Genomic DNA, 72089 nt, shown 5'->3' with positions numbered 1-72089 from the left:
GCCGGGTGTAGCTACGCTGCAGAATGTGTTGTTATTATTATAATCATCATTGCAAAAAGTAGCATTAGTCCAAGGAAGCAGATAATGTGATATTCAAAATTCCATTGTCCATAGTACAGTTCGTTGTTGAGAAGTATTAGTAGAAATAATGTCTTGCATATATTATTTTTAAGGCCGTAATAAGCTGGCGAAAGTAAAGTTCAACTGGGGCAGATGGCTCAATGGAGAATTTAATGTCAAAATAACATTATGATCAATCTTGCTCACCAGATAACCTGAAGAAATAACAGTCCAGATGGTAATGACAATATAGAACGTAGCACAGTTGTTTGGGTGCTCCACCACTCCGAAACGAAGGCAGACTCAATTTTTAGAGCGGTGGAGCGAGATTATATTATAGCAGTACAGAAACGTCTAGAAGAATAGAGAAGTTGAAAGTCAGCATATTGCAGAAACGACATAATCACGTGTCCAATAGCGGTAAGCACAAGCACACACACAGGCGGAGAAGGCGGTGCGTGGAAAAGAAGATGACGTCAGAGTCACGTGATGAACAGAGTAGGCAGCCGACAGGTGAGCATAGCAGAAGAGTGAGTGAAGCAGCGGCGGCATGATCGGAGAAAAACAGCATGCGAAGGTAGGAAATATACGTAGCATTAGCGGAGATCGTAACAATCCTTGGCCCGCCCGGGTATCGAACCCAGGACCCTTTGAAATGAAGACCAGTGCCCTGATCATTCAGCTAAGAATACGGAAAAATAATAATAATAATAGTCTCCAAAATATTTTTTTTTTGAGCTCTCCACCAGTTTAAAAACGGATGACACTGTCGATGCAGAAACCCAGCAAATAATAGATGCGAAAACCCGACATTGGAATAGCGTGTTCGAACGACTGAATGCTCTTATTCAGGTTTTGGCTGAAAAGTCTGTGGACTAGTTTTTCACCCACAACAATGAATATTTCTTGATTTTCTTCGAATTATTTGGAAAATATTATTCAGTTTCAGGCGAACATAGATGGAGAACAACTCGTGATGAAATTAAGCCTCATCATTAACTGCGGACAATCATACATTCTCCATTAGTAACTGTAACGGGCGGTACACCTCCACGCCGCTAATTTAAAATGTGCGCCAATTGAAACTCCTCTGCTGGAGGAAGTCTGAACCTTATTGATGGTATTAATTTTCAAGTTTCTCAGAAGATGTCACTACGTGGAAAATTTGGAGTTTTTGAACTGTGTCATTTTCGACGTATTTTTGTTTTGCTTGTAGTAAGAAGTGTGAACTTTCTCTTCTAGAGGACATTACTGAAGATCAACAATAGTGCACCCTAGTGCGGAGTGAAAGAACTGTTTTTTTGGAGAAATTTTTATTTCAAAAGTTTGTTTTTTGTTAAATTTCTTTCTGTTATTGTTTAAGTTGGCTGTATACCCCTATCTTTCCCCTTATTTTGTATGTATCCAATCCCGAATTTCTTCAATTTATTTCTGACCAATCCGAGGTATCTTCCCCCAACTTGAATATGTTGCTGTATCCTACCCAATAAAGTGATTGTGGGCGGGTGTTCTCATTCCCCTAACGCCTAGAACCTTCCGCGAGAGTATATAAAGTGCTGATTTTTGGGTCTCTGCGCCACTTCTGTTCCATCTTTCTGTGTGTAAAGTACATAGCAGGGGGCGGGAAGCGCCTCTTTCTCCGGCAGCGGTCAACAACCAGGTAATGGCCGATTAATTACTTCTTTTATTGCTTGCTCAGCAGTTTAACTCTCGGGGCGGGTCCGAAGTTTTTCCATTATGTAACCTTCCTTAAAATGTAAAGAAACTTGTATCTATTCTATCTTTCAATCTACATATTGGGATAGAGAGTGCTTAACCCTCTCGAGCCCCCACTCACATTGTTTTGAGGTGAACTTATTTTCTCAACCTATTCTTCCATAACATTATGTAAATTTGTTTCTTTTCTAAAGTCACCTCCGTAGTATGGGATTAGCCCTTGCATCGGTGGCCTAGAGCCAAATTAGGCTTTGAAACAAATACATTAGGAGTGCAGATCGCCTCCTCTCAAATTGTTATTTTAGAGGTCATGTAATTACCCCCTTTTTTTATCTAATAGACCTCAGCAGGTTGGATAGTTTACCCCTGTGTCTATGTCCAGAGAGGACAACTTGAAGGTGGAGTTTGGTGTGGCCTTTGATAGGCTTAAAGTTGAGAGCGAGTGGCTCTTTTTCTAAAACTGAGTGTTGTATGCCTCGAGGAGGCTTTGCTGTGTAATTTGGAGCAAGTGCTCCAGGGTTTGATTGGGGTCTTCTGCCCCGTTGTTGAAATTGGTATATCGTAAAGTTGAGCTAGTTGCTCAAGAATTGTGTTTTCAGGGCTCGAAGCCCAAATCCTGCAAATACTGTAATTGTACTTTGTTGCCTTGTTACACCGTACCTGCTATTCTTGTTATTTCTTTATTTTAAAAAGAAAATATAACCTTGTTAAATTTTACATTAACTTTGATTCCGTAGTTTGAGACCCGTTCACGCCCGCACCTTCTTTCACCTCTACCTACCACTAAAACACGGTAACAGTAACTTTAAACCAATTTTAAAAAAATGAAATCTGCTAAATATTAGAGAACAATGTTGGACTGTAAACCAATTATTTCTGGTGTTGATCAGATGACAATTATTGTGTGTTTTGTTAATGTGATGATGATGATGATGATGTTTGTTGTTTAAAGATGCCCAACATCTAGGTCATCGGTCCTTGTTAATGTGAATACTACTGATTTTAGTACTCGCGATATGAAAATTAGTGAAAATCACCTTGGCTTTGTGCCTGTTTTCGGTATTACTGAGGTCGTGTTTAAAATGTTACAGAGTTTTGTGAATGATGTTGATCCACGAAATGTCACTGCAATATTTGTCACAAATGGAAGATAGTAATTGATTTTACTCCAATAAAATCTCAAATCGGAGGTTGATTAAGAAATACCGTCGTTACGAGCGAGAAATATGTATATGTACTTACGGGCTGTAAAAGGGACTCCATTATGTTGCATTTCGTTGCTCGCGCCGTCTTTTGTTTATTTCTTCAGGCCCAGGGCTGGCACCGATGAATGGGACCTCACAGGTGTGAATGGGAATGTTAGTGTCTGTGAATTCTCATTTTTTTCCGTATGTCCAGCGCGGGTATTTTGTTGAAAGAAAAATAGCATGATCCCTGGACAATACACACACACACACACACACACACACATACACTTATATATAAAGGAAAATGGCATGATACCTAGATCAATAAATCATTTGATGAATCAGTTAGGCCACGTGAATTGACAGCCCTTCAATTGACATCGAATTTATATGTCCTGCTCGGGTATTTTGTTGAAAGAAAAATTGCATGATCCCTGGACCAATAAATCGTTTAATGAATCAGTTAGGGCACATGAAGTGACCACTTCAAATTACATCGAATGAGGAAAATCAATAAAACGACACCAAAGAACTTCAGTGAGCAAAGACATCATACACGACAGTGTTAGAGAAACAAAACACTTAACGGAGGCGCTGCGACGTTGCAGAAATAGTAGTTGTAAGGCAGTAAAGTTTGTATTCTCTTAAGTAAAATATTTCGGATTATATCTTAATCAACCTCCGATTTGAGACTTTATTTTAGTGAAAACAATTATTATCTTCCATTTGTGACAAATATTACCGTGATATTTCGTTGATCAACATCATTCACATAACCCAGTTAGAGTAAATTAAAATACCATCAGAGTACATGAGGGGCCAAAAGTATGATAATGGTTCTAATATGAAAGGCAAGAACACATGAGTTAAAAAGTGGATTTTAAATATAAACCATAGGGATTTTTATGTTCCCTGCATTGGGCATTCCTTAGACGTAGTTGACTGGGCAAGAGGCTGCGTGGTTTGGGTCTCGTAGCTGTCAACTTGTATTCGGGAGAGAGTGTGTTCGAACCCTACTGTCGGCAGCCGTACAGATGATTTTACGCAGTTTCCTATTTTCACACCAGGAAATGCTCGGGCTGTACTTTAAAGGTAACGTTCGCTTCCTACCCGCCCCTAGCACTATCCTATCCCATCATCGCCATAAGACCCATATATGTCGGGGCGACGTAAACCAAACTAAAAAAAAAAAACTGTTTGTGTATGGTGTTCCAGAGGCTTCAGAATATACAGTTTCATTCTTTTGTTCTGTGCGAATAAAGATATTTCTTGTCTTGCGTCCATTCGGCGTTGTGCTGTATTGAGTAGTCATATATCTGCTCTAACCTTGAAACCATAGTAGAATAAGATGGGAAAGCAGGATTGACGCCATCACGTCTCTTGAGCGTATAAGATTGAAAGTCTGTGATTGTTTGGAATTAATGAAAATTAAAATACTGACATTGGTGGTACGGTATTTAATACTTAATCCTTTCTTCTGTTCTTTATCTACCGCTTTTTCCATACCTGTGGGGTCAAGGGCGTGAACTGCGTCGCACATGTGGATTTGGCTGTTTTACGGCCAGATGCCCTTCCTGACGCCAACCCTATATGGAGGCATATAATCACTATTGCGTGTTCCTGTGTTAGTTGGTAGTGTGGTGTGTTGTGTGTTGGGACATACATAAACACCCAGTCCCCGAGCTAGAAGAATTAATCAGGAAATATTAAAATCTCCGACCAGGCCGGGAATCGTTCCCGGGACCCTCTGAAGCGAAGGGTAGTACGCTGACCATTCAGCCTACGAGTCGCACGGTATTTAGTTTTAGTTCATATTAATGTCATCGACAAAACTCTACAATGCTTGAACACAGGCGTATCGAAAGATATCGGCTTACTCGATTTCACAAATATCAGGGATGAATGAATTCCAAGGTTTACTTAGTTGACGCCTAATATCTGGCAACCCAACAAGATACAGAAAAATCCTACAACAGGTAGTACAAAGCCGGTGGAAAAGTGAAGAATAAAGAGACTGACAATTTCAGTCTAATGGTGTAATATGAGAAAATAGAAGACATAAAATTGCGGAACAAAGTAGATTTTTGCTCAAAGTATTGTATGTTATTGTAAGTACTGTGAATCAAAATATTTATTCTTTCTCCTCAACCCTATGTTTGATGGTAACATGCAGGTCTTCCAAGGGTTTCCGTTCTTTGGCCAGCAACTTCAAGTGGCAATAGGTGTTCATGCCTTTAGTGTTGTCCATAAATTGCACTCTGGGTCTTCCTTTGGTACTTCTACCTTCCATTTTCCCTTCAAAGAGGGTGATGCACCAGTCAGAATGTCGAAGCAAGTGGCAAATGAAGCTATTTCTCGTTTTATTTGAGGTTTCAACCAAGGTACATGTCTCATTTGCTCTTTCGTGAGTGTTCTCGTTTGTGACTCCACCAGTCCAAAGTGTTCTTAATAGTCGACGCTAGCACTACATCTCAAAGACCTTGAGTCTCATCACTTCCGCTTTTCGCAAGGTCCATATTTCTGAGCCACAGCTTCCAACACTCCATACGAAACTGTTCAGGAACTGTTTCCTTACATCCATGGCGATGGTCTTAGATCTTAGTAAAGACTTCATATTTTGAAAAAGATCCCTTCGTCTGTGCATTCCGGGTGTTTACTTCTCTCGTACATTTTCCGTTAGATATAATTAAACTTCCTAGACATTTAATTCCTTAACTTGATCTAGTTTTCCTCCATCCATTTAGTAATTATCCCTTTTTGTTTATTCTCATGCCACACCTCGTTCATGTGATTTAGTGTCTTTTCCAAACCTTTTTACTATTCAGTCATCTTTGCTGTATCATCTGCAAATCGTACAGTACTGAACAATGTGCCATGAACATGATCACATTTTCCAGTGTCTTGTCTTCAAGTTATTGCATATAGATTAGAATTTTAATATTTAGTATTTTCAATATATATTATTAATAGAAAACGTCGTAATATATGTATAAGGCATAAAATGTAATTTTATAAGTCGTGAATGATTTCTAGGTGAGAAATGATCAAAAACAAACTGGTGTCAACTATTATTTCAATTGTGTCAATAACTGTCAAAAACTGTCAATAACTGTACTTTTAGTCATCTTTTTAATTAGTAAATTACTAAAATTCACACAGAAATAAAAAATACTTATTTGTGATTGAAATGAAGAATTTGGACCTTCAAGAGTTAGAGTTAATACATTTCAAGAGCCATTTACTCTAAAATAACGAGTAATAACGAAAAGAGTGAAACGCTTAAGGTGTCAATAATTATGCTTCGTACCCTATACCATGATTGTTGGCAGCTGAATGTTCCTCTATGGCTTGCTCTATATAGATGTTAAATAATAATGGTGATAATCCACATCCTTGTCTTACGCCTTTTCCAATTTAAGCCTGAACTCTTTGTGTGAATATCAATGTTGTCTGGTTCTTGTAAAGGTGGTAAAGTATTCTTCTGTCCCTGCAATCTATTTTCAGCTTTCTTAGGATATCAAACAGCACATTTCAGTGTACGTTATCAAAGGCTTTCTCTATATCAATGAACGCAATTACCATTGGTCTGCCTATTTCTAGAGAACTTGCGATAATGTCTCTGAGATTAAGAACGGCTTCGCGTGTACCTGTTCCCTTCCTAAATCCAAACAGTTCTTCTGACCTATCTTCCTCTTTATCCAGTGGTAGGTAATTCGAGTTATGATTTTAGAGGTATGGAGAGGATGCTCAACTTTCTATGACCTTCACACTTCTGTGCTCTATGCAGTTGTTTGGGGTAAGAATAAGGGTAGTTTGTTCAAAATCTTTTGGAATTCTTCCTCTAAACTATATTTTATATATTAGCTCATATAGATTGTCTTTGGCTTCGTCTCCTAGGGTCTTTATGAGATCTCTGAAGGGATTTCACCTGGTCCAGAATTAGAAACCACAGCGAAATTTTGATTATTTTTATATAAGTAAAATTAAAGACATGTTTCCCGACGTTTTAACTGACAAGTGTTGCAAGGTGTGCGTTGGTCATAGTCGCAGACGAACTAAGGACATCGTCCTTGTTGATTTAAAATATGACTTAACAGTGATTTCACTATTGAAGTACACCGATTGAAACGCTGAAAATAACATATATTAGTATGACTTTGCTATTTAAACAACAAAGAAAGGAAACAACAAGAATAATAAGGCAGGTTAAAAGATCTTTTGAAAAATCGCAGCTAGTAGAAATTGAGAATAATTTTGTAAGAAATAATTCCCGAAATTTCTATCAGACCTTTAAGAATAACCTGAAAGGTTATCAATCCCGGAGCATTTGCTTCAGAGATGCAAATGGTAATATTGGCCTTAACAATGCCGAGAATTGTGAGATTCTGGCAAAACACTTCGAACACCTGCTGAACTGCCCTGAGCCAAATCATAAATTAGAATTTTCAGAAATTCAGGAAAATCTAGAAGCTGATTCACCTCCAACAGCGGAAGAAATAAAGGAAGCAATAAAAAATCTTAAAAATAACAAAGCTAGTGGGGAAGACTCCATAACAGCTGAACTTTTAAAATGGGCTGAACCAAAAATTATAGAAGATCTACAAATAATCTTTGAAGAAATTTGGGAAACAGAAAAGATCCCAGAGGACTGGAAAGTGGCTCTAATACACCCATTACACAAGAAGGGTAACAAGCAGGATGTCAACAACTACAGAGGTATATCTCTCTTGCCAGTTGCTTACAAGATATTCTCAACAATACTACTAAATAGAGTAAAATCGACACTGGACAGTCAATTGGGTGAATATCAAGGTGGATTTAGAGAAGGAAGATCTTGCTCCGAACAGATTTTCAACCTGAAATCTATAATTCGACACAGATTAATAAACTCCAAAGACATAGTTGTAACATTTATTGACTTTAAAAAAGCCTTTGACTCTGTTGATAGGGAAACCCTAGATAAAGTAATCCGTGAATTTGGAGTTAAAACTAAATTGGCAAACCTAATTCGTGAAACACTTACAGACACTATCTCGAAAGTAAAATTTATGGGTGAAGTATCTCGACCTTTCAAAATAAACACAGGTGTCAGGCAGGGCGATGGTCTATCTCCACTCCTTTTCAATTGTGTCATGGAGAAAATTGTAAGAATTTGGAATGAAAAACTGAAAGAATCTAAAATATTGCCACTCATGCTGGGGAAGAAGAACAAAGGTGTTGCAATAAATTGCCTAGCATTTGCAGATGACTTTGCCATACTTTCAGAAAGCCTTACAGATGCAGCAATGCAAGTCAATCTCCTTGAAAAGAGAGCCAACATGACATTCTTGAGAATCTCTGCCGAGAAAACAAAATTTTTGACGAATATAAAAAGTGCCCCAAAGTTTTTAGCAACGGATATTGGTCGAATAGAAAAGGTAAAGAAATTCAAATATTTGGGTGAGACAATTCAAGAAAATGGTTTAGAAAAATCGGCTATAGAGGAGAGGATACAAAAGATGGAAAGAGCATACGGTATAACTAAGAATACTTACAACAAAAAGTGCTTATCAAGGAAACTTAAAATAAAGCACTACAACACAGTAGTGAAACCAGAATGCCTTTATGCCAGCGAATGTCTAGCACTGAACTACAAGCTTGATAAATTAGAAATATTAGAAAGAAGAATTATAAGGAAAATATTAGGTCCTCCAAGAATTGCAGAGTTTTGGAAATTAAGAAGTAACAATGAAATTTACCAGAACGTAGAAAACATATCAGAAACAATAAGAAAAAGGAGATTGCTATTTCTTGGACACATTTACAGAATGGATGACAATAGACTAACTAAACGAATCTTCAAGTACCTTTGGGAAAAGAAATCAACTACCACCTGGATTCAAGAAGTCAAGAAAGACCTGGAAAGGAACAACATACGAGAAGAAGAATTATTGGAAAGAACGATTTTTAGGAAGAAAGTCTTACAAATGGAAGGATTCCAAGGGAGGAAGGAAAAGAAAACAGGCACAAAGTGGACTGAAGACAGGAAAAAGAAACACAGTGAAACAATGAAAGAATACTGGAAGAAAAGGAAAGAACAACTAAGGAGGAACAATTGAAATTGAAACGTGTTCCTTAGAAGGCCGGAACGCAAGAAGAAGAAGAAGTATGACTTTGCGCCCATCGTAAATATTTTACGATTTCAGAACTGTCTGTTTTGTTTTCAGAACGTTCATATCTGTTTCAGTGGCTCTGTATGTTGCGATAGACTGAAAATCCCTATGTGAGGAATGAAATTAAATGAACAGATTATAAATTAGTTTAAAGAAGTATTCTGGAAAATAGAAAGCAGGAGGGAATCAATGCTGTGTGTTAACCACTCTAATTCCATTGTTTGGTCCTTTATTGAATTGTAGAATGAGCCAAAATCCATAAGAGATAGCTGTGCTAGTACAAGAGGTACTGTAAGGCAGGGTTTATGGAACGTCTTTGGTGAGGCCCTATGAGCATATCGCATTCACGCCCAAGGATCCCCTCGCCACAGAACATAATTCAGAACTCACTGAACAAGAAACCGAATTGTGTAATGGTACCATGTTTGCTTGTTTTCGTTTAATTTATGACTAACTAGCTGTTACCCCCGGCTTCGTTTGCGAGGATTTGGTAAGTTGATAAAAATTAATTGTTCCTCGGTACTGCACTTAGACATTATCTGAAATTGCTTTGAGTACAAAAACTCACCGAAAAATTGCATTACATTTGCCCCAGAACATTTTTGGAAATCACGTTTGTGGCATTGCCTTTTGGGACTAAGATGACCAGGCTACTGGCAGAGATAAATCTGGAACATGCGACATGGAACTCTACATGTGAGAAACAGTCCTCTTTTAAGTCGGAAAAAAATTTTTCTTTATTTCTAAAGGAGATTTCAAATACAGATTTTCATGTCTGTAACATCTTAGGTTATGAGATATAACTACACTCTTAAAGAGAATTCGACTCCTTCTTCACTTATTTTCAATCTCCAGCTTAAGTTCATTTTCCGAAAACAAAAAGTACGTGTTTCTTTGTTTTTAAAGGGGATTACAAATACCAGTTTTCACTTCGGTAACTGTTAAGTTATGAGATATACTGTAGATGTACTCATTTTAATAACTGCCCCAATCCTTGGCTGAGTTGACAGCGTTGTTGAGGCCTTCAGTTCACAGGGTTCCGGGTTCGATTCCGGGCTGGGTCGGGGATTTTAATCGCGTGTAATTAATTCATCTGGCTCGGGGACAGTTTGTTTGTGTTTGTCCCAACACTCTCCTCTTCATATTCACTCAACACAGCACATTACCAACCACAACAGGAACACGCAATAGTAATTACATCTCTCCACACGGGGTTGGTGTCAGGAAGTACATTCAGCCGTAAACAGGGTCAAATCAACATGCGCGACACAGTTCGCACCCGCAACCGCACAGGTGTGCGAAAAGCGGTAGAAGCGGTGTTATCCACTCTAATTCCATTTTGTCCTTTACTGAATCGTGGAGAGAGCCAAAATCCATAAGAGATAGCTGTCTTAGGACAAGGGGATTTGGTAAGTTGATAAAAATTGTTCCTCGGTACTGCACTAAGACATTATCTGAAATTGCTTAGAGTATAAAAACTCACCGAAAAAAACGTGTTTATCTATTTTTAAAAGAGATTCGAAGTACCAGTTTTAACGTCTGTAACATCTTCAGTTTCTGAGATATATGTATCCTCACATAAAGAATTCAACTCCTTCCTCACTTCTTTTCACCACCACCCCCCCCCCCAAGTGGATTTTCTGAAAACAAAAATGTGTGTTCTTCTATTTTTAACAGATTCCAAGTACCAATTTTCATGTCTGTAACTTGTTAGGTTTTTTGTGATATGTTGTAGGGAATCTGGCTGCTGTAAGAATACTGGAGCTGACGTTGCCAAGGTTACGGCAGTTTATTTCTTTATCGGATTCCTAGAGCAGGGTAGTGTGGTGCCAATATCTCCATAACGGTTGGTTTTAGGACCTTAAAACATGGTTTTCGGGCCCCCGAGATTTGTTCTTTGCGTCAAGGGGCTTAAATTGAGCTTTGTCTCGTCTTTGTACGACAAATTCGATTTCGCCTATATTAGCCTATTGTTTTTGTATTTTTGTATCTCCCTCCGGTCGCACCACCCCCCTCGAATTGTTTTGAAAATAAAATAAAGACAATGCTACTCACTGGCAATGTAGCTTTCTAAAGGTGAAGTAATCTTTAAAACCGATTCAGTAGTTTTTGAGTCTATCCGTTACAAACAAATATACAATTTTTTTCTCTTTATAATACTAGTATAGACAAATGTTTCCTCTTTATAACATTAGTATAGATATTTACTCCTCTTCAAATTTAAATTTAACTTCATTTACATAAAGATACTTTCTATATGCATAGAAATTATAAAAAGAAAGTGACACTTGGCTAATAATTACGACAGTCTGGATAGGAAAGGTTACTTGAGAAAATTAACTTGGTACGATTGTTGGGTCAATGGCAGGGATGGTGCTGTTTTCCAAATACTAAGCGTTTCACAAGCGTAGTCAGCTGAACAGAAGATCAGTCTGTACCTTAGTTCCTTTTCTGTACTTCGTTTTCATTCGTGTGAGAGCAGAAAAGGTACATTCACACAGGTATTTTGTCATGAAAGGCATCAAATGCAGGGTTTCCTTTCTAGAAATTGTAGGGTATAGGGAATGTCATGGATGCAAACGTTCATCAGAGACGTGGAGTTGTGATACAAGGTTTTCACAAGATACTGGTACCACTTATCGACCTAGAATTTCATATACTGTATCTAAATTATACAACAGTGAAGATGTAGTTCCTAAATGTATAATAATGATATATGAATGAAACTCTTTAAATACAACTTACATTCTTATTGCGGGCCCCTTGGATTATCATCGCGGCCCCCCAGGGGTCGCGGACCACAGTTTGGGAATGGCTTCCTTAAGGTAACAGCATGAAATTTATAGTAATGTACTGTAATGCCATTCAAATATTTACACTATTTATGAGATAACATTAGCTTATATATTTCTAATTCTCAAATTCCCCTGTTGTACAGCTATCCGCGAGGGAGAATACTTTATTATTCCTTGCATCATCATCATTTTCCCTTATCCAGCTCCTGCCAGGTCGGGGTATTTATGGCACCAATGACTTCATCCTTTCCTCGTCTCCCATTTCTGACTTCTGCATTCACATCTCCCATAATAACCACTTCCACACCTAATATTTCTTTTGCTACTTTCTCCAAGAATCCTTCGATATCTTCTTCCCTGTTTCCCGTCTTTGTTGCACACACTTGTATGAAGTCCATCACTTCATTCTTCAGCTTTAGTCTAATCTTCATTATTCTGTCACTCACACATTCTACCACTTCAACATACTCCTCAAATTGCTTTACTGCCTCTTGGCCACCTCTGCAGTATAATGTGTATCCTTTCCCCAATGTATTCCTTCCGTTACCTTTCCATTTCACTTCACTCAGCCCCATTATTTCCACCATCTCCTTTTCCATGAAATCTAATACTTCCTCCGCATTTCCTGTCAGGGTCATAATATTTATTATCCCTACCTTAATGTTGGTTACCGGTCGCCCATTTCTCATAGTTCCCCCAGTACCCCGAGAAATTCACGTCGCCTTAAATAGGGGACACCCTAACCTTTTCCGAGGTTGATTTACTAGTACCACACCATATATAGACTATTATTACGATGGGGTCGCCACTCCCACTCCCACTCCGACTCCTTGCATATAACATATAAATTGTGATTTACTATTGGCAGTTAATAATACGCGTTTCTGTCAAAATCTTGTTATCTGCAGGATATTGTTGAATAAAAATCAAAGTACACTCAATTTGATATAAAAGTTTTTCTCACTAGTACACTAACTTCTTCCCTTTGTTCGTCCTATAGCCATGCATAAATTAATGCCAAACTAATTTCAATAACTGGGAGGACACAGAATATATCAACTGATATGGTGCGACTTTTTCCATGATATCTTGATCAGCAAAAGCAGACACTCAAAACTGGAAAGCGAAATAAAAGAAATAAAGAAAAAGAGGGTGATACTCAGGACAAACAAGCCTCAACAACTGGCTCTTGACTTTCACAATGTGTGTCGTCAAAGTGGTTCTAGAATCAAAGTCTACAGTTACTTAAGTGAACACAGCCATGACTCATAATACCCGAGGAAGACAGTCATACTCGCCAGAAAATGTAACAGTGCATATAAACTAATACAGTATACTTGGCGACAAAACATGAAGACCTCGCCTCACACCACTACTCTCCGCCGGCAGCCCGGTGTCTATTAGCGGCTTACGGGATATACTACGTCTACTCTAGCCGGAGTTGCCAAATCGTCTACCTCATTAACACCAGAAGAGCCAGAGCAAAAATAAAATATTTGTATGTACTTCAATATTTGTTATTTCCATGTAAACTGAGTTATTTATTTATTAATAACGGTATTATTATATTACTATTTGTAATGATAAAAGGATCACTAAACCGTACTCGACTCTAGGAAAGGGTAAAGACTGAAGAGAGTGTGGAGGAAAGTGATTTGGCAACGTCTCCATTCCAAATAAGACTCACTTACTGTAGAACTCGTTAACTCAGCAGGGGGTGATTGACTGCTGGCTTCCAGCAACTGAGGCCGTCATGTTTTGTCCTCTAGTACATACCACTTTGCAGATCCCTGAATATGGAGTAAATTGAAGATTAAATATATGGCAAAATATTTCCTCATTTGTTTATTTCAGTCTGTGGGGAGTAAAGCTCCGTGTTTCCTTCTTTCACACAAGATTTAGAATACCACAGTTGGGGCATTATCAATACATCACTCCTCCAACATGGAATAGACTGTTCTCAATACGACCTACAAGGTCGAGTGTGTGAAGTGTGATGGACAAGGATTTCCACGAAGGCTCAGTGAAATGCGTTCGAGATGAAACGGACTGTTATAAACGGATTCATGTATACAGATATGTTCGATTCCCAGAGAATAGTCGCCTGTAACGCCATTTCTGTTTGCGATATCGTTTGCGGTGTATAGAGCCAAACAAAAGATAATATGCAGGTTTTCAGAGTAAATACATATGTTTATTCGTTACTGAACAGGCATTTATTACTCATTGATACATTAGTGACTTCTTCAAAGGTGGATCACATTATTTCTTAACCTTCTTAGTGCCAGGCCCGGGTGCTCATAGTATGCTAAGAGTGCCAAACTGCTTTAGAGGAGTTTGCAGGTTCTCACTATCTGGGCTGTATAGTTCACGAACATTACCATTATGACTTGAAATTTTTGATAAATGTTAACAAGAAGACACTCTTACTGCTGAAATAAATTATAATACTAAAATGCTCTTGGGTATTTTGAAAAAAATATTTTCCAAACAATTTTAAAACACCAAAAATTAAAAATCAGAACCCAAACAGAAAAAATCAGAAAATTCAACTGAACGATAAATATTGATGCCTTCTTTGAAATGTCCTACTTCAGGTGAATAAACGTGCAAAGTTTCACATTTATATCTTGAGTAGTGTAAGAGTTATGTACAATGGTATCGGAATACACAATTGGCATGTTTAACAATGGCATCGAACCTGGCACATGGGTTGTATTCAGGTTGACTCGATGATGATAGATTATCATTGTTCACAAGATGGAAGAATCTCAAGATCAATTGAAATATGTTTCGTGAGAACATATTTCCAAACCATGGAATATAACGGGAGTTATTGGCCCAATAAGAAAATATGCTCGGCCTTCAAGTCATAACCATTTCCAGCAAAACAGCAATGAAAGCCTTCTTTTCAGTCAATGTAACCGGGTGCCACTGCTGCTCTCTGGCATGACTTCTCAAAACTGATTTACATATCTGTTTGTCTCCGTAGTTATGAGGTTCCATAAGTGAACCGTGAAAAAAAATTACGCTGTAGGGTTTGCTTCTGACGAAGGGGCGTGTCTCGGGCCAGGAGCATCATAATAACGAGGGGAGGGTTGGTATTTTTTGTCTTGATCTAAGTGATTTTCACGGAAAAGAGGGAAATGTTGCTGTTGGATATTGTTACAGCCGTCATCATCATCAGTATTGTCACTCATACGGTTATTACCACTTTCGCTATTTACACTCGGACAATGAGCACGTGGTCGGGTGTTTACAGAAAGATCGCCGTTATCACCTTCCTTACCTTCTTGGAGGAATGAATTCCTCATCTAAGTCTTCATCATCCTCTTCTTCACTTAAATTATTAAGATAATACAGCCAGTTCGTCCTCGTTAACCAAATAACTTCTCCCCTAGTCGCCATTTTACTCACGCGGCATGGGGATCATACGTCGTGGATGAACACGGACTTTAGAAATTGAATGCATGATAACGACTGAATTTACGCACTATCTAGCGGCGTAGTTAAAATCTAATGATCATTGTCAATGAATTCGATACATAAGATGTTGCCATCTGACGGCCCAAGTTCTACTAAGTCGTATAGAAAAGTGCGCTATCCAAACAACCATATATTGTGTTTGGCACTTTACGCGTATATACGAAACATCGATATATCGTTGTCTGGCTCTCTACGGTTAATTACTTTTCAAGTGAAGAGAATTCTTTTTGTGAGGATTTAATGTTACACTAACTCAACATGTTTTTGGGAACGATAGGTCAGGAAAGGGTGTGGACTGCAAAGTGATTGCAGTGAGTCTTCTTAGGGTGCAGCCAAACACTTTACAGGTGTGAAATTGGAAAATCTGGAGGTAATAGGACATAGTGAGAGTTTTCATTCCCCACCCGGAAGGGGAGGGGCGGGCCAACTAGATGATGACACCTTCTGTCTGGCCGGGACGTAATAGCCAAGTTGTATCGTAAGTGATTTGTTACCAATACGGTCATGGTTCTAATCCTGGCCAATACAAGTAGGAATTATGAAATATGAGAAGAAGAAAAGGAAAATTTTGACACTGCAGGAGACTCCAGATGGGACTTGTAAGGAAAGGAGAAATGAGGGGTACTACAAGTACAATGAAAATATCACGTACACAATGCGAAAACGAAGGCTGAAATTCTGCGGACACCTAGTAAGAATGGATGGCAAACGACTGTCCAAAAAGATCTTCAGATACATCATGGGGTTAAAGACCGTCTGCTGGCGGTGGTCGTTAAAGCATGAAGGTGTTGTCACAATAGAACAGAGTTCAGAAGAAGAGTCGACAGTCTAAAATAATTTGAAGAGAAACTACTAAAACGGAGGCCCGAACGGATCATTTACGAAGAGGGGAGAAAGATGAGAAGCGAAAGAATGAAGATGTTTTGAGAGGAAAGAAAGGCCATTAAGCCTTTAGTTCTAAGCAGTCCATAGTGCCCTAAACCAGAATATCCGAAACATTTGAGGACTGCCAGAAATGAAATAAATAACAAACTATAAAATATCATGATTCATTATGGAGCTTCCCAATAACTCTAACTCTGTGGAAGTGGAAGTGGTAGACGAAGAATAGATAAACAGAAAACGTGAAATAGAGTAAACTCTCAAAACTAAGTATTTTCTTGATACTTGCGTTCTTCCTCCGCTTTTTATTTATTGTCAATATTCAATATCAACTAACAACGTACATTTTTTTCCAAATATGTAAAAATGTTTCCTTGAGTGTGAGAATCCATTACAACAAAAAGAGAAAACACTTTTCCCTTTGCGAAAATCAAATAATCATAAATAAGTCTCCCGGTCATGGCCTCCCATCAACGGTTGCTAATTTGAGCTGGCAACCAGCCATAACACATAGCCTGCACGGTTGCTATGGTTACACGTCCATCACACATTTTGGACTGGTTACAAAAATTTCGCAGGACCATATATGCCGTAAGCCATATTTATGCCAAAATTAAGCAGGAAATTAACGCTGTCTTTACTGAGTACTTTCTAATTCCATTAATTTAGAAAAACTCATGATGCATAAATTTTGATGATACAGTTAGACTGGTTCTGTGATACAACACAGTAGCACATAAATCTGTAAACTGAACACTTAACGAAAGAGCATTTTCCTGTAGAGAATTTTCATGTTTTCAATTACCCATATGATTTTACTAACAAGTAATTCAATTGATATAATATACCGGACATAAGAGTAAGGATGAAGGCAGTGATGCGAGAAGCTCTATACTGAGAGTCAACTTAAGACCTTAGCGGTCCCTTTGATGTTAGTCAGACTTCTGGTCGGTGAAAAGGCTTCCGCAGCGCCAAATAGTTCCCTAGTTTGTTACTTGTTCCTGAAGTCAGGAGCTTCCTTCAGTTTTGTTAGATATTCTGGTGAACTGACTTGATGAATTAAAATTTTTGCCCTGTGTAAATATGGAAAATATGTCACAGGTTGTATGTTATTCGGGTTCGTTACCAACTCTTATATTTCATACGTAGATGGCTGTGAATAGTTATTATTCTCAGTGGTGTATGTAGCAAAATAATAATAATTTAATGTGATATTGATATCTTATTGCACTGTGTACTTAGTAAGTTTGTTCGAGTTCATTCCACTGTTGATAAGTTCGCATAATAGGTGGAACGTTGAAGATGGATCCAAGAAAACTGTTGGCAATACTGGGCTACTGGCTGCAACAGCGTGTTCACTGTTCAGTATTCATAATGGCTGCCAGCTGTGAGCAAGCTCTGACGCTTGAGTTCCCTGTGAAATACTTTAAAGCTAACAAAAGTAGAGGAAAATAAAGTAGAATATCCAAACCAAATTGTTTTAAACGTTTACAGTAGCCTACGAGATTAGAATCCACTGTGGACTGTGGAAGACGTGAAAAAGTCCGCGCAGCTGATTCGCGTTTCTGTGTACAGTGTTTACGCCGCTCGCTTGGAATGGAAAATCCAAGTCTCCAGGGAAAGAACGATGTGTCAGCTCAGCACTCGCCGTAAATAAAACAGGAAGGGCCTTAACACGGTATGAGAATAGGATCTTTGGCGTATTCGATGATAATAATAATAATAATAATAATAATAATAATAATAATAATAATAATAATAATAATAATAATAATAATAATAATAATAATGTGTACTTTACTTTATATTCTCAACCGCACTCTACCTACAGAAATGTTGTCATGAGAGGATCATGAGTTCGTTTTTACCTTCCGAATGACGATACTATAATATTTACAACATTCCTGGAAGCATTGTATTTTGCAATCCCACTCACCGGTGGGTTTTTAAGCTTTTTTAACTATGATAAACTGCCACTGACAGTCGTTGCAAGAGAGCGGAATCGTATACGTATGTTGTAAGTCTCCATGTGCCTCACACAAATCGCATTATGAAACAAAAATAATTCTTGCTTCTCTTGCCTCGGAATTCGTCAGTAATCTGTAGGTTTTATATGGTCAATGAAGGAATAAATAGGTATGGTACGTAATCAAAGTACAGCTATGTGAAAGGCAGTGATTTCGTTTGATGCTTCACTATTTCAGAATGAAGTACTGTACTTGTCAGATGGACGCACGGCGTTAATGATAAGCTGGTTGTGGCGGAGATGGAGAACCTGGACGAGACGGGAAGGGGGAACAGGGGACGTGCTCACATGCGGAAGGATACTTTTCCTAAGCTCTTAACTTGAATTTCAGTATAGCAATGTACTGTATGACACATTTAGCAGGCTTGTTCTTTATGTTGATTCGTACGCTCGTAGGAACACGAACAATACAATGGAGAACAAAAGAATGGTTAATACTGTGCAATGTTGCGAACTCTGGAATGTTGATGAATAATGATACACACGATAGACATTAGAATAAATAGCACACATTCACCTCCAGATGAGCAATGCATATGACATGCTACCCGAAATGAACATAACCTGTCTATGTCCATAGCGGGGAACAGTATATCCGACAATTGCATACTGGAATAGCCCCAGATAGTCACAGAGTCAGTAGTCTACTCTATCACGTTGGAAATGAGCAATTGCTGGACTATTTTTTAGCATTCCCAATAATAATTTGTAAGAACGTTGATACAATATGAAATTACAAATTTACATAATTATGACTCAAAATGAAACTCATACACTACTGTAACTAGTATGTGTTTATGAATAGAAATGTGGACTATAATTTATGTTCGCATTTTATGCGTGGGACAATAAAGGTATATCTTGAGTTATTAAGTCACCACAGGCTAAATAACGTATTCCTTAACTTAGCAAGATATGATATAGATGTTGATTCCCATAGGGAACCTGAAATATTTGTCCCGAATGAGTAAATTTATAATACCAATTCAGTTGGTCTGTTACTGGACATTGTAAATTTTCCAGCTAACTCAATCCTGGTTGCCAGCGTTTCGCCCCAGTGTGGGGGTAGTGTGTTCTTCCCCGCAATCCCAAAATTCTGTCTGTTTTCCTTAATACCCCTAGATCTTTCAATCTTTCAATACCACTCTTCAAAATATTAAGTGACATTCAAGTAGCCCAGCTGAGCTGATGTCCACCCACTCCGAAAGGAGTTGTATTTTACTTCGCCACAACTCCCGGCGCGTTGTTGCTGGGGATTTCTTTAAAGGGGTAGACACGCTCAAAAAACTCTTTCGTGATCTTAATTTATTAGAAGGCGGTCGAAGTAGAAATAGCGGGTGACTCGTGTTGTTCTCCGCCTCCGCCTTTGTCCTCTCGTATCTTGCCGCCACTTCCTTCGAATACCATGGGGAGCAATCCAAGGCAGGTAGTAACGTTTCTCAGCTGGGTTGATTTCAGGTATCCTGTAACTATTCTGACGGCTTCATTCAAAGGTACTGTACATTCACACGATTTGTATGAGCCGAATTGAGACACACAGGTCTTGGGTATTGTGGCCGCAGGGAAACTCAGAGCCAAAGCAGATGTCGTCACTACTGTTGGATGTGCGCCCCACTTGGTCGAACAAAGTTTATAGAGATATTGTTGCGGCCTGAGACAATCGTGCAGTGCATCCCGTATGTCAGGGCTCTGTCCTGGGTGACTTCAAGGTACACTGGTAAATAGGAATACCCCAGTCGCCTCCCATACCACTCCACAATCGACTGCCTGTTAACTTCCCCATTCCTAAGAGGAATTGCATACATCTGGGTCTATGCGTGACACGTTGAATAATAATAATAATAATAATACTTTTTTTTTTCTGAACCGTTCTATATTATAGCCGGTGTCCCGTAAGGGAATGGATTATCCCCATTTCTGACCAATCTAGGTTTGTAAAATATGATTCGTGAATGGAAAAAGAAACTAATTGGATAACTATTGGTAGACTTCTCGAAAACAATATTCACATTGGTTGCCTAGCACTAGAACCGCCGGAACATATTGTATATCTAGAACCGCCGATGCGGTCATTTTGACCGCTGTATTGGAATTATAATTTTTATTCTAAATACGTATAGTAACTCATTGTCATACTTTCAAATATGTGTTACTAAGTTTATAAAACATTAATTATGGGATCTAAAGCAGAAAAGAAACAAATTATTTCATTGTATTGCAAATGTAATATTTTCCTAATTTATTACAAACACAGATATGTTTCTCTAAAACACACTTATCTAATAAACAAACATAGCTTTTACTTCAAATTCCTTTAGTCTAAACTGTAAAATAGTTATTACACATTAACAGAAAAGAAAATTACTGTAACATTTTATTTTGGTGTAATTTATGACCTGAAATATGTTTGCCAAATCCACGTACCACGCCATATTTTGAAACACTGTCTTTCTTTTCCTTTAGTGTTTTTGCACACGCTGATGCAATTCTGCGTCTTTAGAAGCAGGAACTACATACCACGACCTTAGATATGTCCTTTGAGCAAGAACCACACACTCGCTGTTTGCACTTTCTGCAGGTAAAGTTTGTCTTATTCCTGCATTTCTTCATTTGGCATTGCCTTCTCTGTACATTTCCTTCCACAGGCTCCCTAAATTCGGGTTCTCTTTCCACAAACTTAGGTTTCGATTCTATGTACCCCATACGAAGCTCCTCTGCTAGCTTCAGGATGTAATTTCGGCGACTGATCTTCTTCCCGGTCACTTTTTTTTAAATTGTACCGGGCGGTACACCTCTACACCGTTTATTTAACAGTTGCGCCAGTTGAAACTCCTCTTCTGGAGGAAGGTTGAACTTTATCTATTCTATTAATTCTCTACTTTCTCAGAAGATGTCACCACGTGGAAAATTTTGAGTTTTTGAACTGTGTCACTTTTGATGTGGTTTTGTTTCGCTTGAAGTAAGAAGTGTGAACTTTCTCTTCTAGAGGACACTACTGAAGATCAACAATAGCGCACCCTAGTGCGGAGTCAAAGAACTATTTTGTTGGAGAAATTTTTATTTCAAAAGTTTGTTTCTTGTTAAATTTCTTTCTGTTATTGTTTAAGTTGGCTGTATACCCCTCTTTTTCCCCTTGTTTTAGATTTATCCAATCCCGAATTTCTTTTAGTAATTTCTGACCAATCTGGTGTATCTTCCCCCAACTTGTATCTGTTGCGGGGTCCTATCCAATAAAAACATTGTGGGCGGGTGTTTTCATTCCCCTAACGCCTAGAAACTTCCGCGAGAGTATATAAACTGCTGATTTTGGGGTCTCCGGGCCACTTCTGTTCCATCTTTCAGTGTATTAAGTACATAGCAGGAGGCGGGAAGCGCCTCTTTCTTCTTCTGCCGTTCAACACCAGGTAATGGCCTATTAATAACTTCTTTTCTTGCTAGGTCGGCAGTTTAACACTCGCGGCGGGTTCGAAGCATTTCCATCATGTAACCTTTTCCTAAAATGTAATTACTCTTTTCATCTTTTTCTTGTAAAGCTACATATTGGGATAGAGAGTGCTAACCCTCTCGAGCTCCCACTCACATTTGTTTTGAGGTGAACTTATTTTCTCAAACTATTCTTCGTTTATGTAATGTAAAGTGTTCTTCTCTAAGTCACCTCTGTAGTATGGGATTAGCCCTTGCGTTAGCGGCCCAGAGCCAGATTAGGTTTTAAAAACAAAGTGTATTAGGAGTGCAAGATCGCCTCCTCTCAAATTGTTATTTTAGAGGTCATGTAATCAACCTTCTTTTCATGTAATAGACCTCCGTAGGTTGGGTATTTTACCCCTGTGAATACGTCCTTAGAGGACAGCTTGAAGGTAGAGTTTGGTGTGGCCTTGTGATAGGCTTACAATTTTGAGAGCGGATCGCTCTTTGAAATTTGTTTCTGTATGCCTCGTGCAGGCTTTATGTGTAATGTTTGGAGCCAGTGCTCCTGGGCATGAATGGGGTTTTCTGCCCCTTGGCAAAATTTTTTTTTTTGGAGTAAGGCGGGGCTGATTGCCCAAGAGTTATGAAGTAAGGGCACTGAGCCCGAATCCAGTAATATTGTACCTACTTTTTTGCTACTCTGTACCTGTTATGATTGTTATCTCTTGTTTTTGAAAAGAAAATATAACCTAGTTAAATTTTAAATTAATTTTACATTGCACGTTAATTTCGTAGCTTGAAACCCATTCACACCCGCACCTTCTTTCACCTCTACCTACCACGGATATCTCCGTAACATAAATGATCCAGGAATTGATAGCTGCCAAGTCAAGAATATTATGAAATACATGAACAGGCCATCTTCGGGTAGCGGATCGAACAGTATATTTTCTTCCCATTTGATCCACCACGTCCACACCATATTTTGTATTGTTGTGGAAGTCTACTGTTTCGGGAATCTTTTTGGGATTAGCTTGAAGTTCAAATTCTGAGTGCAAAGTACTGTATAGAAGGACGTTCTTGTTTCGTTTACCTTGATAAACAGTAAGTGTGTCATTGGAATGTTTCAGGAGAGTTGAGTCGTAAAGACTAGCTTTCATAGCCTTCACAGCTTTACGTATTTCTCTCCTTGATCGTCTAATGGTTCCAACAATACTCGTACCATTACTTTTCAACTTCTTATCAAGTTTCACTGTTGTAAAAAATTGTCTGTAGTCACGTTTCGCCCCTTCTTTTGAAATGGTTCCATCAACTTCATTACTACACTTTCGGGAAGAGTCTCGTCACGTCCTCTGAGATCGTATTTTCCTAGGTAAGGAAACCCATTGCACAGAAACTTTGAGTCAACGTCCACAAGAAGCCAAAACTTAATTCCAAATTTATCTGGTTTGTTCGGCATGTACTGTAAGAATGGACACCTTGCTTGCTTGGGAAAAGCTGCTCATCAGCCGTCAGATTTTCACCTGGAATATAAGTCAATTGACAATTTTCAATGAATTTGTCCCATACTTTTGATACTAACGCAAATTTATCAGTCTTCAAACGTTCTGATCCTGTAGTTCTGACGTCGAAACGCAGAAATCTTTGAATTTCTCGGAAACAATTCCTCCCCATTGTTTCACTGAAGAATGGTGGCCCCCACTTTTTAGACCAGAGTTCATCAAGTTCAGTGTTACTGGCTCCAAGAACACCACGAGCATACACTAAGGCAATGAATGCCTCCAGTTTTTCTAAACTTACACTCCACAATTCATTATCTAGAACACGATTTGCTTCCGTTTCCGTACAGTGTTTGATGTGTTTCAATATAGACTCATCAATAACAAGACGCCATGCACTCGCTACACTGTCGTCAGAAACATGCCGCTTTGAATATGGAGTAGGTCCTGGATTTTCTTTCAAGATGTTGTGACAAGCCATCCTGCCAGGTGTAGTCTTCCCAAACTCTCCTACAGTCCACTCCGTGATGCCGTCTGTACCTAGTAACGTACTACTTGTTCCTGGGAGGCTTGTGTTGAATCGTCCCCTCTTATTTCCAGCTTTTCGTACTACATTTTCTGCTGCTGTAATAGAACAATTGATAACTTTCAGTTCTCGGCCTATACCAGGCATAATTGCAGTCTAAATGTAGAATTTCAGTAGCAAAGTTGATATGTTGACATCAAGATAACGTATATCATTACTGTAACTTACCTGGTTCAACAATTTGGTATTCGGCATCATCCGAATCACTGCTTTCAGAATGGACACTTGGTTAGTAGTAATCTTCGTCCGCAGCTTCTTCTCGTAGGTCCTCTACATCTGGGTCACATTCAACTTCAGACATATCATCTGGAATGTCATGCAGTAGAGTGAGTAATTCTTCATCGGTAAGGGTCGGTGGTCTACGAGCCATGGTCTGTGACAAGCTGACGAAGCTGTGGCTCCAGACTGCCGAGAGAGATTAGTGGACAGTTGTCCCAAGGTTGTGATTGGCTCACCGTAAGATTAGGGGTGAGGGAGGCCTTGAAGGGGATTGTGAGAGCGGAAGAATGTTCGCTACTCTCAGAGGAGAGTGAACCATTAGCCCTCGTAGCCGCCTTTCAATGAATGAGTGAAAAGGAAATTGAACAATGACCGTGCATAGACTATCAGAGTTTCATTCTTGTGCTTACATTATTGCAGGGAGAATAATTATAAACAAATTTTATCTCAACCAGAGGAATAAGCACATGTTCTAACACATTTTATTATGATAATCAATACAGCGGTCAAAATGACCGCTCCGGCGGTTCTAGGTATACTCGTTACCTACGTCCTATCCAGTGACGCAAAATTAATTAAATTTAATACGGATGATTCTGACCGGTAATCAGGAAAAGTCACTGAAGCTCTTTACAATAGGACAAAAAATGTGGTCAAAATAAGACTTTGAAAATGTGTAGCGGTCATTTTGACCGCTCCGGCGGTTCTAGTGCTAGCTTTTGCAGATCACTTTGCAGTCCTTTAGAACAACAGACAAGAAGCAACCCAGTCCATAGAAAATACGCAGTACCGGTATGTGAAATGACCTAAACCAAGACTTGACAACCAATAATTAATATACAAATTCGAGAAATTCTTTCAAGTAGATAAATTCAAGTATACAAACGAAATTATTCAACCAACAGAGATAAATCAGGAAACAAAGAACGGGCAAACTGCAAAAGTAAATTTGGAAAAATTATCTAGCCTATATAGGCCTAAGAGTGCAAAATTACGACTCTACAACACAGTCATTAAACCGGAGGCGCTCTTTGCATTCGAAACCCTGATAACTGGCAGCATGTCACAAATAAAAGACATCGAAAAACAAGAGAGAGGAAAATTCTCAGGAAATCTTAGAACCAAGATACAAAAATGGAATTTGGATACAAAAAATTCCGCAGGATATTTATCAGGTCAGATATGCAAGTAGAAAATGGCGAACAAAATTCTTCGGACACCTACACAGAATGGATAACAACAAGCAAAGAATCTTCTAAACCTTTACTTCCTGCTGTGTTGAATTAGGCATTATTGTACTCAGCTCAGGGCCTAGCACTCAAGCATTATTACGCTCGGTTGAGTCCCTATTTTTCAAGCAGTTAACATGACTCGTCCATTTGATTCAGTGTTGCCATCTGATAAGTGAATGAAAAAATGAAAACCTACAACCTGTTATCCAGTCATTGACCGGGTCAGGGATGGAATGAATGAAGCAGATATAGGCTGTTAGTACGATGGGGTCGCCACTTCCAAAGTGATTTATTAATGACTGAGAGATGCTATGAAATGATAATGGAGAGTGTTGCTGGAATGAAAGATGACAGGGAAAACCGGAGTACCCGGAGAAAAACTTGTCCCGCCTCCGCTTTGTCCAGCACAAATCTCACATGGAGTGACCGGGATTTGAACCACGGTATCCAGCGGTGAGAGGCCGACGCGTTGCCATCTGAGCCACGGAGGCTCTCATCTGATAAGTATCTAAGTGAAAGTTTTACAATGATTAAAAGATAATTCTGATGTCATGTTTTCATTTTGGTAGAAGTTGAGTGTCGGATGTCGGATGTTTAGGCATTAAAATACAAACGTACTAAAGCGAGTGACAAGTATACTCTATCTTGCACCAACAGTTCTGTTCTGAGATTTGCATAATCTTCAGGGGCACTTCTAGAAGTTATGTTACTCTCCCGACATTATGGAAGATCGGGTTAGAGGACACTTCCTACTGAACAAAATATTTTCCATTCTAACTTATTACTGACTGTACATAATATGGGCTCTTCTCGTAAATTCCACTTCCACATTATTTTGAAGAACGTAAATGTATTATACTCGACGTAGTATGGAAATGAATTGAAAACGATTTTACCTCACTAGTAGTGTTTTAAAATGACAATCACGGGGAGACCGAGTTAGTGATGGGATAATCGAATACAAAACAATCCCTTATTCGATTATTTCATTTTATTCGATTATTCGATTATAATTCCCATTCGATTATTTTTCGATTATTCAATCGAATGAGTGAGGCAATTGAATAGCGAATATTTTTTCCATCCGATTATTTTTTCGATCATTTATTCGAAACTCCATTCGATTAATGAGGCAATCGAATAGTGAATTTTTCCATTCGATTCCTCTTACGGTCATTCATTCGGAACTTCATTGGAATGAATGAAACAATTGAATAGTGAATGCTTTTGAAATACTCGAATAAAAAGTGATGTTATTAAGATAGTTAATTCACTCATTTAGTTTCAACATTTGGGGATATGTTTGGACAAAGGCATATTTCTATTTTTCATAAGAGTTCATGTATTCGCTTATTTCAATCGATTATCCATCCGACTAACTGAAATCGAAAAATTGATCAAGATGCATCCGAATATTCTATGCAATACAACTGAATGATATTTAAAACTCATTCGATTACTTTATTTGATTATTTATTCGGTTATTTAAATAATCGAACGGAGATTATTCGATTTTTAAAAGTATTCGATTGTCCCATCACTAGAATGAGTGTGAGGAATACGATTCAATCTCGGCTACAAACACATGTTTTTGTGTTTTTTCACTATCGTATAAGAAATGTTTAACTCGCCGAGCAGAGGAGAGTGCGAAGTGTCTGTATCACGAGCAGAACCGTCAATAGCCGGCGTGAGGACGTAATGGGAGCGGTAATTTACTCACCCGGGTAAGGTTTCAGAAACACGTGGTGTGGCGGGGAGAGAAATAGTGAGATAGATGGGAGGTAAACAAGAGGCTGAAAGAAGGGGAGGAAAAGACGACGACTTGTTTTCACGAACCACTTGCTAAACAGAATTTAATGGTGGTCCATTCAGCCACCGTAGTCTGCAGATTAGCACAGTACCTTTCCACTCAGGGTTCGATTCAATGACTGTTTGTCATTTTTAGGGACTTTAACGAGGTAAATAAAGCCACTGCTCAATTTGGGAAGAAAACGCCACACTTGTATCAACATCAGATTGACGACAAACAGGTATAAATGTAGATTATACAATTTCAAATTGAGGTTAATCACTTTTTTTTTACAATTTACCCAGATGCAAGCTCACAGCTGCACACCCCTTACCGCGCGGCCAACTCTCTCGGTGTTAATCACTTTGAAATGGATTTTAAACAAATTCAAATCGAGAAGTGAAGTGAACTGTTGTCTTCCATATTGATTGTGCTTCAATCCTTGATTAACAGTGTACGAGAAACTTGCTTCAGCAGGCCTTACATAAAGAAAACAAAATGTTACACATAACATCCGTGCCGTCTCTAACAATAATGGCGAATGGAGAAGACTGGTCAACACACTCGGAGTCAACAAAGCAACAACTTACCGAAGGATGAAAACTTAAAAACCAACTTGAATGCCACGTGGTGGAAGGAGGAGATTGAAAATTAGGGAGGAAAATTGGCTCTTTAGGATTCGAAATGCAAAGGAAACACTACACTTACTTTAAAAGGACATAAACGCGAATTTCAACAAGACCATCTATGCGAATGTTTATGCAAAGATTGCGATGGCTCACTGTTCACTGGATGAAACAAATTTCAACTTACAGATTTCACGAAGGCAAGGACGTTCCTGAAAATGTAAATAAATAAAAGACGCCGATTCAGGTACAAATCAGCAGGCAGCTGTGGGGCCAATATCCTTGTTATTTGTTGTGTAAGTGAATGGGATTAATTTGCTATGACTTGGGAAGAAATGCTTCCTAAAAGGAAGAATTTAACGAACTACTATTCCATTGTCTGGGTGCTACTCAGATGATAAGTCTGATGCAGTGCTAGTAATAGACAACGCTCCTTGTCATTGTAGTGTTCAAGAAGAATTCGTAGAGGAATAATTTAGCAAACTTTGCTTACTAATGTTACATACTTACAGCCAAATGTTCAATCCCAGTGATATTGCCTGGTCCATTTCGAAGGTTGCTGGTAAGAAAAATACGGCCATTCAGTTGCCACTAATGTTAGCTCGCAAATACGACGTAAATATGTACCAATGTCATTTTGTGGCAGAAAACACCGCACTCGTTCTTCATTTACCTACCAAATTGACAACAACTATGAATCGATAATAAACTGATCCAAATTGATAAGAAACAAATTCAAAATGAGATCAAAACTTTGACATTGATATTATAAAAATGCAAATCGAGTGATGTGAACAATTTTTGAACAGGAATTGGATTATTTTCCATACTGATGTGCTTGAAAATTTAAGTTCACATTCATCAGTTAGAAAACATTGTAAATGAAAACATATACACAATGAACGGTAACAATTCCTAGAGGTATGTAGAAAATATTCAAGGATGTATTCCTTACAAGCTATCAGAATTCATGGATATGGTTATGAAAAATCAGTACGCTTAACTTTCATCTTCCTAAATCTTGTATGTTTCACGAAGTGTTATTATTTTATCCATTACTGGTACCTTATCCATTTTCGTTCTATGGAAGATATTTCCATTCCAAAAACGACTATTTAATAGAAGTTACACCATAGTACATTCTTATTTCCAGGTTGATTTTACAGTGTGATATTTATAACTATTTACTCTACTAACGTATGATCCTAGATTTCAACGTGTTACATATGAATTTTAGTGTATTGTTTATGACTAGAAGAGGTTTAGGAGGGGATTTACATGTATTATTTATCATGTGGAAAGCGTTTTCACATCACGAGTATACTCAGGTTTGTCCAGACAAGCGGCTGCTATTTTGTTGCATTATCCCTTCCACTCCACGCACTGCACTCAGAAGAAAATCTTACTGTGTAAATCTCTCTTACGATAGATCGAAATACCTTTACTTCATAAAAACCACAGCAAAAGATTCAGCTTCCCGTCGAACACAGGCTATCAGTAATGGGTGTGTGTACTCTCCTCAACAATAGGATTCTTCATAAGCAGGTCGCCCTTGGGAATCAATTCATATGACATGCACCAGGCCTCTATATAGGTCATAAGCCATTATTATTATTATTATTATTATTATTATTATTATTATTATTATTATTATTATTATTATTATTATTATTATTATTATTATTGTGTAAATTTAGTCATCTTGTTGTAGATATACATAATAAGGATGCCCCTTATTAAGCCTGAATGATTAATGTTTCAATTACTTCACTAACACAAATAAGGAATCTTAAATGAACATTTTAAGTCCCAGGCTCAAATTTTTAATATAACAAGTACAAAACAAATAAAATCCATCCCTATACCAGTCATGAATACTCTTGCAGAAACTGAAGTGAAGGCTTCCATTATTGATATTATCACAACTATATACCCAGCTGCCTTTGAATCCAGGAGTTAAACTGGTGCATGACTTTTAGTTGAGGCCGAATGAAACAGCAGGACATGTGCCTCTCGAGCTATGGAAACCACGTTTATAAATTTTTTGAATTCCTGATTTGGAACAAAACGTCTGTCTGGATGAACCAAGCATTCCACAACCTCCTCCCGTAGGGAGCACTTTCTCCGAGCGGAAAACATAGAACATCACTCTGGTAATAATATTCGCAGCGGATATATGGAAACTGTAACATTTTATCACTCACGTCGATGACAATGACGATAACGAGCAGAATTCTCATCAGCACACGGATATTCCTGAACAGGTTGAAATATGAATGCTACAGAATAAATCTTCATTCATCTCTTGCAATGCATTGCATATTCTCATTGTGATCATATGGCGATATATTTCCTTCTTTATGAAATACAGTTCGACATGTATTCAATACAATAAGATGATGATGCGTAATCATATGTAAATTACATTCAGGTTAAAATATTCGTAATCGATTCCACGAAATGAATTTCCGAAGCCTGGGCGGTAATACTACTGTAATTCACCCAGTGCTAAATCGATGCAGCCTCCTGTCCAGCAAATTATGTGGTGTAGCTCACAGTTGGCTGGTGATTTCATTTGCTGGTACCTTACCTATTTATGCCCTATGGAATATTTTTTCCATACCAAAGAATCACCCATTAAGAGAAGTTATACCACAAAATGTTGATGTTTCCAGTTCTATTCTATGATGTGATTTTCGGCAATTTCATTTGCTTAGTATTCAGAAACCTCAGAGAGGGCACATGTTTATTATAACTTGTTTATGGCTCCTTCAACTAAAGGAGCGTGGTAGTTGAGTGGCATCGTCATTAGCTTCTCAGTAGAGAAGCTTCAGTTCGGATCATAGCAAAAGCAAGCGAGATTTTTTAAATGAAATGGTAACGGGGATAAAAGTCAGGTTGTGAGTTTCACAAATAGGAAAAGTTCTCTCAGTTTTAATTACTGCGTTGATGGGGTGAAAGTTCCCCTTGGGGATCATTGTAAATACCTAGGTATAAATATAAGGAAAGATCTTTATTGGGGTAATCATATAAATACATACAGGGTACAGATCTCTGCACATGGTTATGAGAGTATTTAGGGGTTGTAGTAAGGATGTAAAGGATAGAGCATATTTGTCTCTGGTGAGACCTCAACTTGAATATGGTTCCAGTGTATGGGACCCTTACCAGGATTACTTGATTCAGGAACTGGAAAAAATCGAAAGAAAATCAGCTCGACTTGTTCTGGTCGATTTCCGACAAAAGAGTAGCGTTACAAATATGTTGCAAAGTTTGGGCTGGGAAGACTTGGGAGAAAGGAGACAAGCTGCTCGACTAAGTGGTATGTTCCGAACTGTCAGTGGAGAGATGGCGTGGGAGGACATCAGTAGACGAATAAGTTTGGATGGTGTCTTTAAAAGTAGCAAAGATCACAATATGAAGATAAAGTTGGAATTCAAGAGGACAAATTGGGGCAAATATTCGTTTACAGGAAGGGGAGTTAGGGATTGGAATAACTTACCAAGGGAGATGTTCAATAAATTTCCAATTTCTTTGCAATCATTTAAGGAAAAGCTAGGAAAACAACAGGTAGGGAATCTGCCACCTGGGCGACTGCCCTAAATGCAGATCAGTATTGATTGATTGATTGATTGATTGATTGATTGATTGATTGATTGATTGATTGATTGATTGATTGATTGATTGATTGATTGATTGATTGAAGTTCCTGTACTTCCGATTCCAGGTAAGACTGGAGGTCCGAGACTATGATAACGATATCAACGGTTAAGTAAACTTGTTTACCTGTTGTGTCATTCAGAAACTAAAAGGAATCGAATTTTAAAGACTGTGACTTTCAGATTGGGCCTCTCCTTGTGGAAGGTGGTATGGAATACATACGCGGTATTTTTCTGACTGTGATATCAGGCACCTACGTAGGGGCAACCTCCATGTGCCCTCATTTTAGGAGCAACGTTTGTTGCCACGGGACCGCTAACTGTTTCAAGTTACATGAGGGTTGCTGCTCAGAATTCAGCTTATCTGCCCCCACATCCTTTCATCAATATTCGCTCTCTCTCTCTCTCTCCCGACCACAACTGGGTTACGATTTTCTAGGTCTAGGAAATCCGCAAGTTTAAAACTAAAATTTCAATCCAAGTATGCTCAATATGCTATGCAACGTAAGAAAATATGCCCAAGTGTCATCACCTTTCATAGAACTAGAGTGATCGCGATTCGCAGCGTCCTTACTATTTCCTCCCCATTTTACCTTTCTTCGCGTTTCCATTATTTCTCGAATGGTCCTTAACAGAGATACAAGGGTTCAAACATAAAACCTGCTCGCCATTCCTCACCATCGAACTGCCGGATATATAATTTCATTTGCTGTGTTTGCCTGGAGAGAATGGAACATTTTACCGGATGACGTCAGAGGAATAGCAACCACAGTGTCATTTAAAAGAGCCTTAAGAGGTACAGCAGTGTACAAATGCTCTGTGCATTTCTGGTTTTTCATTGATCGTGCTAGTACATTATTTTTACTAGCTTTGTTATTATTATTATTATTATTATTATTATTATTATTATTATTATTATTATTATCATTGTAAGTGTGTATACGCCACTGATGTGGAATTTTATTTCTGTTATAAAATATTTCGATAGTGTTTAACTGTGCTATATTTAGTATTAATTACGGTAGTGTTAATTTGATTCTATGCACAATAATTGGTTTAGTGCAAGAGGAGACCTAACTGCCGTAACTACGCCAACAAAGATACCAATATATCTTGTTTAGAACAAGGAGAAATTACAATAACTAAAACATCTTGCTTTTTCGAATTTTTTTGGTATCTGGTAGCAGCGAATATAGAACACAGGTCTCGTAGTCATTCTTCATAGCATACTGCATATCATAATGTGCATAATTTTGTTAATAACATCGATGTTATTGTTTTAAGACACCTAATAATAAGGTCATTCTGTTCAGTAATTTTAACACTCGCACATTTTATTTGAAACTCCCGTCATACTATCGAAATAAGGCTGTTTGGGCATTAGTGATTTTGATCAAATTAGCTTCAAAACTTGCTAGTAACTTACATGTAACCCTTCGCTGCATGAAAGGAAATATTTTGACGTACATTTCGTTCGTATACTGTGCCCCGCGCAGGATTTTGAGCGTCACATGGTGAAGAACGCAGTTTTCAAATAGCCTATCGGGGTCGTCATGATAAGTTTTGTGGACGTCCCTCATTTTGCCTTGAAATTGGGAATGTCACGACGAAGTAAAATGAGTACTTATAGCTCGTGACTCTATGGTAAAGGATTTTGTACGTGTTATCTTTACATTTGCCGCTTACAAATTTATGATACTGCCTACCATTAGACATCATAATTAATTCCAAAATATCGTGATCAGGTTAGGTTGAGTGTTGAAAATTACGCTAAATTTGCAAAATGTCCAACATGTCTTTGGTCTAATTGGAAAGAAAACTACCGTAAACGCGTACACAAGAATAGAAGGAAAATTGAAGAATTGCATAAGCCTAACAAATCTGTAATGGAACGTGCGATAGATTACTGGCAAGGCAAGAAAGTGGAGGTGGTTGCGTAGCGGGACGTACAGCCCAGCACTTCTGCTGAGTCTTATCTCGGATTATAAGCCGAGAAAAAGCTAAGTTAATTTTTTTCTCTCCGTCTTGTTTGTTCGTTAAGCTTTGACATAATTCTCCGAGCTTAGCATTTTCGTTGAAGTATAGGCGAATTGTAGATGCTGGTAATACGCATTGAGTAAATATTGTTGTTACATACGTACTTAATTTCTGTTGAATGACGTATTCTACACGATAAACTATGCGTCCGTACCTCTGACACAGTCGTCGGAGTTATTTTTCTGCTCACTGATAGTTATTTATACAACGCCATCGGAAGATGTCTTTCAGGTTACGAATGAGATGTCTACTGGCTAACCGCAGGCGAGGGCTGAATTTTGACACGTGTAACGTAAACTTATCACTTTAGTGGCTGTTGAGTACAGTACTTTATTTCATACTATGGTGAATGTCCTTACTTTAAATAATAAATAATTTTGATTCGTCGCAACGAAAATTAGCCATGTTTGATTTATGTATTGACGGATTCCAAGTTTGTTGTTCGTGTATTGATATCAAAGATATTAGAAGAGTGAGCATGGGGTAATCTAGCAATAGTCTTACTAATAAACGGTGTATAACTTTTATACCAGGTTTATACACCGTTGAAGACTATTGGGTTTCGAACCCACGAAAAGATGTTTAGCAGCAAGCTACGCTGCCCTAGCGACCACGGCTACCTATGGTTCCTATGGTTCATGTTTGTGGGTTACTGTAGTCACGATTCGCTCATTTACGTGCCTAACAGAAACTATGTTGCGTGCAATGGTATTCCTGATAAAGAGCCCTACCACAGACACTGCCATTCCCTTTCTAACACCCGTCAAGTACACTTTATAATCTCCTATCTCTTCCTCATTATCTCCCCTTACCCAAATATCACTTACTCCTAGCACATCCAGATGCATCCTCTTTGCTGACTCAGCCATTTCTACCTTCTTTCTTCCATAAGCCCCATTAATATTGATAGCTCCCCATCGAATTCCATTTAGTTCGCCAAGTTGTTTCCAAGGAGTCCCTCGCCTGTCAAATGGGAGTGGGACTCCATTACTCCCATAGGTCCGAGGCTTGTTTAAAGTGTTCTGAGTTCGGTAAATTCATGAAGCAGGATGCTGCCCTACTTGCACATAGTCCAAGTGAGGATCTCTCCTCTAACGGGTTATGGACCACCGGTGAATTGTATACTCCTAGCCGCCTGAGCACAAGGAGGGCCACGACTCAGAATATGTCCGAGATGCCCGCTCCCATTCCATAGCAACTGGTATCCCGACTCACAGGACCACTTACTAGGCCACTCAGCCGTTGCCCATGGTTCACGAACTAGTACGTGACTACAGTAACCGACAAACATGAACCATAGGGAAGCGTTTGCTGGACTTCTGTGCTAGTATGGGTTTAGCTGTTACGAATACATTCTTCAAGCATAAGGCTATTCACCGCTACACATGGGAGGCTAGGGGTACCAGATCCATAATATACTATATCTTAACAGACTTTGAATTCAGGAAATCTGTTAGGAATGTACGAGATTTTCGCGGAATTTTCGATGATACAGACCACTATCTGATCTGTAGTGAACTAAGTATCTCTAGGCCTAGGGTAGAGGAAGTGAAATCTGTCTGCAAACGATTAAGGGTAGAAAGTCTCCAGGACGAGGAAATTAGACAGAAGTACATGGATATGATCAGTGAGAAGTTTCGAACAGTAGACAGTAAGCAGTTTCAGGATATAGAAAGTGAATGGGTGGCATACAGGGATGCTGTAGTAGAAACAGCAAGGGAATGCCTAGGAACAAACGTGTGTAAAGATGGGAAAAGGCGAAGATCTTGGTGGAATGATGAAGTGAGAGCAGCCTGTAAACGTAAAAAGAAGACTTATCAGAAATGGCTCCAAACAAGGGCCGAGGCAGACAGGGATTGGTACGTAGATGAAAGAAACAGAGCGAAACAAATAGTTGTTGAATCCAAAAGGAAGTCATGGGAAGATTTTGGTAATAACATTGAAAGGCTAGGTCAAGCAGCAGGGAAACCTTTCTGGACAGTAATAAAGAATCTTAGGAAGGGAGGGAAAAAGGAAATGAACAGTGTTTTGAGTAAGTCAGGTGAACTCATAATAGATCCCAGGGAATCACTGGAGAGGTGGAGGGAATATTTTGAACATCTTCTCAATGTAAAAGGAAATCATCATGGTGGTGTTGCAAACAGCCAAGCTCATGGGGAGGAGGAAAATGATGTTGGTGAAATTATGCTTGAGGAAGTGGAAAGGATGGTAAATAAACTCCATTATCATAAGGCAGCAGGAATAGATGAAATTAGACCTGAAATCGTGAAGTATAGTGGGAAGGCAGGGATGAAATGGCTTCATAGAGTAGAAAAATTAGCGTGGAGTGTTGGTAAGGTACCTTCACATTGGACAAAAGCAGTAATTTCACCTATCTGTAAGCAAGGGAACAGGAAGGATTGCAATAACTATCGAGGTATCCCATTGATTAGTATACCAGGCAAAGTATTCACTGGCATCTTGGAAGGGAGGGTGCCATCAGTTGTTGAGAGGAAGTTGGATGAAAACCAGTGTGGTTTCAGACCACAGAGAGGCTGTCAGGATCAGATTTTCAGTATGCGCCAGGTAATTGAAAAATGCTACGAGAGGAATAGGCAGTTGTGTTTATGTTTCGTAGATCTAGAGAAAGCATATGACAGGGTACCGAGGGAAAAGATGTTCGCCATACTGGGGGACTATGGAATTAAAGGTAGATTATTAAAATCAATCAAAGGCATTTATGTTGACAATTGGGCTTCAGTGAGAATTGATGGTAGAATGAGTTCTTGGTTCAGGGTACTTACAGGAGTTAGACAAGGCTGTAATCTTTCACCTTTGCTGTTCGTAGTTTACACGGATCATCTGCTGAAAGGTATAAAATGGCAGGGAGGGATTCAGTTAGGTGGAAATGTAGTGAGCAGTTTGGCCTATGCTGACGACTTGGTATTAATGGCAGACTGTGCCGAAAGCCTGCAGTCTAATATCTTTGAACTCGAAAAAAAGTGCAATGAGTATGGTATGAAAATTAGCCTCTCGAAGACTAAATTGATGTCAGTAGGTAAGAAATTCAACAGAATTGAATGTCAGATTGGTGATACAAAACTAGAACAGGTCGATAATTTCAAGTATTTAGGTTGTGTGTTCTCCCAGGATGGTAATATAGTAAGTGAGATTGAATCAAGGTGTAGTAAAGCTAATGCAGTGAGCTCGCAGTTGCGATCAGCAGTATTCTGTAAGAAGGAAGTCAGCTCCCAGACGAAACTATCTTTACATCGGTCTGTTTTCAGACCAACTTGGCTTTACGGGAGCGAAAGCTGGGTGGACTCAGGATATCTTATTCATAAGTTAGAAGTAACAGACATGAATGTAGCAAGAATAATTGTTGGTACAAACAGGTGGGAGCAATGGCAGGAGGGTACTCGGAATGAGGAGATAAAGGCTAATTTAGGATTGACCTCGATGGATGAAGCTGTACACATAAACCGGCTTCGGTGGTAGTAGTAGTAGTAGTAGTAGTAGTAGTATTTATTCATTCATCATGTCGTTTACATATTTACAGGACCCTGTTTTATATATACATAACTCTTCTAATAACATTATTACTTGAGAAATATTAATCTTATAACTAAACCACATATATTACAGAAGTAGTAGTATTATTATCAACATATTAATACTTAAAATAAATTGAACTTCTAACTATCTCTTGCACACATTAAATATATTATTATTATTATTATTATTATTATTATTATTATTATTATTATTATTATTATTATTATTATTATTATTATTATTATTATTATTATTATTATTATTATTATTATTATACAAAATCACACCAACCTCAACAGAGTCGAGTAGATATCAGTAAAATACCACGTAAGGTGAAACCTTGTGTGTGGTAATTTAGAATATTAATTACATAGTGAGAAATATATTTTAAATGATGCCTGAAATACGAGTATGGGTATGAGTGAATGACGGATATGATCAACAGCACATGGTGGAGCATTGAATAGAAATTGGATATGGTGACGTGATATTCTCATTTAGTTATTTCTTCCATAACAGTTTTATTATCCCTGACAAAGGATTTAAGACACTTCAGACTCATTTTCTGACCTAATAAAGTAGTTTGTAAAGAACCGGGAAGGACATTAAAGAATTTTGGAATGAAGTACAAGAAATTGCGCTTTGTTATGCTAAGTTTGGGTTTGTATAACATACAACGGTGGTTCATCTTACTGCGTGTTGAATATTCATGTTTAATGTTCTCAATTATATTTTTGTTTTTGTTAATATATTTGTATATTTCAAGGGCATAGAGCTGTTTTACATTAAATATATTTGCTTCAGCATATAATTGACTACTTGGGTATAATCTTCCTTTCTGGTACATTATTCGTAATATAAGGTTTTGAACAACCTGTATTTTATTGATTACATTTTTGTAGGCTCCTCCCCATGCCAAAATTCCGTAGCTAAGAATAGACTGAACTAAAGCGTAATAAACCTCTCTTAACAATTTTATACTGGATATGTATTTTAAGTTATGAAATATATAAACAGTTCTTCTGATTTTCTTTCTTAAATCGGTAATGTGACTTTTCCATTTCATGTTCGAATCAATTAATAATCCCAAATACTTAACATTATTTACTTTATAAATTTTGTAGCAGTTACAATTAAATTTACAGTTGATGTTGTGTACAATTAATTCATTAAAATCGTTTCGTGTATCTGTTACAGAAAAATTCATAAATTTTGTCTTTTTAATGTTTAGAAATAATTCATTATTATCTAACCATGCTTGAACTTTAAGCAGTGCTCGAGTTGCTCTCTGTCTGACGAGATTCCAGCTATCACCCTCAACATAAATGACTGTATCATCTGCATATGTTACGACGTGCGTATGTTCGGCATTTGCTATTGTTTTCTCTAGATCATTAATAAATATAATAAACAATAAAGGACCTAATACTGTGCCTTGTGGGACACCCTTTATTATCCTCATTGGTGTGCTTAGATGTTGATTAATTTTGACATACTGTACTCGATCTGTCAAGTAACTCTCAAGCAAATCCAGCACATTACCCCTAAAGCCGTATTTTTCCAATTTCTGGAGGAGCAAGCGGTGTGACACACTATCGAATGCCTTTTCAAGGTCGAGAAATATCCCTGTGGAGAGCAGAGAAGAATTAAGATTTTCGTATATTCTCTTTGTTAAGGCGGATATAGCATCAGTCGTTCCGAGATTTTTAATGAATCCAAACTGTCTGGGCGAAAGTATTTGGTGTTTTTCTAAAAATTGGTAAATATTGTTCTTTAAGCATTTCTCGAATATTTTTGATATTGTTGTAGTTATCGAAATGGGTCTGTAATTTCTAATGTCACAAATATTTCCAGACTTGTGAAGAGGTTTTACTATTGTTGTTTTAAGCTGTTTTGGAAAGTAACCTAAGGTGGGGTCATGTGAGGCGAATAGAGGAGGATAGGTTACCTAGGAGAATAATGGAATCTGTTTTGGAGGGTAATCGAAGTAGAGGGAGACAAAGACGACGATGGTTAGACTCGGTTTCTAATGATTTAAAGATAAGAGGTATAGAACTAAATGAGGCCACAACATTAGTTGCAAATCGAGGTTTGTGGCGACGTTTAGTAAATTCTCAGAGGCTTGCAGACTGAACGCTGAAAGGCATAACAGTCTATAATGATTATGTATGTATGTATGTATGTATGTATGTATGTATGTATGTATGTATGTATGTATGTATGTATGTATGTATGTATGTTATACACCGTTTATATGCAATTTGTTACTAATTAACTGTGTACAAGACTCCTGTGTATAATACATCCGTTAAACGCCGTTCACACTAAGGCGATATAAGATAAGTGATACATAGTAAGGAATATATTGCGACGATATATTGCCATGAAGGTTCATGACACTGGGCAATAAAAATTTGGTGGGAACACAATTCTCACTACATCAGTTACAAATATGAGTTCAAGTAAGGAAGACGTTCCAGTGGCTTATTGGTTCAGGCGTAGGATGAGAAGAGAAAGGAAATACTGTGTACATCCCTACAATCTTACCAACCTGCACCATAGCTCGAAAGCTGTCTCAACATGAATCAAAATTCAGGGAGTTTTATCGAAGGAATCCTGAAGGTTTTCATTTTCTGAAAGGTCTAGTGTCACGAACCCTTGAAAATAAAGATACACACTTCAGGAAGGCCATTTCTTCAGATAAAAAACTTCTGATTACTATAAGGTAAGTAGATATTAATATGAAGAGCAGTATTAATAAAATTTAGCAGTTTTAATTTGATAAATTATTACATATATTTTTACAAATTGTACCAATCAGTTCCACTAAATTAATGGAAGGTATTACAGGATTGTCTTCTCTTCTTCCCATCATGTTCACAGCTCGAAATATCGTACGATACTAATCACTGAAGAGACTAGCAAGCGGCACTTCGAGAGATATGTCACTTGCGATATGTTGTACAATCGCGCAGCTGTGAACCTTTTTTATGCCTCCCTTTAGATTTCAAGTATCTGTCTGTGCGTGTCGCGTATCGTATATCGCTTACGATATTTCACTTATCTTATATCGCCTTAGTGTGAATGCGGCCTTATAGTTATTCACTGAATTGCTTATACAGACCAGGGCACTTGTATAAGCGTTGTATAGCAGCGAGTGACGAAAAAAGAGAAAGGGTGTTCAGTTTATTTTAGTGGCATTTACTGTCTGCAATAATATAATCATCGTAAAATATCCGACTTATCCATTGAGCACACATTGAAAGAACGGAAAATAACGTTGATGATCTCCGCGCCATTTTTAACATACAGTAGAAGACATAACGTTTTGAGGTTTCGGAGGCTGGAAATGTTCATAAAATAAAGCGCTTTCACGGGCAGAGTGACCCATTTCTCTTAAATGACGGAATTTTTAAAATTAAATGTCGATTTACGAAAGAGTATGCTCGAATTGTCATTAACACAGTCAGAAATGTCTTAATGAAAAATCATAGAGGTGGCTTTATATCTTGCGAACTCCAAGTTCTCACAGAACTACGGACATGAGCGCGGAAGGACGTTAGTAATTATTATCAATTACAATATGGAACGTTTCTTCTTAATTTGAGAATCCATTGTGCACCCTTCTGCCTTTGCTCTTTGAACTAAGAACCCCACAAACAAGCACGCACTCACAAACAACACAAACTTTACAAACGCAATCCACTTGTCCTCAATAACTATATTTATCTCTGATTTTCATTTGATCATTATTATACTACTGATAAATTGAACATTGCACTGCATACGACTGGCTGAAGATTTAAATGCGCACAGTTTGGGAGATTCCTACCTGCAAATCAGCCAGCCAGCAGTGTCACGCGTGAAAGCTAAACAAGCGAGACGTTCTTCCTGTCATAAATTAAGAACTAAGCGAGATAAAGACTTAAGGTTTATTTTTAAAATAACTTCCGTATCCGAAGACCATTTGTCTCGTCCTGACTCCCATGTAACATTAAAGATGTTGGCCAGCGAATGCCTTTTTCGTGTTTGCGCATACCGATTTCTGAACATGACTGTAACGAAAGACATATACTGATTTTCTTTATTATTGAAATTTAAAGTCAAACTTATCTACGTTGAGCCCAAATGTTCCTTTACCAGCAGTGAAAAAGTTACAAACATAATGAAGATGAAAAGGGATTATGACATGGTAGGTTCCATGCAATGAAGATTTTTTATTTGACGTAATTTTCCATTATATTAATATTTTCACACTCGATTACTGTTTAACATAATTTTTGTTAACGGCATTAGATGCGGCTTGAAATTCTGTACATAACTGGATATTCATCTATTTCAACCGATAACATTCATATTTATAAACAGATAGGCGTAACCAGCAAAATCGACCATGAAGGTGAAGAAATACGTCAGTGAACTGCAGGAAGTGATTCCTACATCTTCGATCGAGTGTATACGTGCAGTAGAGTAATACAGTGCGTATACCACGTTTATTGGTAAGAAAAGCATGCAACGCTTATGCGGGGTTTATTCAATGTATAACTATAAAAGTGTTTAACAACTGTATAAGGAATATTTTATTAGTAAGACTGTATATTATAAAGAGAAAAATATTTGTATGTTTGGATATTTGTTTGTAATGGATAAATTGAAAAACTACTCAGCCGATTTTAAAAAGTCTTCCACCTATAGAAAGCGACATTACCATTAAATAACATGGGCTGTATTTACTTTAAAAACTATTAGATACCCCTGTGAAAATAGAAATAATGTAACCCAAGGTATCAAAAATTTGCGTATAAAAGTCATTATAGGCCAATATAGACGAAATATCGAATTTGTCGCACAAGGACGAGACAAAGCTCATTTAAAAGTCTGCACACACCAACGCGGGAAGCAGGAAGCGGGAGCGGGAGCGAAACCTACAATCCCGCGGTCGCTGCGAAGTTCGTCGTTCTGCACACGCCAACGCGGGACGCGGGAAACGGGAGCGGGAGAGACACCTACAATCCCGCGGTCGCCGCGAAGTTCGTCCTTGTCTTCACACAGACCCATGGACGTTCATGTGCACAAAGCTATGGTAATCTTTAGAACAACGTGCATTCTGCACAATTTCACGAGAGAGAATTCAGCATATTACGAAGATTTAGATCCACCAGAATCAGGACTTGGAGCCTTTGAAAATGTTGACAATGGTGCACGACGAGCACTCACTGTAGCCTTCGCTGATCGTGAGAAATATATGGAGTTCTTTGGCATGCATAAAAACAGTGTATAAATAGTTTTAGTATACACCTTACATGTATCTGGAAGTATACGAACGGAGAAATATGTCAAAAGAAAGTCACAGACGAACAGTGATAATTAAAGAATTTATACCAGGTATACGCAGTTCTTTTCATATTTCATCCTACAACATATCTTTCTTCCTTATATTTTTGTGATCTCCATTACTCATGTCGTAAAGCATTGGATGTTTCTTAACGCACTCTCAGCCGCCTTTGCTAGTGTCACAATGAATGCGGGATGCGGGAAAACGCTGCATGCTGCGAACTGAAAATGTTTCGCAGCAATTCCGTCCTATAGGCGGGAGAGTGGCACACCGGTGTGAATTGATCCATATCCCACTGTACTCATAATAGTTCGCGACGGGATCGTTCCCGCTCCCGCATCCCGCGTTGGTGTGTGCAAAATTTTTAGCCTCACGACGCGAAGAATAAAACTCGGTAAGACTCTAGGGGCCACAAAAATGATGTTTTAAGGCCTAAAACCAACCGTTGTGGAGATTTTGCCATCACACTACCGCGCTCTAGGAATCGGATGAAGAAATGACCAGCTGTATCCACGGCCGACTGGATCGCTCGGTGCGCTAGCTAGAGCTACGCATCAAGTCGGCCGTGCTGTAACCATGGCAACGTTATCTCAAGGGTTCTAGAGTAGAATACAGGCTTGAGTTTCGAAGTAGGCACGTGCGTAAATGTAGGCTAGACCAAGGAGAGATTCTGATACACATATGACTATCTGAAAGAAATCACCGTGGGATTAAAAGACCCCTATGGGTCGAGGTGGGAAGAGGGTAGCATATATGAATAATATAAAATATCGTCGAATCCATAGGTTTCGTGGTCGCTGAGATGAACAGTGACACTCCACATGTCGTTTAAGTTCAAGTTCAGCCCCCATTGGCATGAAGGAGAGAATGGTTGAAAAAAAGTCCAAAATGGATTTGCGTGTGCCCCCCTCTGGGCGGTGATGGAAAGGGGATAAAGTATCAGTCAACGTCACAACAACTGCATCAAAAAAAAAATCCCTTCGCACATAATTAACACATAATAAAATACCTAAAAGTAAACAATCCCTTTTTTAATGTTATTTGTTCGGGGCGTCGACCTATAGAGATCTTTTGCCCCTACTTGCACCATGTGATATGAACCTGCGTGTAATTGGAATTGCGGAAGTCTAGAGGGTTGAATGTGAGGAAAGGAACGTTAAGGACGATACAAACACCCATTCCCCAGGCCAGGGATATTAATCATTTACAATTAAGAACCCCGTGACCCGGCCGGGAATCGAACCAGGGGCCGCCAGGTGACAGGCGGACGTGTAGCCCCTACACCGCGGGGCCGGACAAAAAGTAAACAATGAATAAAGTGCCCGGGCAGTATTGTAATAAAAGAGAACAATTAATGTTATTTGAAACAGTGAGCAGTCCACTAAGCTACCAGAGTCGTGAACATGGTCCTCTGGTCATGGACTAATGAGGGTAATACGAACTTTATGATATACTGTGATACATGCGATATTTATCTGTAGGATATGGATTATCCCATACATTAAGGCAGTGCGCCGGCCTCTCACCGCTGGGTTCCGGGGTTCAAATCCCGCTCACTCTACGTGAGATTTGTGCTGGACAAAGCGGAGGCGGGACAGGTTTTCCTCCGGGTACTCCGGGTTTCCCTGTCATATTTATTTCCAGGAACACTCTCCAATATAATTTCATATCATCTGTCATTCATTAATCATTGCCCCAGAGGAGTGCGACAGGCATCGGCAGCCGGCACAATTCCTATCCTCGCCGCTAGATGGCGGCTTCATTCATTCCATTCCTGGCCCGATCGAATGACTGGGAACGGACTGTGGATTTTCATTTTCATTTTTATTAAATCAATATTGTGATGTCGGCAGATTAATCGACCTGAGAATGTAGAGACACCATTTTGTGTGCAGACGGGTACGGGACCACGATGCTGCAACCAGGCGGAGAAAGAATTCAAGAAGGTTATGTTTGGTGTTCCTGATCTCTCTGACTACGTTACTGTAAAAAGGAGTTCAACCATTCATTCTAATAAAACAGTAGAGAAAGAAATTGCAGTATACGGTAAAGTGTTGTTTGCTTCTTGCTATAGAGGATATGAGGGGTGCACATGGGGTTATATTGTAATAAAACATAAACATTATTGTTATTTGAAGCACTGAATTGTCCACAAAGCTGCGAAAGTCTTAAACATGGACCTCTCGTCCTGGATTAATGAAGGTAATACGAACTTTATGATATACTCAACAGTACATGAAAGAGTACGGGTAAAAGGCGATTGTGGCAAAGTGTGAAATAAAATGTATTACTTCATACCACGTTCTTATATAGGATAACCGGGCGAGTTGGCCGTGCGGTTAGGGGCATGCAGCGGTGAGCTCACATCCGGGATATAGTGGGTTCGAATCCCACTGTCGGCAGCACTGAAGATGGTTTTTCCGCACTTTCCTACTTTCACACCAGGCAAATGCTAGGGCTGTACCTTCATTAAGGCCATGGCCGCTTCCTTCCCATTCCTAGGCCTTTCCTATCCCATCGTCGCCATAAGTCATATCTGTGTCGGTGCGACCTAAAGCAACCAGCAATAAAAAATTTAAAAACCTGGGTCCCTCGGCTAAGGTATGGTAACCCCGACAGAAGAGTCCCTGGTCCTCCAGGTTGGGGGTTATGCGAAGGGCTCTTCCACGTAAAAGCTCACCTCACTCATAAATCTCAGATGAATAATCGGACGGATTATATGATGGTGACAAAGGCAAGATCAAAGGACAAACGATTTGAAATTAGAGATACATTAAAGTTGGGAACTTGGAACGTGAGAGGCATAAAAGGCAAACAAGAAGAACTGAATAGAGAACTGGCTAGGAAATAAAACAATGTTGCTGTAATTACTGAGACAAAAAAGAAATTATAAGGGACAAAACAAATTGATAAATACACTATGATTTATAGCGGAGTTACACAGGATAAAAGGAAGTAAGTATCTCGGATTGCCGGGCTGAGTGGCTCAGGCGGTTGAGGCGCTGCCCTTCTGACATCAACTTGGCAGTTTCGATCCTGCTCAGTCCGGTAGTATTTGAAGGTGCTCAGCCTCGTGTCGGTAGATTTAATGGCACGTAAAATAACTCCTGCGGATTACATTCCGGCACCTCGGCGTCTCCATAAACCGTGAAAGTAGTTAGTAGGGCGTAAAGCAAACAACATTATTATTATCTCAGATTACAAGCGGAGAAACAGCTCAATTAATTTGTTGCCCCTCTATCTTGTTTGTTTAAGCTGACCTTAGTATTTTCCTTAAAGTACAGGCACATTGTAAAGTAATCTATATATCTATACACTTTGATTAGCATACTGTGGCAATTGCTCCGTTAGTAGCTGTGATGGTTCCATTGAAACGTTGTTCATAACAAAATTTGCAGAAAACTTAATTTATCATCTTCTATGATTTGTTCATCTTTCCCATGCGACGAATAATAACGGGGATTCTCCACATTGTTATATATTTCACAAATATACAAATATTCCACAAATACTAACCTAGTTATATTTAAAAGTCCTACAAAACATCAATTTTAGAAATTTGGATATCTCGTACATTTTTACTATAAGAATTATGATAACGGAGATGTTCACGATTTACTTTCTTCCACCGTTCGTGGTCATTCAGAATTCTTAATCTACACCGTCACATTATTACACAGACCAATAAACGGTCACATTTCCCAATGTAATTTAACATAAGAAAGTCAAAAGCGCGTAGAAAATTAATATTTATATGTATATTAAATTACAATGACAGATGATTTATCTTGAAGAGAGGATTTTGAAACTGGTACAATGGGTACCTAATTTTCTGTTTATGTACGAAGAACAAGCATATAATACGGATGAAGATTTTAAGAAATCATCCGTCTGTTATTTCTTCTCTAACAGGAACAAACCATTCGTTCATACGGTAAGAACTTTCATGTCAACAAGAGTGTTACCAAATTGGTACTCCTGATAGTCTTACGGTTTAAGTTGTTCCTAAACAAGGAAGCGAACAGTAATAGTCACATTTCTATAAACTTACCTCTCTCCTGCTTAAATATTTATTTTAATCATGGAATGTAATTCATTCTCTAAATTTAGAATATTGGTTCAGAAAATGATCTTGATTACTATACATGTTTCCGACAGTGCCCAAGAGTAAATTTTCGAATGACAAAAGAATGCTAGATTCAATAATTGATTAAATAGGATTGGAAACTAAGAACATACTAAGAATGTAACTTGATTATTCAGTTTTGCAATGAAAATACGAATCATGTATGGTTTTCCCAGATACTAATACACTGTAGCTTTTGCACCATTTCGGTAGTTACGATACATACAGAGCAGAGTGTCTAGCAATATTCAGTAAAATTCTTCGTTAACTTCCTGAGATAACAAATTTACGTGAATATCAGGGGGAAAAGTTTGAGAAATAATTATGGTCTTTGTCCGAAACTGCAGGAATAACTAATGTCAAGCCACTTAATTTTCAATTTAAATACCTCTTTGAAACTCACATCCAAATAAATAAATTTGTGTCGGTAGGAACACTGTTTTGTCATTATCGGATCTTATACTTTCGTGGACGATACTTTTCCGTCATATCGCAAAATTATTTTATAACTCATTCGGAAGGTACTCTATTCAAATCCCATCATTCGTCCTTTTTCTAAATATTTTCTGATAATATTACACAATTGTCTCTTTCTTCCTCGGGAGAGGATCTGGTCGTATTGGATAAACATCTTGCATCTTCCTTGAAAGAAAAATTGTTCGTGTTTCAAAAATTCACATCTTCCTTGAATGATACATTGTTCGTACGTCAAAAATACTCGAAAATTTCTCGAAAGAGTACTGTTTGTTCAGTATTGATAATTGCCCCTAATCTTCCTTCAAAGTAGGTCTGTTCTTTTGTGTTCGTAACTATCTCTCCTTGAGAGATGGTCTCTCTTGAGACAGACAGTGTTCACATTTCATAACTGCCTCTCATATTTCTTCCTATTTCATTCTAAATCAGCTGAGTATTGCATTCATAGTTCGGTACGTATTTGTACCCATTAGCCAACTTCACTGGAGTTTATCGCAGTTTGCTACTGATTAGACTGACCTTTGATGCGTATGTGAAAGCGCCATTAAGTTGCAAGCCGATAAGCTACTACACATGGCTGATTTACCGCTGTATTTCCATTACACTTCAATGCATAGTCTCCGTAAATTTAATAATAACTCAGGGCCATTTGCTTTTTTCAAAACGGCAAACTTGGTCCTGTGAGAGTAATTTCCAACAATTAGCTGACCTTATAAAATCACTGATATAAATGTTGGTTTATATACGCCATCTATTAAAATGACTGTTCAGGTTGTGATGATACTAAACGCTTTAGAGAAACTCGGAGATGTAGGGTATATTTCACACGATTTTCCCGCATGTTCGAAGTGCACTAGCAAGGTTATTATGCGACACTCTTCTGCGACAAAACGCACGTATTTGACTGGGGTGATTATTAAGAATATAGTATGTTAAGAAGTGAGGTCGAATGTTCCTTTATTATTTGTTACTCTGCTTATGTTTATAGAAAACCGAGCTAGTTGACCGTGCGGTTATGGCCGCACAGCTGTGAGCTTGCATTCGGGAGATAGTGGGTTCAAACCGCAATGTTGGCAGCCATGAAGGTGGTTTTCCGTGGTTTTCCATTTTCATACCAGGCGTATGCTGGTGCTATGGCTTATACAAGGCCACGACAGCTTCCTTCTCACTCCTCGTCCTTTCTTATCCCATCGTCGCCATAAGGCCGATCTGTGTCGATGCGACGTAAAACAAATTGTCATTTTTATCAAAATATGAGGAGAACGAATATAGTGTTGCATTGCCTCTAGCAAGCGAAATAAATATACTCAACGTTGGCAACTGAATGAATCTACCACAAGACTGATCGACCCTTGCTCATCGTAGCGAGCATGTACCACCAGTTGCTTCTCACCCGGTCCGGCGCAGATCCTTGTGTATGAGGCGTACCCCTGCCCGTAAGGTGGAGTACAGAAAGGTGCCGTACACAGCTATATTCATACCTATACTTAAATTGCGTATGTTATAAATAGATGATTGCTTGTAACTAGCAACGAAGATGAACTTGCTGGCCTATTAATAAAAGTAAAAAAGATATTAATCAATAATATGGATTGGGCATTAATCTCAGCAAGTTCAAATTCGTAATATTTGATCAGCGAGCACAGGTCCAACTCACAGGTCGATTGAGGGACTTGGAGATGGTGTATATCTTCATCCGTCTTAGGTTAACCGTCTGTGACACGGGAAGTTGTGAAGATTAACCCATTAGTACATAAAGTTATTTTTTGTGTTTTAATTCAATAAAATTTAGCTACACTTTCCACTCTTAATAATTGCAGAAACACGTTCCAAGAATCAGACAGTTCATACAAGTGATGGTTTTATTTACACAGGCCGCCCGATATATCGGATGCTATGCACACAGGTCAGTACAACAACACTAGTTACTCAGCATTATATTGCACAATAATGTTTCAAGCTAGGTAGTGTTAGAGAGTTGGATTACCTTATCCAATTTACACTCTAAAGTAGATCTACAATTTCCACTAAAGACTTATCACAATACTGCATGCGCTATTACGGTTATGTATTTACTGGTTATGATATCCACAGAAGCATTTCAGGTGAGGTCCAAGCAGATCATGCTGATCCACTCTTTGTGTGCCACTATAAGACTTGAACAGATTTCATTGCGGTACAGACACTTTGCATAATTTTTTACGCTGGACCACCTTGATGCACTGCTTATCTCTATCTGCTTGTAGTTCGTACCAGCAGTGACAACACCGTTGACATTTCAGTGCACCAGCACCACTAGAACTTCTGCAGTCGTATGATCCCTTCTTCTTTTTCTTGTCTGCCTTTCTTTGAAGAGGGCACTTCTCTCTCTGGTTTTCTTAAATGTCGCTGTTTCACTTATTCCCTTTGCAGACAGATGTCTTACCAATTTAAGGAATGTAAGGCAGTTGTCGTATAATATTGTATGCGCCATGTTTGATTCAGTTCCAGCCGCATCAATGGGAGACAGGACTACACTTCCTCCAAGTCCAAATTATTTCATCCTTTCATTTTACATTGCTGTATACACTTGGGAATGTGGAAAGGTATCCTATAGCCACTGGCAGAGAAAGAGGTCTGCCGGAGTTTAACAATTTTGCGCATCATCTGATATGTGAGGGGGACAGGAAAACATTCACCAAATGAGATGTAGATTGTGATCTTGTCCACTTTGGAGTTGCTTCTTTTGTGTTAAAATTTGACTTGCTAATGCTTTTGAATTTTCTAACAGAGATATCGAAAACAGGGATACTGGTCGAATCTTATGTATGACTATCTTTAATTTCATATGACAGCTTCCTTTTGCACGGTTTACTGGTTTTACCGTTCCATATGTAAACGTTCAGTAATATCTTGACTACAACCTTTACTTCCCTTTTTCATACTTTGTTGAAGCAATTTTCCCTTCACATTTTCTCAGAAGCAGGTTTCTACCAGCGTAATTTAGATTATCATCGTACTCATCTGTCATTATCATCAACAGTTTCATCAGGAGGTTTGATATACTGCTCCTATCCAAATGTCGGTTCTTCCCCCAAAACTACCAATATTTTACACACCATCAAACTGGTATGGGAATACAATGGTCTGAGACAGTAGGATTCCCTGTGCATAGCGTGCGATTTTCAGGACAGCTATATTTATACGCCTCTGTCACGTCAATAGTAAGACATAATTGACATCTTTGTGTGTCAGTAGATTCATAGGAGTGTCAACAATATGGTCCATATCAAATTTGACAATTATTGGAAATATTTCTTAGTTCATAAGTAAAAATCTCGACTGTTGCACAAAACTCTGTACTATCATGCTCGCAATAAGTGTGATTCAACAATGAATGATAAAGATGAAGAATGATATATTCTTGGTTCTTGTTAGTTACAGCCTTTCTGAAGCACAAGAAAGTATCACGGGCTTAAAACCATGCATAAATATCACACAATTTTAATTTTTTTAACATCCGATTTATTGGACGCTATACACTAGTGGGTTAAATAAGAAGACGGATCACACTAGGATGAGTGGCTATGAAAATGCTCACTAAGATCTGGCAGAACAAGGCAGTCACAAACAGTACAACGATTCTCAATCTTGAAACACTTGCATTTCCGACTTGTTACACGGTTGTGAAACATGGATGATTCTCAATAACAGAGACAAGCTGCGTATGGATGCATTCGAGCTTTGGTGCTGGCACATAATGCTACCCATAAAATTGACATAGAAAGGAACGAATACTTCCGTTATCAAATAACTTAACCACTTCAAGCGCCTTTCTTACCATGTCAGCCGAAAGATTTCTTTGGACAAAAGTAAGAAGAGATGGAGGAACACTGTAAAATAGTAATCATGGAAGAGAAGGTTGAGGACTCGAGATTGAGGGGAAGAACAGCGAGCAGGTGGAGAGACCAAGTCAAGAAGATAACCAGGAGGTTTTAAGACAAGCTGGTAACCGTTCGAGGTGGCGACGCTTCGTTCACGAGGTCACAGCCCTGAGCAATGAGACCAACGGCTTGTGCTGATGAACAGAGTTCGGATGTTTCGTCATTTATAGGTCAGAATGCAAACTTACTCAAATGAATAACACGTATGCGCTAGCCCGGACAACAGTTGCTATGAGGTTGGCAGAAACATTAGGGGCCCGGCCAGTTAGAACCCACCGACGTTTTATGTTACTCTCACTACATTATAGAAGCGCGGGCTAGACGGCACGTCCTAGAGTTGGACGCAATAACAGCGTAAGAAGATTTACGTTATTTTGAGGAACAGAAGAGTGAAATTTATAAATGTTCCAAGTTTCCTGGTTACAGTAATATTTGGAATCCAAAATAACTTTATTTTAATACATTTAAAGGGGTCAGGAAATTTATTTCTGAATGAGTTTGTTTCATTACTGAGCTAATAAGGGAGAGAGATTTATTTAAAACGCTATTTTATACGCTGTTATTGCTTGAAGCAGGGATATTTCATTTGGTTGTATACCAGTATCGCTCAGGGAGTTCGGAAAGCGTGATTGCTCACTCCAGGGGGCTATAAGGGACAATATATCCGACCTTGGATCTCTAAACTATGTCAACTTTTAAAATGTCTTAGAAATTTAATTTGATTTTTCTTTATTTATTATTCATCATTTTATTCTTCGTTGCAAGAAGGGCAGAGAGAGATTTGTTGCTATACATTTCCCAACCAAGGTAATAGGGTACAGTTACTGCTTCCCCCCCCCCTCGCAAACAATTTGAGCATTATAAAATAAAAAATATTCCTTTTTGAACAATAACTTGTATTCAAATGTTTATTTCCAAAGCGATTTCCTAAAAACCAAACTAAAGAAAAACAAAATCCAGGTGACGAAATATGTAATTTGGATTATGATATTGCTTTACTTTCTTGTTCGAAATAATCTGACCAAAATCATGATAATTCATCTTCACATGCTGCATCATTACATAATCAATACACACAGACGTGCCTTTCTCATACCAGTCACCATTTTCAGGTTCTAAGTATCCCGATAGTGAAAGAACAACCTTATTATTTGCTTTTACACCAGGTTTTCTTACATTAGGTAGTCTCAAATATTTAAAACTGAGAAAACTGCTATTCCTCTTTACGAAGGCAAATGGCACATAGATAGGAATGTAGGACTGTGACCCTGATACAACACCTGACCCTTGAACTTACCATTCCATCGTTGGTCGGCCACGGCTGCTACAGTAGAACAATCTAGAACTCTTAAATCATGGGTCGTTGCGGGAATAAATTCGGTCACGATCTTAACCAAACGATGGGGTTCAGAAGAGAGCCTAACTACTTGAAATGAGGAGCAAAATGTGCTTACTAACTTTTATTACATCGAAATAGCACGATAACATCATTAATTTAACATGCATTCTTGAAATAAAAAAATTATGAATTATTGATTTTTGAATGTTTCAAACACAGTCACATTACATAGCGTTGATTTGTTTCTTACAATATCGAAGATTTGCTTCGGAGAAGTTAGTATATTAGTGGACAGCGAAACTGAAAAAGGGAAGACCTGAAAACCGGGCACCTATTATTCCAAACTAGAACTGAGAGTTAATCCACACGATCCGTGGAAAATCTGACTTTCAACAAGTAGAACGCCTGATTTTCTCTCAATGAAGGTCATCCACCAGTCGAATACCCTTTACGGATACGGAACACCCGCCGAATGGACCCTTAATCGAACCAAACTGACTATCAGTTGCTTTGGATAGGTTGCGAAATATTATGGGAAAGCATGGTGTTCACTACGAGTTAACAGCATCATTCATAATTGAAATAAAATCCCACCATGTATTTGTCATCCATGACACTCTTAAGTGATAAGGTAATCCCGATGCTAAATGTGCATCACCCAAAACAGCTGTTCGGAAGGAACCAACAACAACATGATCCGTGAGGATCTTACGTTATGTCGTTCTAAAGGAACAAAACTGCGAAATGCAGGAAACACTTATTCATCATGCATATAGAAGAAATGCCAAACACTGAGGTTAATTAAAAGGTGGAAAGTCACTTGAAAAGTATTATTATCGAACCGATTTTCAGGTTAAAATGGGTTTTTTAATGCTTAATAAAATTACCAGTCCTCGTTAAAAATTACTACAACTTTAAGGAATTCTTTCCCTTGAAAAACAATGTCTACCAGTACAGAACTATCTATTTATTGTCTGTCCCAACACACTACTTATAAAGTGATTACTTAATTACTTCAACTATGAATAAAATGAAAGTACGACAAGGTTGAAAATAAAATATTGTTACTGGCTGACGAATTGAAACCGCATTCGCAACTCAAGTCTCACACTAATACACTGAGTGTCAATATGCACACTATCAAAACGAAACGGACGTCAGAACGACAAAACAATTAAGTACGTAAAATAAATTAACATATCGAAGTCATTAAAGCTTAACACGCACGGAGAATTACAGTAAAGATATTTAATCTAGATCGGGTCGATATCCAACATTTGGGCAACCCTCATTCGCCGATAGCGGTCCCGTTATCTCAAGGAGAGCTACGCACTGACCCTCTTCATAATTTATATTTACTGTAGGTGCTACCTTCGTCCAGGCCACTTCAAAAAAACAAAAGAAACATCTAATCTGAGACTTGAGTGTGTACAGCTGACATCCCAGACCTATCGTCGGGCTCACTTGAAATCTGTACCTTCTAACACTAATCTCTATGTACATGATACCTTCCAAATTCTATCGTCGGGCGTCAACTAGGACGTCTCATCATCAGTAACTCCAAGGATAACATGTGACGTCCTAAATCTATCGTCGGGCGTCAAAGTGGGTCGTACTACGCATCCCTTAACATATCAGGCGAACTAGCAATCTCAAACAAACTCTGACATTCAATACTAAACCTGGTCGGATTAATAACACACGACGGAACAACGTCTCTTACTATCAAACGAATGCAAGTCGAAAAATACAGTAAGTCTCTACCTCGTTACAATACGTGAACTCGAAATAAATATACGTGACGAACAATTCTCCACCTCAAACACAATCTCAGCCTGTGCACTGAAGTTTACGGAAGCAATGATAATTCCCAACACACGTTTACCATTTAGTGGATGACTTCAAAATAATAATCATCACTACCGCATTCGAAACTCTCACAAATCGCCTATCTTCAATTCCAACTATTTATATCAATGACATATCTAGTGAACAAAATTCAATACAACACCAACCGTGTGTCTAAAGTGCTCTTTTATCCTTGAGGTCGCATTATCTTAATATTCATACGGGCTTTACGTAACAAATCACTGGACGTTTACTACCAAGATTTTAACCTTTTACTAGAGTCGTTTTCACTTGGGATCTTACTAGAAATCTACGGTGCTTCACACAGTAGTCGTCTCAAATTTCGGATTGGTAGCGAAAAACAATACAGCCTGCCTCAATACAGCCTGTTCCTAAATACTTCCTCTGCAAAATATAGCCTGTCTCAAACTCATTCTCCTCGCTTTATTCCAGCGGTATCACTTAAAATCCAGGCTTCATTTCATCTTATAAATTCGTCGCTCTCAATCCCTTTCTCTTATATTTCCAAGACCCTTTTTCTTAATTCAATCCCCTGGTGAAAACAACAACCACTATAAAACACATCTCTTACTTTACTGTTATTACGACTTTCGGACCTCAAGAATCCAAGAACACACCGCGATTTTTCGTATCATTGATATACACGATGTCTCAAAATTTTACATCCCATGAATAAATGTAACTCTACCGAATTTCACTGAAAATTTCTAAATATGCCTGCGATCCTTGTAAAAATATACTGGTTAAATGCACTTTTAACATAGAAAAATTTATTTATCCCGCGGTAGACATTATTATTATTATTATTATTATTATTATTATTATTATTATTATTATTATTATTATTATCGACAAAAATTTCCGAATTCAACTGATATTTGAAATTTAGATATTCGCCACGACTAATTTTCACTTATAACTTCCAAAAATCCACGCTTTGGACAATATCTCATCGAACACTAACACCAAATTTTAAACGTCGCATTTTACAGTTTCTTGACGTGAAATTTACACACTGAAATTTTCACACGCTGACCAAACATTACAACACCTTTCGCCTGATAATTACAAATATCAACCCGACAATCATCTTGAAAAATTTGTTGGGACAGAACAATAAAACTAACTACAACATAATACAAATATAGACAGACCTGCACAATGGCGCCATTCCCAGTATTCTGCTTACATCGTCGCCAGCAGACCTCGTGCTTAGCCGTACATTTTCACAGAAAACATTATCATTTCCAACATCTCACTCTTACGAACCACCTTCTCTTCTTAACCGAGTATGTGGACCTTAGCCACGGACATGTATTTAGTTATTTGTTATCAATCTGGCGCAAATTTCCAATGACGACGGGCGCGAGCTCCCGCGGCTTCAAGTTCCAGATCGACACTGAAAAATGTACGGTGGGGAGTTTCTTTTATAATCTCAGGAGGGACTCTATCCCCACTATTAAGCTTGATTGTGTAATCCGCCAATTTTGCGTCCAAAAGACCGATTTTTATGAGACTTGTCCCAAAATTCCGGACAGGCTTGGAATTATTTTAGATGTTAATCTTATAATTTTACCACACTCACAACAGGAGAAATACATTATTTCTGCCCGTGCGTTTCGCGCGTTTTCTTCATCCACTGACCTTGGCACGTGTAGCTGGTTCACTGATCTGACGCTAACATGTACTTCGGCTTAACTGCATTTATGTTTTTCCCTGGGGGCTCTGTCTTCACGTAGGGTGTACGAATAATTTAACTTATTTATTTCTTTATTTGCTGTATTGCCAAAATCCCTCGTTATATAGAATTCCATGAATTTAAAGAATTATCGGGCACTCGAGGTCCGCCGAGGTGTCACGGTATTTCACGAGCTTGCCGTGAGTGAGATCCTTCCCACGCGACATCGGGACTCTTAGGAGCGCAACATGGCTGCCCTCAAAAATAAAAGTAGCTTCTTGATACCAAATAAATATTGAGAAAAAAATATTTTTCTCACCGTAGAATTATGGGTTCACACCATTATATTAATGAAGTCCCACAATTTTCTCTTTCATGATTCTATTGCCATTAACAGATGGCATTATTAGAAACATAGGTCGAAGTGCTGATACCCAGTCCTTTACCAACTGGGATGCCATTACTTCACTGAATGGTTCTGGATGTATCCTACTGTTCACAATTATTTCCCTTCCATTCACTGTCATATTCTTCAACCAAAGAACTGGCACCGCTTGTAAAGCTTGTCCCAAGCAATAACAGCGTAGCGCATGGTGCCGGTTTTAGTGAGCTCCTCACCTGCAGCAGCATCCTGGGGAACTGGACTGGGTTATAATAAAGGGATTGTGAAATTCGGAAACGGTATTCATGCAATAACAGCCTGCATTCTAATGCATTACAGCAAAAACATCCGAACTTCAGTTATAAGTATTACTATGGACCGACAGTTGATCTTGCATCGTCAGATGTGGACCAGGATGCACAACTGTTGTCTTAGCAGCATGCAGTTGCAAGTACAGAAAAATACTGAATTCGAAAATATATCTTGGTCTAGTTATAGTTTATATCTCCTTCCAAATCACCTCCTTGCTTTTTGCCATAGAGGAGAGACTCGCCCTGTTTATCTGAATGTAAACAAACTGGTACATATGTTTGTAATTTTACATATACGAGTGGGAGATCCTCTTTAATCTTTAAGTAGTACGTGCATCATGTCTATGTGGCATGTGTTCGGTTATATCGATTACTTTGGGGCAAGAATATTTCATCGCAGATACTGAAATTTACTTCACAATACCGCTAAGAAGTTAGGGTTCATTTTATAAGTATAATTTAAATTCATAGTTACCAAGAATTGCAAGTAAATTAAACAGTTTTTCACATAAATTCCATTGATAAATATTTTATGTCATTCCAAACACAGTATACTGGATTTCCCATTTGTCCAGCTCCTTGGCTGAATGACCACCGTAGTGGCTATCGGTTCGAGTCTTGGCTCAATCAGGTATTTAAGCTACATGTGGTTAGATGCCGTGTTTGTAACTACACTGACTGACAGAGCAAATGTAACACCAAGAAGGAGTGGTCAGAACTTTATGCCAATTGCAGGGTAGACTGACGTCACTGAGGTATGCTCATTATGTGAAATGCGCCGCTGTGCTGCGCACGTAGCGAACGATAAATGGGACACGGCGTTGGCGAATGGCCCACTTCGTACTGTGATTTCTCAGCCGACAGTCATTGTAGAACGTGTTGTCGTGTGCCACAGGACACGTGTATAGCTAAGAATGCCAGGCCGCCGTCAACGGAGGCATTTCCAGCAGACAGACGACTTTACGAGGGGTATGGTGATCGGGCTGAGAAGGGCAGGTTGGTCGCTTCGTCAAATCGCAGCCGATACCCATAGGGATGTGTCCACGGTGCAGCGCCTGTGGCGAAGAAGGTTGGCGCAGGGACATGTGGCACGTGCGAGGGGTCCAGGCGCAGCCCGAGTGACGTCAGCACGCGAGGATCGGCGCATCCGCCGCCAAGCGGTGGCAGCCCCGCACGCCACGTCAACCACCATTCTTCAGCATGTGCAAGACACCCTGGCTGTTCCAATATCGACCGGAACAATTTCCCGTCGATTGGTTGAAGGAGGCCTGCACTCCCGGCATCCGCTCAGAAGACTACCATTGACTCCACAGCATAGACGTGCACGCCTGGCATGGTGCCGGGCTAGAGCGACTTGGATGACGGAATGGCGAAACGTCGTGTTCTCCGATGAGTCACGCTTCTGTTCTGTCAGTGATAGTCACCGCAGACGAGTGTGGCGTCGGCATGGAGAAAGGTCAAATCCGGCAGTAACTGTGGAGCACCCTACCGCTAGACAACGCGGCATCATGGTTTGGGGCGCTATTGCGTATGATTCCACGTCACCTCTAGTGCGTATTCAAGGCACGTTAAATGCCCACCGCTACGTGCAGCATGTGCTGCGGCCGGTGGCACTCCCGTACCTTCAGGGGCTGCCCAATGCTCTGTTTCAGCAGGATAATGCCCGCCCACACACTGCTCGCATCTCCCAACAGGCTCTACGAGGTGTACAGATGCTTCCGTGGCCAGCGTACTCTCCGGATCTCTCACCAATCGAACACGTGTGGGATCTCATTGGACGCCGTTTGCAAACTCTGCCCCAGCCTCGTACGGACGACCAACTGTGGCAAATGGTTGACAGAGAATGGAGAACCATCCCTCAGGACACCATCCGCACTCTTATTGACTCTGTACCTCGACGTGTTTCTGCGTGCATCGCCGCTCGCGGTGGTCCTACATCCTACTGAGTCGATGCCGTGCGCATTGTGTAACCTGCATATCGGTTTGAAATAAACATCAATTATTCGTCCGTGCCGTCTCTGTTCTTTCCCCAACTTTCATCCCTTTCGAACCACTCCTTCTTGGTGGTGCATTTGCTCTGTCAGTCAGTGTATTTTAATACCCTCTTCCTCTTATGTACTAAATTTCACCTCTGGCAACCTCCACAAAAAAGCACAATGGTGTTACATCACTCCATGTGGGTCTGGGCTTATCCACATTAGTAACAAACCAGAATAATTAGGAATAAAAACAGGAAGAGAAGAAGAAGGTTTTATTTATTATTTACTATGACGCTCGCAGAGCTTCCAAATATATTAGGAACAAAACGCAAGACAGCTCTGATAATCCAATCCATACATTTTATTTTTGAACATAAGAGCGCATTATTAAAATTTTTGACAGGATACGGGGTGATTTGAATTCCAATTCCAACTCTGACATCGAGATATCATTATTCATATTCCTTGAGTGCTTGTGCCACATCTTCAAGAGGAGGTGCTCCATCATAGCCTTCATTTGGCTCCAGTGTGCGGGAAACAACGCGAGTTTATGCATTTTTTTACCATAGGGAAAACCGTGAAAGAAGGTACACTTCTTGGAACAAATGACTGCCATTTTCTTTTTATATCCCAATCGCAGTAGACATTTCTTATGTGAGGTCTCAAACGACAGCTCCACTTGGCAATGTATAACTCACGAGAGATGTGTGACATTACCACTTATATGATAAATGATGGAGCTGTATCCCCTTATTATCTTGCGACATTCTCGAAGTGGTTTCATTTTTCTACTCTGCATTTCATTCATGAGACTTCTGCGTAAATGTCTTGTGTTTCATATGGTGTATTAGGTCAGGGTTTACCATCGTCCTTAGATCAATGTCTCCATTAATAATTGCGATACTCGTAACTGTCCTTCTCCTTGGCAGAATGGCAAGCGTTGTGGCCTTCTATCTGATTCCGGGCGGGTAGTGGATTTTAATCGCTTCTGGGCATCTGACTCGGGTACTAGGTGTTTGCCTTTGTCACAACACACAACACTACCAACGATCGCGGAAACACGCAATGGAGAATATATTACTCCACACAGAATGTGTTCAAGAGTAGCTGTAGAATAATGAGAATAAGGAGATGGCTCATCTTGTAACAAAGGAATATTCATTCCTCTTAAGAGATATGTCGAGAGATGAAAAACTGACTCGATGATACGAACAGCCAGTGGCAGCCGGTGAATATTCAAAATTTATAAACAAGGCTTTCAAAGTACAGGCAGTGCACATTTACTTATGTTATAAGTTACATGAAATCAAATTTTTAACTGTGATATTGTATAACACCTTTATTTTAATTGAATATCAATTGAAACGAATTTATAAATTAAGAATCTAATGTAAATATTTATTTTAAATCCAGATGCATTTGTCTTAAATTTACAATTTTATAGAAAGTTACTGAATAAATTAATAACCTCTCTATGAAGAAATTAAGAAAACATCTAGGTTCTACTCACCAAAAGTGTTTTTCTTCTAAAACCTCGAACGAACGCCTTCAAATTAACTGACAAGTATGGCACTGAAAGTAACACGTGCTTGCCTTACAAAGGAATGAATTAACATAGCCTAACATAGGAGCGCGCACAAGCACTTGATCACAATGTCAGTGGCCGCTAAACTTAAATTGACAAAATGCCTTAAATTCAAATTCAAGGCCACGTTAAACACACATCAATTTGGAAGGGATATCCACTGCACTATATATGATTACACACAAACATAATTTAATGACGCTATTCATAACACATAAAATAAACACCAGACAAGATAACAATTTTGATATGATGTGCCCTTGTTCTGGTAGGTAAAGGTATGTCGCCAACATACACTAATGAAACCAAGCGAATTCCATTGTAAAAATCCCAGATTGTAACATTACAAATAGAGAAGGACATTTCTGTCACTAATAAGAGTTAAAACAGTCTCTGTACATTTCAGCAGTAAAGAACGAAAAATATCTTGTTAAAATATATTATAATAGTCATGATATAAAGTGACGACATGGCTATATTTGTAACGCTGGGTGTTGTGCTTGCCATTTCTAGTGGTTGAAATATAAAACATATTCGATGTATGCTTAAGCATGCTGCAATCAATCGGATGGAATTGAAGCTTTGGGTCACGCTGCCACTGGAACACCCTCAGCCCTTAAGAACACATACAAAACCTAATCTAAACTGAGCCAAACAGTCTTTAGTGCAGTCTCTCATGTACGGAAGCGGTGCCCGTGATATCTGGCTCATACACTTAGACAAGTGCCGCTAGAACGCTTGATTACGCCTCATATTGTTCTTACCCCTCGAGCACGACAGCAAATAGAATAAGAATAATCACCAATGAAGTGGAAGAATATTACTGGTATACTGAATCATATATCGGCGCAGCTGGTTTGAATTTATTATTAGGCCTAAATAAATACGAGTTAATTGTGTCGGTTGATTTATATGCACAATAAATGTTTCGTGCATTGGCTCAAGAGTATAAGTCGAAAGGAGCTGCCTTTCAGGACATCAGTTTGAAGTTTTAAAAACAGAGACAGTATTAATCTTAGAGGGTTTGGAATGAACGAGCCTACATCAACATATTTCATAAAATTGTATTATAATTTTTTAATGTTCGTTTACTTCTGATAACTGTTGAACATTAAACCAGTACCTTGTAGTATGAGGACCCGATATAACATGATTTACCCACTTACTCCATGGCACGAAAGGAATAACACTTTAATTCGCAAATAATTTCGCTTTCCTAAAATTCAGAAACAGTAGAAGGTAAGTTAAACACATAAAATTACAAAATTTATGATCTGGAAGTCGAGTTATGTGAAAAGCGTGTTTAATTACTTTTAACTGGGAAATAAATTACGAAATATTATGCTCAGATTTCCTATCGTCATTCACCATTCCCTGGCGGTTAGCGCGTTGTTTCCTTCCTTCTGGTTTTCATTTCTGACACGCTCCGGCTCTATGTCTAAATAATTAGCATGCTGGCCTTTGGTTTGGGATCGATTTCCGGCCGGGGCAGGGCTTTTAACTTTCATTAATTAATTCTTCTGGCTCTAGGGCTGGGTGATTGTAACGTTTTCAGCATTAAATTTCATCTTAGGTAGGGACCCATCGAAGGACCTGAACAAGGCCTCTCCGGAGGCCACACGCCAAATAAATAAATAAATAAATAAATAAATAAATAAATAAATAAATAAATAAATAAATAAATAAATAAATAAATAAATAAATAAATAAATAAATAAATAATTTGTTGTGTGTCCTTCGCGCTCCTAGCTCTGCGCCAACCAGTACCGCGCACGCCGCAGCTTGGATTATGCGAGACTCTACGAGAGGACTCCGGTGCGCTTGCTTGTGACGTCAGTCTGCACTATAAAAGGAGCACCTGGCAGCCACTTAGGAGGACTCTCCAGTGTCCAGCACCAGATTACACTGAACGTCGAACACGGAGGTTATCCCTCTTAAACATGTGTCTCGGCCAGGTGGACTGAATTCTGGTAGTATGAGGTTTCACCTCGGGCCACTGCCTCAGTTCCCATTCCTGCAGCCACGTCGAGCCCCGATGCCTGTATTCTACAGATCCTCAGTCCTCACTCAGGCTCCGACACCTACATTAGATTATCTAATTGTTAATATTCATGTCATTTCATGACAAGCCAACAGAAATAACTGCATTATGTTAGTAGGAACTTTCATGGCAAGTTACGCTTATAAAACCGATAGTTTTCGACTATCATGAACTCTACCCTTTTACAAACTATCTCATCAAGATAGCTTCGAGTGTACATAAAGTTAATGTGTATAAAGTATTGTACCCGTAAAAATGTGTTCATATCTTTAAGGCGCTTGATATTAAATGAACGAGCACGATTCTTAACCTAGGGAGTGGCTTTATCATTGGAGCTGGTACAGAGAGAGGTATAGTCATCAATTTGAGAGATTATTTTGATAAATTGAGTTTATTGATCATCAAAAGCAAGTTCATATTACCTTCGTACAGCAGCGTGGAAGTGTCGTGGCTGGTTGGTACCTCCAAGTCCTGGGATGGTGCTGGACATCGACTGGGCAGGGACCACACCTGCTCGGATGAGGAGTTCTGGAATGTCTGGAGGTTCTGGAAATGTCTCGACGTTCTGGAAGTCTCGACGTTCTGGAATGTCCCGACGTTCTGGAATGTCTTGAAGATTGGCACACGTTCCTGGGTTCGATTCGAGACGTAATTCACACCTGAATTTCCTGCATGGCACTACACACATTCAGGGCACTGTCTGAACAGATATGACCCTTTAATTATGGTTACTGCACTCTAAATATTAAATCAAAACGTTCTGGAATAATCACTCGAAGAACAAGTACTGGTAGAAATGCAAGTTAAGGCAGAATGTTCTAGAGGATTACTGTCACTGCAGTCCTAAATGCATAGTTCTGAAGATTTAAAACATATTGGCAATGAACTGAATAAGTAGCACTCGGAAACTGTCCTGTTGCATTAATAAGCGAAGTGAATAGCCATTAAAGAAAATAATATTTGAAAGAAAAAGTCTGACTTCATAAATTATGGATCACTCAAAATACTGGAAAGTTCTAGGCTTTCTGGAAATGCGATATGCGTATTCTGAATTGTCACAGTCTTTAAGAATCAAACATAAGTCCCTGTGCAGCACTTGGAAAGCATTGCATATTTCACAATTAAACGTAATGTTGAATGTCCCCTAAGTTCAATGTTCCAGAAATTGATTCAAAAATATAAGTTCGAATAAGTTCGAAACGTAAGTTCAATGCGATACACAACACACGTGAAAATTCAATCGTCGTCGAATAAGTAAGTCCTTATGTGGCACTTCAAAAAAAAAAGTTCCAATGTGTAGAAATAACAAAGTTCCAATGTGCCGAAATGTTAAAGTCCCAACACGACACTCGAAGAAAATAAAGTTCCGTGGTGTCGAAATGTTAAAGTCCCAACACGACACTCGAAGAAAATAAAGTTCCGATGACAATGTTCCAGTACGTCACCTTAAGAAAATAATAAAGTCTTATCGCGACACTTGGCGAAAATAACTATGTTCCAATGAGACGCTTCAGAAAAAAACAAAGTTCTTATATGGCACTTTAAGAAAATATCAAAGTCCAATCACGACACACGAAAAAGAAAACAAAGTCCCAATGTGTCAATATGACTAAGTTCCAATACGATGCTCTCAAAAGTAAAGTCCCATTCAAGCACTTCAAGAATATGATAAAGTCTTGATACAACACTTAGAGAAAATACCGAACTTGGATTTCGCAGACTGTCGACTAGAAGTTCGACACGCACAACACTTCTCTTGTCACCCGTGTCACAGAGACGGCGGAGTGACAGACACTGAATTCGTAGGTCGGGTGGTCTTCCTTTTATACACGTTCGCATGGAAGTGTCTAGAACTCGGGTACTATCTACCCTTATAACTTCTATAATACTCGGTGGATTTTCTTGAAACCTTAAGATATGATGTCCATTGTAAAGGCTTTTAAGTTGGCAGTGTCAAAATAGCGATAAATTAGCTCAAAATGTACTTTTGAGGACGAGCTGGATCATTACCATATATGGTAGCGGATAGCTGGCTTACGGCGGCCACGTCACTCGCTGGGTACGTCACTGCGTTCGGCGGGCTGCCTACCTTCCATCTCGCGCGAAGTTCAACAAACATACTTCGGACTTCTGTCGTAGCGGTGTTCCCGGTACAGTATACATTTCTACAGACTCTCAGTCTACTATCAAGATTAATTACTTGCGAATTTACTCAGCTTCAAGAAACGTTTAAGTTAAATGCATGTATATATTGTATAAAGTCATATTGAAGCAATAAATTTATGTTGTGTTCCAGTATACCTTATCTTGTATACAACACAAACAAGAAAGCAAGCAAGCAAGCAAGCAAGCAAGCAAGCCTACCTACCTACCTACCTACCTCTGACAAGCATTTTAAAACTGGACAAGAACAGGTTATGCTCATCCTAGCTAAAACGAATAAGAAAGGTCTTGGTTTAGAAATACTCTCAGTCGACATCCAAGAAGTGATTTCTGTCCTTTTACAACAACAAGTCCAAATGAATTCAGGCATGTTATCTAATAAATAAGCCATATGAATTTTCTTCTCGATCTATAGCGAAATATTAAATTTTGCAACGGAACTAAATTGCAGGAACTGTGCATGTATTGACTCTGAAACTGATTATTAGGTTGCCTGAGTTCAGGCAATTGTCTTAAAACATTATTTTATTGCATATTACGTTCGCGTTAAATATCGCTATTTACAATATAGTCTAATAATAATAATAATAATAATAATAATAATAATAATAATAATAATAATAATAATAATAATAATAATAATAATGTTAACTGATAGTTCCACGTGAACTTTAGAGTGTCAAATGCACGACATTAATAATCTTATAGTCTCATCTGCCGTATGCAGGCATTTTAATTTTACGTCATCTGGCTGCCAGCTCGTCAATTTCGACTTTCCGTTTTACTCTGTGCCTGCTAGTTGGCAGAGTGAACAGAATGTCTATTGGGCGACCATGGATACGTTTTAATGAAATTCGTCGGGTAAGTACCAAATATGTCACCAGAGATCTTTGCTATACCGACATCGTACGGCATGGAGTGTCGAAGGGATATATTCCCACACTTCAAAACCCGACTAAGTCTGACGGATTTGAACCCGCGATCTTGATGTGTGGATGCTGACACTCTACCACTGATCCACAGAGGGAACTATAATAAAACAAATTTACGAATTTAAAACCTCTTCAATAGCTACAAATTTTACAATTCGATGAAAGAATTAGAAATTTGTTTATACAGGTGTTAACTTATCAGAAATTTACAACGCTGATCTTTTGCATGCACGCACTCCCAAATGAAACCGACGTCAATAGGGACTGAACCCGCTACCTTGGGACAGGAGGTCAACAATATTATTAAAATACCTATGACTATCGACCTTAGAAATGCAACCGAATGCCATAGTTTTCATTAAATAGGTATTACTAAGAACAAATAAGCCTTAAATAAAGAAAAGTATGTCTTACATTCAGTAGTACTACTGCACCGCATTTGCCATGCCCATCGTAAGTTACGCTCTCCTTCTTGATAATAAAATACACTCCCTATGAAAGGATTTAATAGCTAGAGTTTTGAAACACGACAAAGAACGGTATCAATTAAATAAGTAATTGGATTCAGGATTGCGTATTATCCAATATACTCTTATTTATTTCAAAGATCGTTTACATAGAGAAGGGCGTGATATAACCAATGCAACCTTACCAATTAGTAAACCAAACATTCAAAAGAAAAGCACAAACATCAAGAAGAAAACAAGCACAATACTTACCGAAAGGCAGTAGCATAAAATGTGAAGCGTGGAAGGCAAAGCGAGAATTAAAAAGGCCAGGATCTTACATAACTTTGACAGGTTGCCAGGTAAATACTGCTAGCTACTAAATGACACACCAGATAAATTTGAAATGAAGAAAATTTACTAAGCAAATGTAATTTGAAAATGGTATAAAATAAGAACAATAAAAAATATATAAAATTCTTTTTCTGAAATTTAAAAATGCAATCAAGCTAGACGAGGAAAACAGTATTTTAAAATAAAGTAGAAATTAAGGAAAAATGAAGCTCACATTAACATAGGCTTCCACCGAAATTAAGGTTTGAAAATTCATTAATAACTCATTACCTTACATACAGAAAATAATATTATTTAAAAATTGGTTGCAACCGATATGCGGGCCCGCGATATAAAAACACTTTAAAGCTGAAATTTGCTACACTACAAAATTCTAAGTTACAAGACGCACATAAGGACACACGAAAAAGAAGAAAATTTAGTGGCTCCAACCGTGAATAAACATTACACTAAAGAAACAAGCTAAATGAAAACACAATAAAATAACAGTGCACAGCAATCCGAACAAAATGAAGTATATTAAAGGAAATTTACAATTAACGGTGCACTCATAAAAATAATAAAGGACACCGAAAACCAAACAGAAGCTACCCGTTACCGACGCGAAGCCAAGATCCCCTAATAATCATCAAAGCCACCCAAAATATTAACGTATCATCAGATAAGATAAGAAGGGGTGACATGACGTAATAAAGACAAAAGCAAGGAACCCAAACAATGGGAGAAAAGATAATAAGACAACGAAAGAAAAGTCCCATTATTAAACTTAATTTCGACCAGCAAATTTCAATTTTAAGATTTTAAGTTATTAAAATAATAATAATAATAATTATCATTTATCCAAGAGGTGATAGTGCCAGTTTACATTAGCCTTACTTAATTAAATCACCAGCGATTTACATACTTTAGAACAGAGGGGGCCGTGGAATGCGCTACGATGCGAATATGAGGTGTCATTAATTGAGGCCCGTAACAATGCGATAATCATTACATACAGATAACCAGCCACGAAGGCAATAGGACAAAATTAGACAGCAATATCAACCAAACAGGACAACACTAAGGTAGAAAACACGCACCGAAATGAATTACCAAAAAAATAAAAGTAATAATAATAATAATAATAATAATAATAATAATAATCGCCATCATAATGAATATCAAGAAACACAGTTGGCAAAAATGCACCCCGACAAAAACGTAAGATAAAATCACTTACACAAAATATCACCTCATAGATGCATAACTAGCGATCCTCGAGCTCCCTACATTACATTAAATTTTCTTTTTCAAATGCATTCACTTCAAATATATATCAGATTTTGCTTACAAGGTTAACCAATACCAAAATAGTCGTTTATAATGTTGCTCATGTCCAAGATGAAATTACTCACATAGGTGCCTGAACGACTGGGATCCCTTCAATAAATTATAATTTTCAGTACTTACTTGGAGTAAAGATATCCAAACTTACAAGACACTTGAAACTTTAAATTCCGATAACGGATAACTCACTGCACCAAGTTTACATGTTACATTAAGAACAAAAAAAGGGTTGGAGCACACTGGATAACTTTGAAGGAATAATAGGGCCTAGCCCTCACATTACTCCTTAACCGCCGGAGTCAAGCTCCATTATAATAGCTTTCCCTTCTCGCCAGGCCGTCTGCTTGGGAACTCCATACAACACAGCCATCTTGGAGAGTAACGGCAAGCTGACTACAGCCGACTCCTGAGCTCACACCGAGCTACCCGAGAGGCAGTCCCATAATTCAATGCGTGCACCGCGAAAATGCGCAGAAGTTACAAATGATAATTCGGCGCACTACAGAGTTCAGTCAAATGCCTGACAATAATGGATAGATAACTTGAATTAAATTGGTCTGGTAACTTCCACAGTTAGGAAACAGTTCCAACAATGGCCGATAATACAGATAACGGCTGGATACACAAGTCGACATGACAGATGAATAAATAAATACACTTAGATGCTTTGATGTAATAATTCAGTTATGTCCTGTAAATATTAGTTCCCATTTTCACATTACAGTTCTCCCCTCCCGAAGCCAGAACACAGGGGAGGCGCAAGTCCAAAACAATGGATAGCATGCCAATGGTATAATTTCAATGTCCAAACAAATCTTCATACGTTGGATACAGGAAGAGAGACACCAAATTTTTTTCCAGGTTCAAATAACAAGGAATGGTCTTACTTGGTTGCAGGAATGTTGACCTTCACACAATACTAGCAGATTACATGTTGAGTGTGAACAGAATGGGATGCAACGTGGCCAGCGTCTCATCACACACCACACAAGTTGACAGTACATGACACAGAGTAGGATTATCATACCAGTACAGAGTGTAGTAGGCAACCATAGGTATCATACATTCTTGCTCTCTTAAGGTAGTTGCATGGTTGGAAAAGCGCGCGCAACACAAACTGCAACATAATATGTCGGAGCACAGAATAATGTTCTAAAGACCGTAAATAATTTTGCAGGTCGAAATACACAACACAGGCATTAATGGCGTCGTGGCATGGCACATAACTAATCACTCGAACAGCCGAAACGAAGTAGCACTCGAAAATGTCTGATGGAGGATTCCGTTGAAAATTTAGATGTATAAGTTTTGATGTCACTTGAAGTTTATAATCATAATAATTTACATAGTCTGTCATCGATAGTAATATCTGACAATGTATCTTGCGTGTGAGTAAGTTACATAATTTTGAAGAAAATAATAAACGCTATTTTTAAGGAATTCAGTTTACATGACCATAAATATGTTTACAAAATTTTGATGATTAAGTAGGCTTAATTTGACTCAAGTGTACACGTCTAATGCGTTTGGCAATAGGGTCGTTAACTAACAAGGATACTGGAGTTAAGAACTCTAATACCGTACAAGGACCGTGATAACGAGCTGCTAATTTAGCAGAAAATTTATTTACAGCTTTACTACTAGGATAAGACTTGACAAAAACAGTGTCACCCACAGATAGATTGGTAGGCCTGCGTCCTTTGTCATACTTCTTTTGCACATTATCATAGGAAACAACAAGTTTTGCTCTAGCTCTGTTCCACATTTTACGAATCTCCTCCGGATCTGGATCATCAGGGAGGAGGGAATCAATGTTAAGCACATTAGAAATGGGGGAAAATGGGGTAAATCCAAGCATTAAAGACATGGGTGTTTGGCCATGAGACTCGTGAACAGATGAATTAAACGCATAAGTAAGCCAATGAATACAAGAATCCCATTTAGATTGTTGGTTATGATGGTATGCAATGAGGGCAGCACGTAAGTTGCGGTTAACTCTTTCAGCAAAACTGGGGTTGGGATAGTAAGGAGTAGTGGTGACGTGAGATATCGAGAGATCAAAACAGAACTTCCTAAACAGGTTACATGCAAAGGATCTAGCATTGTCAGACACAATAAACTTAGGAGGACCAAATACAGAAAAGATCGAATTGAGACAAGATATAGTGGTCTGAGCATCCATCTTTCTCGTCGGGAAAATCCAAGTAAAACGGGTAAAACCGTCAACACACACTAGTGCAAATCGATTTCCTTTAGAGCTTAATGGGAACGCTCCGACATAATCAATGAACAGTCTCTCCATTTGTTTAGTAGGGTGAGATGAGGACAACAACCCAACACGGGTATTCAAACTAGGTTTACTTATACTGCACAGTCTACAAGCTTTGACCATTTCCCTAATGTGAAAATCCATATTCTTCCATATGAAATGCGTTCGTATCTTTTGTCGAGTTTTGAAAACACCTAAATGTCCTCCCATGGGGGAGTCATGGTAATACTTAAAGATTTCAGGGATGAGGATTTGAGGACACACAATTTTGTACTTATTGTCATGTCTGGCCTTGCAACATAGGACATTGTTAACAAGCTTATAAGGTTTAACAACATTACCATCTTCAAGTTGTTTAACAATAGAACTAATTTCAGGATCACTAGCTTGCAATTTTGACATATCATGGAACAGCAACGGAGAGTCAGTCAAGATAGCATTAATGCAATTGGATTGGCATGCAGAATGGTTAGGAAGGGAATTGACATCAAAATCAGGAGGGTGAAGAGGCTTTTCACCAAACATCCTACTCAATCCATCAGCTACAACATTTTCAGTACCACGGATGTGGCGAACATCAAAATTAAAGGCGGAAATGCGGATTGCCCAACGGGTCAATCTACCCGTGCGCTTAGGTCTATTCAATACCCAACTAAGTGCCATGTTGTCAGTTTCAAGAAGAAATTTAGAGTGTTCTACATACATGCGGAACTTTTCAAGGGAAAAAATAACGGCCAAACATTCAAGTTCGTATATGGAATACTTCATTTCATCAGAATTCAGGGTACACGAGGCATAAGCAATGGGTCTCCTACCTAGCTCATCTTCTTGGAGGAGGACACCAGCAACGGCAGAACCAGAAGCATCAGTTTGAATAATGAAAGGTTTTGAGAAGTTAGGAATTGCCAGGACAGGGGCATTTGCCAGAGCAGATTTAAGTTTATCAAAAGCAATTTGTTGAGGTTCCTTCCAGACAAATTTAACATCCTTACGCCGAAGGGCATTAAGGGGAGCAGCAATTTGGGCAAAATTTGGGATAAATTTTCGAAAAAAATTGGCCATACCAACGAAGCGGGCTATTCCCTTCTGATCCTTAGGTACTGGAAAATCATAGATGGCTTGGGTTCTACTCTGGTCCACAGCTACACCATTAGGTGATACGATATGACCCAGGAAAGACATACGAGGCTGCGCAAAGGAAACTTTAGATCGCTTGACAGTGAGACCAGCTTGCTTAAAGCGACGAACCACTTCCCTGATATGAGAGAGATGTTCCTCAAAGGTTTCCGAGTACACGACGACATCGTCAAGATAATTGTACACAAACCTGAACTTAATGTCAGACAATATGGAATCTAGTAGTCTCGACAACACAGCTGCGCCCGTACTGAGGCCAAACGGGATTCGTTCGTACTCGTATAAGTTCCAGTCCGTGATAAATGCAGTTAAATGCTTACTTTCCTCGGCCAGAGGGATCTGGTGATACGCCTGATTGAGATCAAATACAGAATAAAATTTAGCACCATAGAAGAATGAAAAGCAAGTATGCAAGTCAGGTAGTGGAATTGATTGCAAGATAATCTTCTTATTGAGAGATCGGTAGTCGATCACAGGCCTGAAGCCACCTTGGGGCTTAGGGACTAGGAAGATGGGGGACGCATAAGCAGAAGTTGAAGGCCTGATAACTCCTTCCTCAAGCATCTTATCAATAATTTCTTTCAGAACCTTCATACGTGGGGGAGATAGACGATAGGGAGGAGATCGAACAGGGATGGTGTCACTCACATCAATTTTATACTCAAGCACATTAGTTACCCCTAGCTTATCCGTGAATACCTCAGGAAATTCATCACACAATTCATGTATCAGTTGAGCTTGTTCACTAGTTAAATGACTCAGGTCACATTTTTCCTCAGTAACTTGGTCGTGTGCATCAATAGAACAGAGATGTTTACCAGAACAAGGGAGATAATTGACCAATGGCAGAGCATAATCTGTACAAAACTTGAAAGACAGACAACGATTATGGGCATCAAGAATTAATCCTACGTGAACAGCAAAGTCGTAACCAAGAATTACATCATGCGATAATCCTTCGACCACAATGAAATTAAATTTCCAGGTGAAATGATTAATACGAATTTTGACCTTTACATAACCTTTAACATTCAAGACAGAGCCGTTTGCGGCATGAAACACAGTTGAAAGGGGCTCAAGGTTCGGAAATTTACAGATTGATTTTTAGAAAACCAAGACCAATTAATAGCAGAGGTAACACTGCCAGAGTCCACCAGTGCAAATGTAGGCTCATTATTGATTTCTACAGGAATAATCGGAATTTTAGAATGGACACTCCCTGAAATACTTTTACAGTCACCAGGACAAACAACATCATTATCATAGACATAAGTATTATCATGGTCATTCAAATTACTCATGGAGGGGCTTGCGTTATCAGTACTTTCACCTAGTCAGATGCGCTGATTAGTATTACTCAAGTTGAAATTAGCAGAGGGAGGTGGATAATTTGGCACCGGGTAAGCAACGCCTTGAAATTGGGGGCTAGGAAAATTACTAGTAGGCAAATTCTTCCTCTTTACCAATGGGCATTTGTTCCTCAGATGGTCTTTAGACCCACAAGCAAAACATTTTTTTGAAACAGCA

This window comes from Anabrus simplex, chromosome 3 (assembly GCF_040414725.1).
Source record: "Anabrus simplex isolate iqAnaSimp1 chromosome 3, ASM4041472v1, whole genome shotgun sequence".
In the NCBI taxonomy this organism is placed as follows: Eukaryota; Metazoa; Arthropoda; class Insecta; order Orthoptera; family Tettigoniidae; genus Anabrus; species Anabrus simplex.
The sequence above is the reverse complement of the archived record's forward strand: the minus strand, read 5'-3'. Positions refer to the sequence as shown.